The 72,089-nt window shown below is 39.2% G+C and overlaps 3 protein-coding genes across 5 annotated transcripts; 1 reads left to right on the plus strand and 2 right to left on the minus strand.

Annotated features, from left to right (window-relative positions):
- Positions 1-2,125: 2,125 nt before the first annotated feature.
- Positions 2,126-8,630, plus strand: LOC120900752 (ankyrin repeat domain-containing protein 13C). 3 transcript variants are annotated; one of them, XM_040308179.1, is made up of 7 exons: positions 2,126-2,177; positions 2,286-2,405; positions 3,007-3,048; positions 5,385-5,489; positions 5,566-6,368; positions 6,447-6,694; positions 7,097-8,630. In XM_040308179.1, exons 2-7 carry the CDS (start codon positions 2,303-2,305, stop codon positions 7,152-7,154), a joined length of 1,359 nt encoding a protein of 452 aa, XP_040164113.1. In that variant the 5' UTR covers positions 2,126-2,177; positions 2,286-2,302; the 3' UTR covers positions 7,155-8,630. The 3 variants fall into 3 exon arrangements, with proteins under 3 accessions (XP_040164113.1, XP_040164114.1, XP_040164115.1); XM_040308180.1 differs by having other exon boundaries at positions 2,142-2,191; XM_040308181.1 differs by lacking the exon at positions 2,126-2,177 and having other exon boundaries at positions 2,198-2,405; positions 7,117-8,630.
- A 1,047-nt stretch (positions 8,631-9,677) lies between these two features.
- LOC120900753 lies at positions 9,678-25,872 on the minus strand. Its single transcript, XM_040308182.1, has 3 exons — positions 24,376-25,872; positions 10,970-11,043; positions 9,678-9,715 (listed from the first exon to the last, which is right to left on the minus strand). Exon 1 carries the CDS (start codon positions 25,250-25,252, stop codon positions 24,395-24,397), a length of 858 nt encoding a protein of 285 aa, XP_040164116.1. The 5' UTR covers positions 25,253-25,872; the 3' UTR covers positions 9,678-9,715; positions 10,970-11,043; positions 24,376-24,394.
- A 122-nt stretch (positions 25,873-25,994) lies between these two features.
- On the minus strand, positions 25,995-28,166 carry LOC120900751 (calcium-independent phospholipase A2-gamma-like). The gene is made up of 5 exons (XM_040308178.1): positions 28,055-28,166; positions 27,907-27,989; positions 27,405-27,816; positions 27,123-27,343; positions 25,995-27,032 (listed from the first exon to the last, which is right to left on the minus strand). Exons 1-5 carry the CDS (start codon positions 28,074-28,076, stop codon positions 26,364-26,366), a joined length of 1,407 nt encoding a protein of 468 aa, XP_040164112.1. The 5' UTR covers positions 28,077-28,166; the 3' UTR covers positions 25,995-26,363.
- Between the last annotated feature and the right edge of the window lie 43,923 nt (positions 28,167-72,089).

Here is a 72,089-nt window from a genome sequence, read left to right on the forward strand (position 1 = left end):
CAGTTTCACGTCGGTTTGTCGGTGATACCATCTCTTCATTGACTTCAAAGCTGCACATGATAGCATAGTCAGGGTAAAACTATACGACGCTATGAGCTCTTTTGGAATCCCGAACAAACTGATAAGGCTGGTTAGAATAATTATGACCAACGTCACTTGCCAGGTGAAGGTGGATGGATAATTCTCAGGGCCTGTCTCCTATTCAACTTGGCGCTAGAGAGGGCGATCCGGGACTGGAGGGTGGAAACATCGGGAACCATCTTGACGTACAGATTGTGACGTACAGATAGGTACAGATAGCTTGAGTGTGACGTACAGATAGGTGAACTTACATTTGAAGTCGTCCAAGAATTCACCTATTTCGGTTCAAGGGTCAGTTCCAACAATAGCATGCATGGGTTGCGAGCAAGGATGCTGCCAATCGTTAATTCTACAGTCTTAGATAGCAGTTCACCTCAAAGAACCTGTCGCGACGGACCAAGCTAGGACTATATAGCACTTATATAGTTCCGGTATTCCCATACGCCTCTCAGACATGGGCATTGTCCAAATCTAATGAAACCCTTCTGGCCGCGTTCAAGAGTATGATACACAGAAGGATTCTTGGCCCCGTATGTGTGAAAGGACGAGGGGGGAGCCGTTATAACGACGAGCTATTTGACGGCGTCCTCACTGTCGTGCAGCGTATCAAGCTCGACAGCATCTGGTGAGCTAAACATGTTGTACGCATGGAAACGGACGACCCAGCCCGTAAACTCTTTTAAGGTTGTCCACAAGGACAGAGCGGGCGTGGTAGACCTAAATTGTGGAGGTAAGATGGCGTCGAGGCGCCCGTTAAGGGCGGCGCGATTTAAGGAGATTAAGGGGATAAACCCAAATAGTCAGCTCAAACTCCATAGCTGATTTCGGGCTGTTTAACGAAAAATCGTTCCAATGTCATACTTTGTGGGTGATCAAGAGATGAAACGGTACTTGGTGCAACCATAAAGCTTTTTAACAAGCACGCGGTACTATTTGGAACTTTGCGGCTGATTAGCCCCAAATAACCAAATCGGCCTTAACCCACTGTAAAACCACTTCAAACCCACGTGGGTTTGTGGTGGTCGATTCAGTCGTTAACCCACCAAATTTTAGAACAATCTGAGCTGCCAGTTCCGATACGATGTATTTATCTTGCCCACCCTTAACCCACCTTTTCCAAAAATGCTTTGAGGAAAGTTTGGTCAAGGGTTGGCTAAGGTCAATATGCTGGACAGGATTTTAACTCCTCGATTGATTAAATTCATTCACTTACATCACTGCACTTCAACTTCAGCAATAGTATTAGTCTATAAACTATGCACCAGCGAAATGGAGAGATCATTCGCAAGTAAACAAACACACATATACACATATTACACATGAATGTTTTCCAACAAACCAACTTAAACACACACGTTTAATTGTTTCCTTTGTACAATTAAATAACATTTTAACACAGGTGATGTTGAGCAAACAAATTGCCCGTGCATAATAACTGACTTCAACAACATTGAAGTGGCTGCTTCTGTGGCCGTGTGGCTTAACCCACCATACTGATAGTTTTTTAGCTTTGTTTGATGGAACTGGATTTTTAGTACAAGAAATTGGTGGCGTTTTCGGTATCTTGGTTATATGGGTTTTTCGGATGAGAATTATATGGGATTTAACAGATAACGTCGAAGGTGCGAATTTGTCGTCCGACGTTATCTGTCAAATCCTATATAAAAAATTACTAGTGCGTCCGGTATCATCGCATCTCATGAAGTACAGACACGGGCCTTTTGTTGTCTCTATTGAACTTCTGGTTCTGGTTGCTAGTGATTTCCAAATAGATTTTAATACATTAAGTGATTTGGGAAATGGTTTTATGACTTTTTGGTCAGCATTACGAAACAAATGTGTGATTTTTGGTAGGATAAAAGAAAAATCGGTAGTTTTAGGAGGCCCATCTGCGAGTCGGTAGGCATATCAAAAAAACGGTAGGAATACAGATAAATGAGGTTTTCTGGTCACTCTGGTTATGTATGCCCTACAATTAGTGTAGATTTTGCACCGGGACTGCTGAACGACGGGGGAATGACAGCTCGCGGCAAACCCCCCGAAGTTTGACATTTGGTCAAAACAAATTCCGAAAGGTGAAAATGCTGTTCGTGGAGGTAGGTGGCACTCGGTAGGGCAACAACGGAAGAAGTCGAGAAAAAATCGACTGCTGCGCGTCGCGAATAGTGCGTGTGGCTCAGTAAAATGTTTTCTCTCAATTGCAGCACAAGTCGGCGAAATAATGACGGACTCGTTTCCGCTGCATGAGTGCGTCTTTAACGGTGATACCCGTAAGCTATCGCTGCTGCTCCGGACTCACGAAATAGCCGAAAAGGACAAACATGGTAAGTGAAAACTGTACCAATTGCTTCACGTGGATCGGAACGAATCGCAGCGCCTTGAATCGCGAATTGCTTGTTCCGCTGCGCTAGCGGAAGGCGACAAACGGGACGTGATAATCGTATTCATGCATCGATAAGTTTCCTCGCTGAGGGTATCCACGCAACCGCGAAATGGTGCGAGGCAGTGTTACCTGGATTTTATTTTCCTTTCATGTTCCTTTCCTTTGAGGCTACACTCGGGCTGTACACTTGGGGATGATTGAGCATTAGTCAAACCAAAGTGACTGACTTAATCAGTTAATGGAATTCAAGATTGTGCGTCAATTCGTCAATATAGAAACGAATAGCGTTAGTGTACATTTGCGGTAGACTTTAGTGTAACTTTGCGCTGTAGCATGAGTGAGATAAAACATATTTCGGAAGGAAAATCCACTCACATCAAAAGAGGAAGAGTGAGAGAGAGTGAGAGAGAGAACGAAATCGCGACTCTCGAAATAGTTTTGTTTGTAAATAGTTTACCATGTAAACAGTGGTGCTCCTTTTGAACAATTTATGGTTATCTTACTCGAATGAATCATTCAATTTACTTTTCTTTTCATTTTAGGAAACACTCCACTCCATTTGGCTGTTATGCTGGGAAAGAAAGGTAATTATATCAGCAGGAGCATGTCGTCAACAAATCAGGCACCCCGCTAGTCAACTCAAATGGCCACTAACATTCATTCGATTGCTTCTAATTTGGCCATTTTTGTGCATCGAAGCTTCGGATAAATTCAATATTACGAAATCAATGTTTAATGACTATATTGTGTGTGTCTTATGAGGCCTCCAAATTTTGCACCGTTTGTTTAGAAAGTGTGGTGTATTCGAAAGGAGAGTTAACCGAAAGACATTATGCAAGCTACATAACGGCGAACTGCGGTGTAACGAGATGATCTGCACAGTGACATGCTTCGGTGCATTTTCTGCGTGCAGATGAGTGATAAGAGTGTCGTGTGTATGTGTGTGTGTGTGTGTGTGTGCGTGGTGTGTGTGTTTGCCCGAACGTTCAAACCTTGCATGGGAGCGACCTTAACAAACTTGATGGAATCATGTTGACCTGCGGCAGGTTCATAGCTTTTGCTTGTGTCTGCTACCGAGGAAGCACACCTCATTGATAGTTATTTATCTTTAGTACAATGGCATATACATTCCCTCGAGTTACTCAGCCTCGCCGGTGCTGATAAAACCATAAGTTTTACCCATACACTCCACCTCTCATCTCGTCTGACGCTTATCAGCCGAGTGTCGCATTCGGTGGCCACTTGAACAGGTGGCTGCCCGGTGGACGAAATCGAAAGAGAAAAACTTTATACTACTCTTTTGGAGAGCAATTTCATTGGAATCGGTTTCTAATTGACTTCCCCCCAGTCCCAGTTAGATAATCAACAATGGTGACAAATTAATGGAGCAGAAGCACATCGGTTAGCAGAAGTTCGCATCAAACGTTGAGATAAGAAAAATAGGTTTGCCAATACCTACGAACTCCATGAGCCTATATATTACTCATCCGGAAATTACAACAAAATGATAGAAAGCCAATCCGTTTTGGGCAAAAGGTTTAATTGTAATAGCTTTGAAATCTACTCACGGTGACTGTCGACTTATTTTATAGATATAGATAAAATAGAATCATGATTAAAACGTTTATTTTAATTCCCTCTGATTGTATTCAGATAAGTAATGCATTGAGCTTTTTTCAACATTTCAAACTAATGATTCATCTTTGCCGTAGGCAATTTGATTAGAAATAGAAATTTCTATCATTATTTCTGCACTTGCTATTATCCTAGACGTTCTCATTCCCGGTACACCGGATGACCTCAATGAACATTATTAGTTAGAAGGAAACGACACAAATGCCGCCGTTTAATAGTAACCTTGATTTAGTCCTGTTACCTTCCTCGCCTTGCCCTCGGAATTATTGCCGAGTCGCGATACACTACACTACGGCCGATGGAAAAGATACGGTGAAATAAATGGACGTGGAAGACAGCCGAGGATTCTTGATTTCCGTTTTTCGCGGCAAACCTTCTTTTTACCCAATCTTTCCTCTTCACTCTAGCATCTTTATTGATTGCGCTCTCGCTGACCTCCATGGCTAGCGGCGGTTCGATGGCTCGTGTTGGTGTGGTCTTTTGAACCAAAGCTTCGCTGTGCGCTGTGGTGCCTTTCATTTGTTTATTTATAGTCACGCAACTGACTACATTCCTGGCTCGAAAGGAAGCAGTCCCTGTCCCTGTGCGGGTTGCGAAAGAAGCTTTCATTTTTGAAGCGACCTTTTTTCCACACTTTTCCAATATCGCTACCCAAGCGCATCCTTTTTTAATGTGTTTTTTCTCCCTTCACTGTAGCAGCGATCGTGTAGTAAAATTCGTGCGAAAATATTTATTTTTAAAATATCGATGAGCAGCATAACGAGAAAAGCATAATACTGAAATTCCTCTTATCCGTCTTTTTGACTGAAATACTTTTACGAAAAAAATGAAATGCTGAAAACGCATAATACTGAAATTACTCTTATCCCTCTATTCGATTGAAATGCTTTTTAAGCCGCAAATGGTAATAAAACAACGTTTCTATCGATTCTGGTAAAGTTTATAATAGATGTACATTGTTAAAATCAAATCAGATGAAAAAAACAATTTTATTTATCTTCTTCTTAGTCTTTTACCTTCTGTTTAAACATTTTTACTTTTTACTAGAACAATATATTCTTATCGCGTTTATCTTAGACCACTTTTTTCTTTTGGTCCTCTTATCATATTTCATTGTATTCGGATTACGCAAAAGAGCAATGAAATTTGGCATGAGAAATCATTGCCCGGCTTAGTTTTAGATAGTAGTTTAGATAGAAACATTGTTTTATTAATTAGTTTGTATATTTATCTACTTTGTTTGCTTATAATTATTAATGTTTTTATTTTGTTGTACATCTTTCAGAATGTATCTTCTTATTGCTTGCACATGGCGCACCGGTTAAAGTGAAAAATTCTCAAGGATGGTCACCCCTAGCGGAAGCGATCTCATACGGAGATCGTCAAATAAGTACGTCGTGATTTGAACAGCCCCCCTCGTTTCGGCTTTATCAAAGATGATGTTTTTAATTTTTTCCGCTTTTCAGTAAGTTCACTGTTGCGCAAATTGAAGCAACAGGCACGCGAACAAATGGAACAACGTCGCCCGAACCTGGTGAAAGCCCTAAAGCAGATGGGTGACTTCTACATGGAGCTCAAGTGGGACTTTCATTCCTGGGTGCCACTTATCTCCCGTATCCTTCCCTCTGACGTGTGCAAAATTCACAAATCCGGCTGTTCGATCCGGCTGGATACGACGCTGGTTGACTTTTCCGATATGCGCTGGGAGCGTGGCGACATCTCGTTCATTTTCAAAGGCGATAACCCTCCAAAGGACTCGTTGACGGCGCTCGACAACGAGTGTCGTTGTTACCAGCACGTGCGACACGAAGAGACCGAGATGGAGATTGAGGATGAGGTCGATATCTTGATGTCGAGCGACATCCTTGCGGCGCAGATGTCAACGAAGGGTATCAGTTTCACGAAAGCACAATCCGGCTGGATCTTTCGCGAGGATCGGCGGGAAACGGTGGCCGGACAGTACGACAGTGATCTCTACACAATAAACGGGCTGACGCTGGAGCAGCGCAAGCGCCGCGAACACTTATCTCGAGACGATCTGCAGAAAAACAAAGCGCTGATGGAGTCACTGACGAAGGGCGGCCAGGGTCAGCAGGGCGGCATCGATCAGAATGGCGAGATCTATCGAAGGGAATCGCTCCAGCCACCGCCGAACTGTGAAGTCACCTGGCAGGATTACGTTTCGGCTGAGCCAGGACAGTATCCAAACTTGGGTCGTGAATTAGTTTATAAGGAATCGAGTAAAAATTTTAAAGCAACAGTAGCTATGGTGAGTAAAACCGTCGGACACCGGTAGATACAGCATGAACGTGTATTTTATGCGTCCGTATGTTTCTCCCCTTCGTAGAGCAAAGACTTCCCGCTGAGTGTCGACATGCTGCTAAACGTACTGGAAGTAATAGCACCGTTCAAGCACTTCAGCAAGCTGCGGGAATTTGTGACGCTGAAACTGCCCAGCGGCTTCCCGGTGAAGATCGACATCCCCATCCTACCGACGGTGTCGGCCAAGATCACATTTCAAAAGTTCGAGTTCCGGGACGACATTTCGCCCGATCTGTTCGTCATTCCGGAGGACTACAAAGAGGACACGATGAGGTAAACCCGTCAATATCCTTTCCCGCGTTCCATCTAATGCGTTGCTCTCGTTTGTTTTTTCTCTTTCTCGTTCTTCTTCTCACTCTTTTTCTTGTTTTCTGTGTTTCGTTTTCTGTGTAATCTGTTGTATCACTCCGACTGTCGTCCCTTGCTGAATATTTGCTCTATTTCGATCCTATTTTGTTTTCCGTCCGCGTCCCGATTTTATTTCGCACCAACCTACATCAACGCACGATACACTTGATTTGTCACACACACACCTGTGTCTCTCAAAATGCACAACAAACGTACGCCACCAACATTCAACTAAACGATTCACGCCTATATTCATGCCTTCTTGCTGTGAGAGCACACCGTCCACCTGGTAACGGCACCCATGATAACGATAATTAACGCGGCTAGGTTTCTTATTTACTTCATAGATTTCCTGATTTATGACCTTTCGATATCGACCGACTAAATGCGTGCTCGTTGCTGCTAGCTGCCAGCCAACCTGGAAAAACCGTACCGCAGCCGCTGGCTCCGCTGCTGTCTGCCTTTGCAGCCGGTCGCGGTGTCCGGGGTGCGAACTACTCGTGTTCAATTCCTCCGCAGCCATTGCGCTCGTGCTTGTCGACGACGATAGGAATGTTGTTCATCACAGCAATGTAGACTCGCCAGGACGGATTGACATGTTGTTCTCTTTACTCTCTAAGCCGCCGGTTTCTGGGTATAATCTACGAATTGGTTTTGAATGATTTGTACCACTGAAGAGAGCAGAGGTTGTCTCCAATCAGGAAAACACTATACTGTGGTGAGGTTGTAAACGTGAAAAGATCGCGGAAAGCGTTCATAGCGTTATAAGAGGACAGTAGAGGAAACGGTATTAAAATTGTTAGAATAGTATTTTATTATCCTACACATGCTGTATTAAAGCGGCGATATGTAAACGTGTGAAGGGGGTACGGTCGTTTGAATGGAAGTTTGTCTTCTAGTAACATTTTCTACCTTTCAAGCCGCTGTTGGATCTCTTTTTATTTGTTAGAAGAAGAAAAAAACAATGTAAAAGTCAACAAGATATAAGTAACGTACACATACAGGGCAATGTTTCACAGGTTTTTTTTTATATTATGTTTATCTAAATAAATTCCAGCTGACCGATATCTGCAATAGCGAAAAGAGAAGAGATACTAACGATATCATTTGTTGGCAAATGCAGCGAAAACAGAGCAATCGATAAATACTATGCTGGAGGATCATTTTGGATACTTTGCCGACCAACAAGGCGTAAACCGCTGGAGCGGAGGCAATTAAGAAACAGAAAAGAAGACAAATTTTTGGTGTACGTAGTGGGTAACGAATTTATAATAGCATTTGGCAAACATATAAACTAAACAAACTATACAGAAATGGAATGCAGAAGCGCATCGCCCGAACGATACAAACACATTTTACCAAATTTCATTAAATCCAAATACCAATGTCGAAGGAAGGAAAGGAGATGTTTGATAATCGCAAACTTTTGCCGTGTATGGAATCTACCTGGCTCTACCAATCCCATCCATTCGTCTATTATATTATTTAATTCCTGCTAGTATGCGACTTGATGCTGCATGATGCTGCACTGTGTTCACTATTTGGGCGCATGTGTGTGTGTATATGAGTCGGCCAGGATAATGTCATTCAACCCCATTAGAAAGAGTGTAGATGTAAAACTCTGGTTCGTGGAAGTGTCGTGCATGTTCAATGGTCAAAGGAATCGAGGGAGGGTCGAGAAGGAGTCGAGAATACAAATCACGAACACTTGCTACCAAACGGATATACATACATATGATGTCTCTAAACCAAAATCGGCAATTTGTAAGATGTTTCTTAGATGGACAAACTGTGTGTCGAGTAAAGAAAAGGAAAACATAAGGAAGAAGAAAAGAAATATGACAAAGAACATTCATTGAAACCATGTTTATATTGAAGTCGAAAGAAAAAAAGTAAAATTAATCCCAATCAACCGAATAACCTTCTTTTAAGCCATCATTTTAACTTTTCAAAAGTAGCAATGAACTAAGACGCAGTGCAATTTTTGCAAGACGCAACCAAAGGATTGGATTTGCAAAGGCAACAAAGTGCCGGGTAATTAATCGTCCTATAGAACGTACTGCTGCTGTACCCATTTCCACATCTTTCCCAAAATCTTTCCTTCCATCGAGAACCTCTTCATTCGAGGCGAGGCATTAGCGCATACTGCTTGTAGAATTTATCTCATTACGGATCTTAATAGTTTCGGGATTGGTTTTGTTGGCACGGTTGCCAAGTAATGTTTCGCGCTCGAATGGAATGCAAGCAAACAAGTACCTGGCACCGGCAGCTCCGAGTATATGTTTTTGTCTAGGAATAAATTAGATCCATGGACCGAGGGACTCAATCTGCTGGTATGGAAATGGTTTCACGATGGAATCGAATTTTTTTTTATTGTTTTTAATATCAAGCTTTTTCACAAATTATTGTACTTTACACAACAGTGAAATGGTGAATTTATTGTTTTACATCTAACCATACGGCAATGATTGACTTAGGAATAACGTTCGTGTATAGAACTACGGTATGCATTAACAGTACTATTTACCCCTTAGTGCTTTTCAGTGATGTTTGGTCCAGCCCGGCGGTGGTTTCGGAATTGGCACCCATTCAGTTACCTGCACCGGTCCCCAGACGCGCTTCCAGACACCGACGTACACCTTCTTCTCCTGCCAGCTCTTCACCCAGCGTGGCTTCCAGATGAACTTCTTCTTCCAAAATCCGGTCGGCTGCGGCGTAGCAGTCACGACGACATGATCATGGTGCACATGATGCACATCATGGTGGTGCACATCGTGATGCAGATCGTGGTGAAGGTCGCGATGCAGATCATGGTGCACGTCGTGATGTAAGAGCGAATGGTCAGCTTGTGCCGCCAGGCTGTGCAGCAGCGCCTCCGGATGATGGTGCACTAACTCATGGTCAGCATGAGCATGATGGTGGGCGAGTGCTTCGCTGGCAGCATAGCTAGATCCCGCGTAACCGGGTGAGAGAGAAAAAGGAAAATGAATCCAAAAGAACAGAACAAAATTAAATCTTATGTGGCCAGCACGGTAAAAGCATCGCTTTCCGCTTCTATAATATATCTTTCAAGCGCATTTAATCATGCGCAACGTCAAGCCTGCCACTTCATTAATGGAACAAATGGAAATGGATCGAAACTTGTAAGACCACGGCGGCCACGGTCCCGTCCATTGGTTGCTCCCATAATTCAGTCTCATTTGTGGCAAATTAAATGGGCAAAATCAATCTTCACTGGTTGGCTCTCGTAAGATTAAATCGCAATAATTGGAAACCCTGGCCACTGCAAACATGGGCACGTTGCCAATTTCGATACCACACCCCTAACCACCCTAGAAGATCCCCCCACCACACAGGTATCTTCTAACGTTTCCATTAACGCCCGGGGCTAAAAGGTTCGTACGCGCTTGAGGTAAATTATGGCACATATATTCTATTTATTTTCTCCCTATCTTGCGTACCTTCTCGTTCTCTCTATTTTTGCTCTCTACAATTCTTTCTTTCATCATTTCAACCCACTAGAGATTTCATACGGCTCGTCGTAGTGTATTTGTTCTTTGCCCGTTTGGTTGGTTTTCTTCGCCAGACCAATTTACAACCTAATTGCACACTAATCGATTTCCCCATACCACAGCAACTGTTTACTTAATTCACTGTGTGGTGTCTAAGGGGGTAAAACTCGGCGGCGGCCGCTTCGTGCCCGCTGGGTTGGAGTTCGTATTGGTTTTCCACTTTGTTTTGGCAGATGGTTAACGTTTTGCACAGCTTTCCCATTCCGGCATGTTTTCCCATCGCGGCAGGGTTAAAGGTCGAACTTCGTTTAAAGACAAGAAAGAAGGTGGTAGCACTATGCAAGGCATTTTTTTTATCGATACGAGGGTACTCGTTTTCGTATTAAGGGTTTTAGCACGTATCATGCTGCTCATGATGTTGCGTGTGTGTGGATGTATTTAACAGCCGCGAAAAAGAAAAAGCCAGGAACACTGAGGTATATTTATCGGTTGTACCGAGGTTACCACAAGAGCGTACGAGTAGTAATCAAAACATGAAAGTATCAGATGACTGTCTAAAATTATGCGTACAGTAGAAAACAGTTGTGTTATAAACGTACAGTAGGTTACAGTTGTGTTATAAACATGCTTTTTATTACTGCTCATATCGCTTATATGTTGCAGTTTCTTTTTGTACGGTATAACTTACCTTTCTAAATCACTAGCCAGGGAGTGCGGCAGAATCGATAATATTAGCGTCAATGATGCTGCAAGTAATACTGGCTGTAACGAACACAAAAAAGAACCTACAATTAAAGAACTGTGAAGTTTGTTTGCCGGTCTCGTAGTACAGTCGTCAACTCGTACGACTTAACAACATGCCCGTCATGGGTTCAATCCCCAAATAGACCGCGCCGCCATACGTAGGACTGACTATCCTGCTATGGGGGGGAATCAATTAGTCACTGAAAGCCAAGGCCACTAGTGGGTACAGGCAGGCCTTGACCGACATCGGTTGTTGAGCCAAAGAAGAAGAAGAAGAAGTTTGTTTGCTCACACTAGGTCGTCAAGTCAAAATTTCGTTATGGTGGAGGCGCCTGGTCTGTATAATTACAGCATTTTTAAAGGATCAGATATTCTGTTAAAAAAATGTTTAAATGCAAAAGTTCTTGCGATCTTGGTTAAATTTACATCCCATATTATAGTATATTTACTGTACATCAACCTATATCTCACACATCTGAGTTGATCTTTTCAGTATGTTACGTAAGTTTTTTTAACACAAAATTTCATCCTACTTTGAACAACATTTTTACAAACAAGAATAGAGCTGGCAAGATGGCAGAACACCAGACAAAGACGCGAGACCGTGAGATACTTCGGACACTGCTGCAGCATACCATGGCCACAAAGCGGTTATAGCACTAGATAGGTAAGTACGTATAAATCATTTCCTACTAGTATTGTTTGAACACTCTTAAACAATAGTTTCATAAACCATCACCTCGATTGACTCGGGATTTTTACTCACTTTCTTCGACATGTTTCCTTAACACTTCCCACACTTTATCTATACTAACTGATTACTCAAACTTCGATGATGTACCTCGTATTGGCGCCACACGACTGACCACTTCTTCCCATAAACGAACGGGTTTTAAACAATACGACACTTTACCACTGTTTGCGTTCCATACGAAATGGTCAATGCACCTGTATGTTAGATACACGGTGGGGAGGGTCATTGGTAAAAGGCAGTTACTGTTCAAAATGGCAATTTGAGCGTTTCCCACTCCAAATTGCCAAATGATAAGGATGGCGGCGGAAGTAAACATAACACATGCGGTGCATTGGGCAGCACGCTTATAGTGAGGTGCATGGTGTTAGGTGAATTTGCTCACTTATGTTTTAAAATTGTTTCAAGAATAAGAATAATTAAAATGAACATAATTACATAGTTTAAACATGTATAAACAAAAATAAACTAACAAAAAATCAATTTTAAATTATACAGTGCTTATAACTGTAATGTGCTGAAAAAACAAAACATGTTAAATGGTTCAGCATATTAATATTTTTCTAAGCCTTTGAGCTAAATGTAGAACGAGTTGTGAACTATTTTCGAGAAATTGTGAAAATTTTTAGTAAATTATTTTACTAAAAGATGTCATTTTTTTATCAAAAGCTTATTTAATATTTGTTAACCATTGTACCTTTAAATGAATGCAAGACAAAACTTCGGTTTCACGTCTTATGGTTATAAAATAACCAAATAATTTCCGTATAACAGCGTGTATAACGACCCCTTTGAATAAATGAATTATTAAATATATAAAAAAAAGCAACAAAGAGTTATTTTACTCATAATTTTATAAAATTCAAAACAACTTGGTGTCCATGTTACCAATTTCGATCAGATCAAATGAGATTTTTTCGTGCTTCTAGTGCAAGCGAATGGAAGGCCACCAGTTTAGCTTCGTATTCTTTTGGTATTTTCTGGGCTTTAGATTTTAACCTCATGATTAAGTGGTTCCTTTTTATACATTTGAATCACTAATTTAAAGAACCAGTGAGTTGAATTGTTTCCTCAGTTTCCAAATCGTTTTCTTTTTTTTCTAAGCTTTTCCTTGGAAATATTCCTTCCCTTTTCTAGTATTTTTTGTGGATACCCATGCACCAGACTATCTTTCTATGGGGTCGAGTGTAATGTCTTAGGGGTATTCGAAAAGGTACTACCCTTGCATAACGATCCCTGTTATCAGATTTTGGTCTCTTTCGACATAAAAAGGGGGTCGTTATACACGCTTAAATACGGTACTTCTCAACATAATAAAATCATACTTAAACCTACCGCTTCAACTGTTTCCGAAGCTTATACGATGTGATAGTTGATGTGATAATGCTCGCCGCGTCACTCCGTAGCCACCGAAATTGTCTTCCAATCACACTCCCGCATACTTCCAACCACCTCAAATCAACTGGAAGATCAGCACCACCAACACGCACCACCACCACCACGCGCTACATAATTCGCGTTCTATTTTGTATGCAACTCGGCTACACACTGCACACTGGCCACACTGTCATGCTCGGGCACGATCGTAACCAGTCGCGTAAAGCGTAAAACGACATAAACTGAATTTTTAACTTCCTCTTTCCCACACGTAACACCCCCTTTCTTCGCCCTTAGTGACACAATGCACCAAATTGTTGAGTGGGGAATAGTGGATGGGACTTGTATTTCATACTACGATCAATCGAAAGTGGAATTATAATAGTGGGGAGGAACTTTTTCCCGTAAATTACACTATCGAGTGGGATTTTTTTTCTTCGATTACAAACACATCTGCGTGTAGGAAGTGGAACATGCACGAGGGCAGTTATTCCAATTGCAAATGGTTTTATTTTGAATGAGGTAAAGCTATCGCTTTCAAACCATAACGATCGGTAAATCCATCACCCGGCAGGTGGACGACGCATACCAAATCTGGTATTAAATCTATAGATTATGTCATTGATCGTAATGCGGCGATGTAGCGTAAAGCTAAAGATGGCCACGACGCGTGCAATAATAACCTAGTAAGTGCTCCCATTTGGTACTGGTGGTGCCGACCTACTGGCTCGAAATTAGGTGAGCGATATTGTAATTTTGCTCTAGTTAAGAGGAATTTTTGGAAAACACCCGTTTTTTGTTAATTTGTGAGGAAAATATTTAGTATTTGATAAAGTAAATATCGCCCACTCTACAGCCTTATAAAAATACTAAACAAATATAATATACGTTCAAAAAATTAACTAAAATTTCGTTGAAGCATGCATTCTTTTTACCCTACTCCTATACATGTATCGTTGGTTTCAATCGTTTCCAAAAAAAGCAGCAAGAGCAAGAACAACAAAAACCATGCTAGAAACAAAACACGTTTAACGATGTGCCAAAAACTACACCTAAAAGCATCGATCCAAACACGTATCCCGACGAATTTCACCCGCGGGCCAATGTACTGTCATGCGACGACGAAAGTGGAGGGAAAAGAGCAAAACACAACCTCCTAACGTCGTCTTCGATGGCACGCTACGCGAATGTGGCTAAACGATTGGAAATGCGTCTCTCCGGACTATAAATAAAGCGTTTGGTCAGTCCTAACCACTGTGGGCAATGGAGGGCTGGTGCAAGAGGTGGAGTAAAAACGAACAAATCAAATTAAACTGTAGCATCAAATCCCTGTTGGCAACTGCGCGGCACAAGCCAAACCCTTTGGTTGGTGTGCATTGCGGAGAGGCGTAACATTATGGGCCACAATTTCCCGTGCCGAGATGTTGCTGGATATTTTTTTCATTTTTTTTTCTGGTGTGAATTTCGTACTCTAAAAAGGAGGCCAAGATCAATGGTATTTTTTAAAGACAAATAATGGTGGTTTTCGTCCAAAACACCACAACCAGGAGATCAGTGTGGAATAAAGAAAACAACACGTTTCCTGGAACACTGGATCTTATTTCCTTCCTTCTCGCCTTAATCCTCCTAGAAAGTGTTTATTTTACTTAGAAACACAGAAACACGCGGTGCAAGGTTAGGATGTTTCGACCTGTGCCATGATGGACGATTATGCTGTGCACGTTAACATCCGATCTCGCTCAACACTCCTGTTTGGGGCTGATGAAGTACGCAGCCGATCAGATGGTTTGCACAGTTTATTTATCTTTACTTTACGGAGAGCATAGCATTTGGTTTACCTTTTTGCTGTGGTGCCAAAAAATGTTGTTTAAGTCGGTGCAGCTGTTCAAAGGAAGTAGTTTGAAACGTTATGAAGCCAAAGTAATCGATTGGGGAAAGGTTGTAGTTCATTATTTTAAATGCAGGAAATTTGTATTACATATCATTCTAAACTCTCCATGTTAAATGTTAAATACTTTAGTTTCAGTATATAGCAAAGGTCTTGATTCTTTGTAGTCTTCTTTTTTGTAAAATTGTATTTCATAATCCGTTACCAGCGTGTAACTGTTGTAGTGTTGGGAGATTCAGGATTCGGAAGATTCGAAGATTCAATCCCTAGAAAGATTCGATTGGATCGGATCCCGTTTGTATGATTAGAATCCCTAAAAGATTCCTTTGCGATTGGGTTTTGATTACGAATCGATTGGGATTGGGATTCGTTTGGGAGTCGATTGGGATTCTGATTGGGATTGGGATTGCAACTTGATTGGGATTGAGATTCGTTTGGAATTCGATTGAGATTCGGATTGGGATTGGGATTCGATTGGAATTCTGATTGGGATTACTAATGGAATTCTTATTGCGATTGCGTTTGGAATTGGGATTGCGATTGAAATTAGAGGCTGTCTCCGAGATACGCTATTAATGGGGGTGGAGAGAAACCACGTATCTCTAATTTCGTAAGTCGAATCACGCAGTTTTCAGTCAAAATGTAGCAAATGTTCGTGTAATATAGCATTTAATGAGAAGTTATAGTCACTAAATAAATTATTTGATTTGATATTGAAAAAAGGTCCATGTCGGGGACCTGTACTAATTATGTTGTAAGTACTGCAAAGTTAAATAATTTGGAGTAAAACAGAATGACCTCTTATTCAAGCTTCAAATAATTAATCCTCCCCCAAACCCCCCCCCCCCGTGCTGCAAACTAGAATAACACGCTATACCACATTGGAATTGGGATCGGGATTCAAAGATTCGAATCCCATACAGGATTGGGATTCGAAGATTCAAATCCCTTCTGAGATTCATTTTTCCCATCACTAATCTGTTGACTGTCGGAATCGATCCATTAACATGTTTGACAAAAAAGTTTTTAATTTTAGTCCTTCTGTGATGTTGTTAGCTATGAATCGTTTGATTTGTTTACGTGTCTCCACGTTTTGGTTTTCTCTCGTATTTTGCTATGAAATTATGATTTATGGACTTAACAAACATGAATTAAGTACACATCCACATGTGCAGACTGATCAACATACCCGTCACGGTTTGATACTTTTTTTTTTTTTTTTTTTCTTCTTTGGTTTGGTCTTTGGCTTCTTTGGTTAGGTAACCGCAAATGAGGGATGTACCATGTGTTGTAGTAGTTGTTTAGTAGTGGCACTCTCTGAGGTAGTTTTTCATAATTACGAAACCACACTTCTTCACTTTTTTCTCTTCAAAGATGAGGGTATTATTTAGCTATTTCGCATTAGCTTTTGCAAAAAATCTCGCCATTTTCTTAATAAATCTTGGAAAACCATCATTTAAAAAATGGCGATAATTGTATGTATTATACTAGGTTGGATAGTCTCTTTTAAATTGTTTAAATTATTAATTATCGTTATTAGTCATTATCGTTATCAAAAGGCTTTGCATTTGTACTTCGTGTGCCTATGACCTATGACCTATGTCTACAACACTAGTTCCGAAAATTAAAACAATTGTTATGCTTGGTTTTCCCTGAGTAGTTTTAGTTGATGATCTTATTTTTTTGCTCTCGCAAAATCGAAGAGGATCTTCATTGATGTGTAAAGACGATATACGAGGTTTAAAAAAACTGGTCAGCAAGCCTCATAGTCAGCACCTGTCTGGAGTAATGCATAAGAATTTTTAAATGCCGTGAGTCAATATCATGAATTGCTTTTCGTTGTTTAATTTATTTAAATAATATAATTTGATATAATTTTATTTTTATACTCTCTTATTTGCACATTATTAATGATGTATAGTGAAGACTTTGATATGAATAGATTTGTTGGAGGCAACAAAACAATGTAGATTAGATTATATGTCCAAGGATAAGTCCTTAATTATTTGGTGAAGGAGATACCAACAATTGACCAAAATGGATATTCTATGCTATTTAGAACGTATAATTGAGAATGATATTTTGAATGCAAACACACAAAAACTAAACAATTATCATGCAGTACAGTCTCGGATAAAATAGTCTCGCATACTACCACCTGCCGGGATAGAAATATTAGCAGATATTTTTATTTTATTTAGCCTAACAACTACTGTCGGTCACGGCCTGTACCATTAGTGGGTATAGGTTTCAGTGACTTATTGGTTACTCATGGCAGGATAGTCAGGTTTACGCATGGTGCACCGTCTATTCGGATCTTGACCCCATGACGGGCATGTTGTTAAGTCGTGCGAGTTGACGACTGTTTCGTACCACGAAACCAGAAAAGCAGACCATATGACCAATGTTTTATCTATCAGACCAAAGAACCATTGAAACGCTAGGGATCATTAGATTTGAATTGAATTTTACCCAATCACGCTCACAAAAAAGTCGAAAATGACATAAAGAGACTAATTTGAATAGAGTGTTAAGTGTTAAGAAACATTTGTTCGGCTATAATTAAAACATAGAGTCTATAGATTTAACGAAATTTGATGAATCAATTCCTTTTCTTGTGCATGATTTGTAATTTATCATTACATTACTTACAATTTATGGTTTTATTTGAATGAAAATGTTTTTTTCCTTACAGCTAAACAACTAAATTTTTAAATCACCAATATCATTATTTGGTGATTTGGGGATTACGTACTGAATCAAATTGTAATTAAAAAAAAACACAAAAAAACCGTTTACAACATCGTTGCAGACCACATCAACGAGGACCCACATTCTATTTTTTGGCGTTAAAAGCTTAAAATATATGAAACCAATTTGCATTTTTGTCCCGGACAGTTCACATGAGAAAAGATAAAGGACGGCACACCCTAATTTGTTAACCAAAGCATAGGTGAAACGGCTGTCCCATTCATTACCACGCCTAACGGCACGAGAGAAACATAAATTAGAACAAACGAACAGTGCCCGTGTCGTAAAAATATCTACCTGTCAGTATGACCGAACGCATTTTCTCTCAGTTTTTTTTACCATTTTTTTATATCGATTTGCATTTTTTCTTCTATATTTTCTATCTCTCTCAATTTCACGCATTCTGTTTTACTTTTTACGAACTCAAGAAAATCAACGCATGGGACGAGATTTTATGTTCAAGTATTTCCTCCCCATCAGTTTTCCGTCACGCTTAGTAAAAAATACGTACCCAGGGGCTGAACGATCATTAGAACTTGGGAGTTAATGCACGCTCAAAACATTTTAAAACAACCACGCACAAAAAAATGACACCGACGAGAAACATTCAATAACAACGACCAAAACGAATCAGAAAATGAGCGAGCCTCTTCTGCTTCGGACGGGTCAGCGATTAACATACAAAACGACGTAAATCGGCAGCGGGTGTAGGCAGATGAATACACATAGAACGAAAAAGCGGGAGTACATGAGAGCAGAATGAAGGATGAAGGAGGAAAAAGAAGGAACCACTTTCTACAGCGCCGGCAGCGTGTAAGTCAATTTATCACCCCCGGAAAAGCGACAACTGTCACGCACGCTAGCGCTAGGACGACGACGACTCACGCCGGGCGTGGTGTTAGTTGTTTGCGTTGCGTATTCGGGTTGAATGGTATTTATTCTGATGCTGTATGTTTTGGTGTTTTTGTTTACATTATCAAACAGTGCACAGTGTTGCTCGAGCGACACGAACAAAATCACTACCGATCGAGAGACATTTGATTCCGATTCATCAATTTCTCTGGCCATGGCTGTGGTGTGCCTTTAGTTCTGTACAAACGACAAGCCGCCTCCATCAGATCTGCCTTTTTTTGTAATGACGGTTGATTGCTATTCATTCAAACTGTCTATATTTTGACAGACAACCGTCAAAACACAGGCACATTTTAACTAAATCCTCAAGAACAAAAACAACGGCCTCTGGTGGGAGACGAAAAAAAAAATTGGCAGAAAAAAGAGGTTTGACGGTTCGGGTGTGTAGTATGTAAAAACGACATTTGACCGGACACTAAACCGTATATAAATACAAACACCACATACAGACATACATACAAACACACACACACACACACACGCATGTGAGATCATTCTCGCGACGAAGCAACCGGTAGTAGATCATATTTACCAAGTAGATCACCATCGATCACCACCACCATCCCCACCATTTCAGTTTGAGAGGGAAAAACTACATTTTGCTTTGGCTTCGTCGCATGAGACAGTAGCGGATCAAGAGCGATGATTTGTTTGTCTAACGATCCGCAAGCAAAACTGAAGCTGACAGGTTGGGGTTGTTGTTTTTCCATCGTTGGTGGGGAATTTGTTTGTTTTTGGCCCGTGCGGCGAACCGAACCGAAAACCCCGAAACGCCCAACGATTTGCGCCATTTGCGCGCGAAGCCGCTTGGTGTAATGGAACGGACGGAAAGTGTTTGCACCATTAGCTAACGATAGGGGATGCCATGGTAGGGTGATGACGGAAATATTTTCCGTCGGTGGAAATGAGCGGCGATCTGCAAATTGATGGAGTGGAAATGGAAGGGAGTAGAAACGTTGCCAGAAATGTTGCGTGATTGTCAGAATATAAGTTTCACATTACCTTAAATTAAAGTTTTTTAATACACTACTAGCCAAAAAAAATATATCAACATAATACGAACGCTATTCCAGAATTTACTTATTACTTCATTCTAATTATCCTCAAAAATGTCCATTTGTGTGAATACACAATATAGAACAGCAGTAAAAGGGATGTCGAAAGCGTGTACCAGTTTCACAATCTTGACAAGCTCTGTCCCTAGATTTGTATTTCCCGACACCTTACATTGATTTATGGGGCACGCTTTCACCATTACATTACCATTCCCACCCAGTACAGTATGCTTGCGAGAAATGCGGTTAACAATTTCCGGATGGTAACGTTTTTTTTTTTTATTCGTGAGGGACGGCTTTGCTCCGTATTGTTTAAAATTAGTGAAGGCAAATTAGACTTTGTAACAATTTACAAATTTTACATGTGCTTGTAAATCTGTAATGTCCAACTATCACAAAAGAAAAGAAAAAGAAGCTTACTTTTTCGATCAATTCTCGATGGAAGAGTGAAAAAACTGACACCAAACACAATGAACATTATTGTGAAGCCGTCAAAAACACTTCGGAATAGGTAGATGCACAGTACCTACAATCGATAGAAGATAGAATGCCAATATAGACAGTCGAAAACGAGAGACCGTGAGCGGTTTCGGACACTCCTGAGGCAGGCCAAGACCGCAAAGCGGTTGTAGTGCCGGATAAGTAAGTAAGTGATACCGACAAAAATCTTAAAATCCAAAGGGATGTATACTTACTTACTTATCCGGCGCTACAACCGCTTTGCGGTCTTGGCCTGCCTCAGGAGTGTCCAAAACCGCTCACGGTCTCGCGCCTTCGTCTTCCAGTCCGTTAAGGGATGTATATAAATCATAAAATTGGTGTTATTTTTTTTAGCAAATGAATTAATCGAGAATAATGGATGTGGTCACTTTATACTGTCATTACTATTTTATTCAATTTTGAGAATACTATTTTTTCTTTCTTTAAAATTCTTATTTTTGTCTTTTACACATTGCAGATAACGGATAAGTTTAAAAAAATAGCAATTACAGTGAAACGCCGTTTATCCATGCTCATTAAGAATTGAGCCCGTCCAGAAACTTGGATAATATGAATAATGGACGCAAGTATGATTTTTGTGAACTAATTAGTATTTTTTTAAATTTAAATTATATTTATAAATTTTATGAAATTAATTTTATTGTTTTACGTTATATTATGATCTGATAGCGATTTTTTTTTTCAAAACTCCTGCTACGCAAAACATGCCATCTTTGTATTGAGTTGTTATTTCTGAACAGAGGGATATATGGACAATAGGAAAAGGTAACCCCATTAACGATCATCGGGCGGTCGGAAGTCAAAAAAATATGTATATCTTGGATTAAAAAATGTTCGTGTATATTAAAAAGCTAAATAGTCAGTTACGAAAAATCTGTAATATTATAACTATCATTTCAACTTCAGAAGTTATGACTGGTCAAAGTTAAAAAATCTTTCCAAACTACGTTTTTTCCAACTTCTGTCCTATTTTCACAGGATGAGTTTACCTGTGATTATTTGTAGTATGTTGATGAATAATATATATTCGGAAAGGAAATTTTATTTTCTTTTTTAATGAAAAATAAACCAAAAAAAATCCTTTCTTGTTCTAGTACCTTTTTTTTATTACAAACTGAAAAAATCGCACAAAAAACTACATTTTTCAATCACTTTTATTTTGCTTGTCACTGTGGTTGTAAAACTGGATTGAGCATTTTTTATTAACTACATGCTACATGGCTACAGCAGCGTTTAAGCTTCTCTTTCATCACAAACAACAGAACGCCCTGTACTTGGCGCTACGCTGTGTTCGGGATCTTAGTACTTTTTGAAAATCATTCAAATCATCATCTGACATTTTGTAACAACATATCAAGAAACCGTAATACTTGTTTGTATTTAACGCGGCAGGTTTCAGCGTTATTGACGAAGATATATCAAATTAACTATACGGCTTAAAACTCTAAATTTAAAAATCACTACATTGACACTAAAAAATGCCGACCGAGATAAAGTAGTTGCCCTAATCATTATTTTCTATTCCTTTTTAAATAACGAATTATCTAATGTAAGGTGCTATTAACACTTAGAAAATTAAAGATTCCTATTTATTTTTAATTATTTGGTTTATAGTGTTGGTAAATTTTGCTAGGATTATTTTAAACGTTTTAATATTAAAACAAATGCAATGCTTCTCAGATATAAAACTAAGTTCATGACTCGATTGTATTCACCAATTGAAATATGTGTCTGTGGCGATGTACAGCTAAGGGATACAGGGTTTTCACTCGTTAGAAAAACTTTGGCACCCAATATAAAGACTTTCCCCAGAGTATGAAGACCAACACCTAGAGTATGACGCAATGATCCCCTTGCTCGGCCTCGTTATTGGGCCGAATGTCTCTATACTATGTGTCAAAATATTTCGAAAATATGAAAACCCCTGCAAAAACGGTGTACGGTAGCGCTATCTGCATGTCCAACGCTTAAAATAATGCTTTACAAATAAATTGACCATTTTGAACAAGATTCCATGTAATACATATCGTGAATAGTACAAACATGACTTATGACCGCGGTTTGTTCAAGGCCGCCCCATAATGTACTGTAAACTTAACTTTTAACAACAACAAAAAAAACAAAATAGAAGAGCGAAAATGTAAGCAGTTGGTACTTTATTTTGCTTGTCACTGTGGTTGTAAAACTGGATTGAGCATTTTTTATTAACTACATGCTACATGGCTACAGCAGCGTTTAAGCTTCTCTTTCGTTACAATAAAGGGTTTTAATAAGAATTGTTTTTGCCATGTGTAATTAACGAATAGGTAAAATGCACTATGCAAAGATATATTTTATCAAGATACTTGATGGCGCAATATTAAAGAAAGAGTCCCATATTCCCACCGAGCAAGGTGGTGAGAATTCTTGCTGTAAAGAGATGAGGGCTCCCCGTGGCTCTAAAGCTCCTTACACAACAATAACTTTAATTGATGATGGATAACACTATTACTCAAGCAACAATCAAACCCGAAATGTTATCCAGCTGAGCCTGATTTGTTTCGATACTCAATTAAATGATTCGCGATCATCCTCAATTCAGAAATGTTGTTATTAAAATTGAATGCTTATTTATTGTTCTATCAGAACCATTCCAGTTCTAGTTTGATGTCATCCAAAGGACAATTTTCTAGAATTTTAATCTATGTTAACGCCTCTAGTTTCGAATCGTAGTTGTTAATCCATGGGCAGTACACTCCGGCTCATGTAAAACCAGACAATTCAGTTAAATTCCCATTCGAGCTGTTACCCAGTTGTTTCGTTCTCTTGCACTTGCTTTGTACCTACCAACTGCATTCGTCTTCAATGTGCTCGAATGTGTTCAAGTTTTAATTCATATATCTCTGAGGCTTCCTGGTAGTTTCTCAAACGAAGGGTTTTCTCGTATCAAACAGTTACTAAGCCGAGGGAATGGTTTTTAATAAATCTCGGGGAAGCTCACATAGGATGGTATGCCGGTCTTCTTATTTGGCACAACAACCGTTGCCTGTGAAGGCCTGCCTGTACCACTAGAGCGCTTGGTATTCAGCGACCCATTGATAATCCATAGCAGGATAGTCGGGGCTTCGTGGGTTCAAGAACGTTGTTAAGTCGTACGGATTGACGCCTGCATTACGAGACCGGCCAAATATAGTTACGCCAAAAAGATGAACAAAAATATCTAAGACCATTTAACAAAAACCTACCTAGTCGTCAGCTCAAACGCCACAACGATTTATTGAAGGCAGTTTCATATTTCCTATTCCCATTCCTACAACTTTAATATGATTTCCCCGCATAAACACATCAATTTGAAATTGAAAACTTCTCTACCACGTTTTTCCACTCGGCTTCATATTAATGTTGGGAGATTCGGGATTCGGACGATTCGAAAATTCAATATCTACAAAGATTCGATTTGATCGGTTCCCGTTTGTACGTTTTGAATACGGTTAAGATTCCATTGGGAATCGATAGCGATTACATGGGGATACGGTTGCAATTCCAATTTGATCGCGATAGTAATCTAATTAGAATATAAATTGGCTCCCAATAGGATTATTGAGAAACGCCCAATTCGAAGAATCGCTAATGAAAACTAACATTTTTGATAAAAAAAATATGGAGTAAAACGTGAATAATTTAAGAGAAATGAGGCTTTATGAGAAAGTTTAAGCAATCGACAAAAATCGCATGGAACAAAAACGGCATAGTCATGCATTTTATCGCAACCCAAAATTCGATTGATATTGGGATTCGGAGATTCGAATCCCAAGTATTTCCCAGACTCGGCGTTTCTCGAGCACATGCTGTACCTTCGTGTAGGTGTCGCTTGGCCTTGTTTGATGTACTGTTTAGTCTTCCGGTCAAAACAGTTTACCATTTCGGCGGTAAACCGCTGAAATTAATTTTGCTATTCCTGTGAAACGTTCCAGACAATCTGATCAAGCCTTGACGGCCATGGGACGTTGCTGGCAGTTTGTTTATGCCAATACCTCTCCCATCAATAAACGCCTCATAATAATATTTAGAACATTCCGCATATATAGATCCACCCGTTGGCTTGCACAACTGTCCAAATGAATTCTGTTATTTACCTCTCGTTGCCCGGTTCCCTCAGACAAACGTGGAGTCGACGTCGTCATGCTGGCCAAGATGGCTGAGCCGAACTTGCAATTCTCGCAGTTTGCCGCACTGCTCATCGTACCGCTGCTCCAGCTGTTCATACAGTGTGGTTTGGGCCGTCGACAACCGTTGCACCATTTCCACCTGTTTGGCTTCACTCTTAGCTAGCTTGCGCTGCAGCTCCACCACAAGATCGGTCAGATCCTGCAGCTTGCGCGTAAAATCTCGCTCGAGAGCATTCAGCCGTACCTCATAATCTACCGTCGAACTGCCGCCCGTCTGCTCTAGCTGACCTACTTTCTGCTCCAGAGCACTTAACCGGTCAGTGTGCCCGGTTGTCAGCTGATCGATCTGTACCTCCGCGGCAATGATGCGACTTTCCAGACTCAAGGTCATGGCGTTACTGCCGGCTGGCGGTGGGTTGCCGTGCGAAGGCTTGCCACCACCTCCAAATACACCCTTTTTCTTGCTCTGCTCGCCAACCGACACCTTCAGGGCGGCGATCTGCTTGGACAGCTCATTCCGGCAGCTCGCAAGATCGCTCTTGAGACTTTTGATTTCGTCGGCCTGTTCCTTCAGCCGCTTGTCGGTCGACTTCGAGCCTTTGCTGCCTGCCGCCCGTTGCTCGTACTCGTCCACCAAGCGCTGCTGCTCCTGGAGACTCTTGAGTGCCTTCAGCTCACTGCTCAGCTCGCCGTACGCGTACTGGGTGGCGGTCAGGTTCTTGCGCACATTGTTCAGCTCGTTGCTGATCTTGTGAATATCGGACGCAGTGTAGGTCGTCTTGTGCCGGCTAAAGTACGACAGCCAGCCCGTATTCTCGTACTCTTCTGGTTGCATATTGCTCATCCTGCCCTTTGTTTCTCTCGATTCACTCACGGTCGTTACAAAAATCGTATAAATTCTCGCTTATTTATCACGCACCAAGCTCACATTCACCCTACATTCCGTAAAGTCGTACACACATGCATATGCTTTCCTCCCTTGGGATCGAGATAATAAATTCACTACAAATTAACTTCGTCGAAAATTGTATCGAGGCCATGGATGCTCTTTCCGGTAGAGACACATATTTTCCAAGCCGTTACTGTTTATTTTTTCTTCCCGATTTCCCTACACAAAATCTCGAAAACGGTGGTTAACTTGTTTGACGAACTGCTCAGTCGAGCAAAGTGCTGGTGTGCAGTGCGTCACGATCAGTGCACGACTACGGAAGATCGTGACCGATCGGGATGAGTTCGTCGGTCGGTTTGCTTAAAAATAAAACCTGTCCTCTTTTGCCTGCGCGGGTCAATTTCGTACAGGCGCCAACCAGCAACCGAACCATACGGTCGTGAGGAAATCTCCCCGTTCTCTCATTTTCTCTCTCACATCAACAACGGACAGGTATCATCGCTTAAGCGTAGCAAGTGAGTTTGGAAATGGGAAATTTTTCCAGCTCGTTTTCGTTCGTTTCTTTGGGGATTATTTGGATTTTTGACCATTCTATCGTATCGCATTGCTGTGATATTGGTGTGTGGACATTTGCTGTGGCCTATGGATCGATAATCAGCATTTTTAATATGCATCAATATGTTGTGAATCATTCTAATTACGTTTAAGATCACTCTTACACGTCACAGAACTTTATTTGCAATTTACAAACATAAACCAAACATTTACACACAATCGCAAAACAAAATATATCCATGGACAGTCGTTATACGGGGATCCAAACAAGCTTAGCAATACTAAAATACTAAAAAGATGTAATACCGAAATAAAACCTGAATTGTTCACCTTCACTGAGAGGTATGTCAGTAGTGACTGTAGTACAGCAACTAAAAGATTCATACAAACAAACGAGAAACACAAAATCTGTTGTTATCATATTATAACAACATTCACCTTCTGCCCTGACGCTACCAATACAAGCAGAATCTCTTTGGCAATTAGCAGCAAAAACACTTTTCAAGAAACACTAGCGATAGAAAACGTAGCGAGCCACATCGTACGCTTTGCGTGCGATCGATCGCTTGCGCAGCAGCAGGTCAGCAACCTGCTCGAACTTGTCCTCATTGCGCGCATAGTACATTGCCGTATCCTTCTCCAGCTGGGCAATCTTTTCCGGCCGCACCTCAACCATCGACAGGAACTCGGTAAGGTACGGATTGAAACGGAAATAGTGACCGGCCGGTAGCAGATCGCTCAGCACCGTGTGCGCCGCTTCCGTGTCGGTGGCCGAATCGAGAATACGCAGGAACTTTGTCTTCCACGAGCTGGACAACGAAGCTTGGTCGAGTATTTTACGGCTTATAATTTTTTGACCATCGTTCGATTTGCCGCGCGTTCGTCCCGTACCGAACGACACCACACACTGGATGCGATCGTTCGGCCACAGACATTTGGCTTCGTGGATGGCCACGGCGGTAGGATTGTTGTACAGTATGCCACCGTCCTGATGCAGCTGACCGTTCAGCGGGAAGTCACCAAAGTACGCCGGAGCGGCCGATGACGCTCGCACTACCTCCCACAGTCGTGCGGTGTGTGACCCGGCGTACACCGACTGCACGTTCTGAGGGAATGTGTAGTTGCGGAATACATGCGCATCGATGTACTCGTCGCAAACGGTAGTCGATATACAGCAGAACTAAGGAATAGAAGGAAGCGACAGCATTTCCTTAGTCGAGAACCGTTTGAACAATGGAGGTTTCGTTTTACCCATGCGTCGTTATCCCACCTTCGGCACATTTGGAAGCATCACCGTGTCGATTATGCGACGGTGGCCCACATGACGTTTCAGTAGCGATTCCCACAGCTCGATATCGTAGTAAGCGTGCGACGAAAACAGGCGCGACGCTCCGGAAAGTTTATCCAGCGTCGTCGGGCGATGGAAGACTTTGTAGGCTATCTTTTTGTAGAGGTGAATGCCTTCGGCAAGGGTTAACCCTTTCTCGGAGGCTAAAAGCAGACGACACAAAGGGGTTAGGCGCAAATCAATCTAAAGCCCACACCAACTTACCCAACGCACAAACCAATATAGCTCCAGTCGAGACGCCGCACACTAGATCGAACAGATCGAATATTCTTCGATTCGTGAGTCGTTCCAGTTTGCGCAGCAGTTCCATCACGATTATACCGCGGATGCCTCCCCCGTCAATGCTCAGGATGCGTATCCCCTCGCTTGACAACGGTGGGACGTACCCGAGCAGCGCCAAACCGAGCTTCGCATGCTGCCTTATGGCAGGATCGGTGGAGTGTTCCAGCTCCTTCAGCAGCTCGATTGCGCCTTCCTCTATCGCGAACGCTTTCTCTTGTGGTAGCTTTTCAAACTTTTCCACCAGCTCGTACAGTACCTGCCGCTGCCGATCAACTGGTATTGCCTTGCGGCGCAAATCCAGCAGAGCATGTCGGGTTTGTGACTGATTTTGACGCTGCAATCGAAGGTAAGGTAAGAAAAATCCCTATGATTAGCTGTTGCCACCCTTGCTTTGCCAACCACACGAGAACTGGGATTTGGTTACATTTTGTTGGCGATTGTGATGCCATTGTTGTTGTGGTACGCATCGCGATACCTTTCCGCTGGCAAGTATTGGCGAGCAGATACCTACGGGCATGAACACGTTAGTTTTTATTTTCTTTGAACCGTAGTCCTATTCACGGATTATTTACCAACAGTCCTCCAGCTGGACATTACTTTTACTAAAATTGTTAAAAATTACGACACATTTTCCCAAAACAAATCCCCACCAAATTGTTTACAACCAGAGTGACCAGATACCGATTTATCTGTACAGTCTGTTCTCGAATTACGCGGTTCTCGACTTACGCGGATTCGGAGATCCGCGGTTGTGTCAATTTGACAGATCAAATGTCCGAATTGTACAATTTGCTTCAACAACAAATTTGCTTAAACAGTCGATTTTGGTATGCTAAAGATCGCTGTTTGAATTCTCCTTTTGCAGTAGATAAATAGCATCAAAGTTGCAGGTGGTCCTACTAAATAGCGGCTTAGCAGCTTCCTTATGCCAGGGTGCTGGGGATTATTTTTCTTTATTTTCAAGCAAGCGTCATCGATGCAATAAACAATAGAATTTGTTTTGTTTGTGTTCATGTGTATATTTTAAAATCTTCAATATTCATAAATTACATGGAATGTATAACAATTTACTGTACAACCACAATCACTTCACTCAAAATTCCTTCTTCAAAAAACTGATCTAACTTATGCAGCAGCAATTAGATGATTGACGGCGTCAGTCTTTGACACTTTGACAAGAACCATCATGTACTGATGTTATGCATTAAAAAAGCTATAAAGTTCCACCAAGTTTGGTGCGCACGATACTTCCGCAAAGTACTTTTTATCTCTTAACCAGTCACAAAGTGCGACATCAGAACGATTTTTCGTTAAACAGCCTCAAATCAGCTATAGAGTTCGAGCTGGCTATTTGGGCATGGTTTCGCATTGGAGTTATGCATCGCTAGAACTAGAACGGCGATGTTTAAATACTAAACTCCAAAGATAACCAGCACTGAAGCAAGTGAGATTTGAGTAATGGTCGACCTATGTATCTGACCACACGACCATTCATATAGATTTTTGCTCGGAAAGTTAGAAGTACATACGTCAAGATTAGATGAAACTTTTCGAAACACATTGCAAGAAAAGAACAGCAATACAATGATGAGTTGTAATACGCCATCTATTGAGCAAACCAATGAAGCTATGGAGCTTTCGTTTTTTTTCTATGGATATTCGATTTTCCAGTCGTTTAAGCTTAATTGGTGGCGCTTGGGCTGTCAATGTAATGATACACGATGTGTAGGAACAAACTGAAACGTATTTTTTATCATTATTGTTATTTTCAACTTACCAATTTATCAAATTAATCGCAATATCAATCGAAGCACTCGAGTTAGCAATGCCACTGCGACTGGTCCTAAGCGGCTGTGTGGAACCCCGAGAAAAGGGAATCGCCACCACTGAGAAGAAAATGTGCATCTTAGTCCTCCTTTGGCTTAGAATACCTAGTACAATTTTCAGGTCGATACTTCAGAAAGGCCTCATTCGTGTGACCGCTATGAACCAAATCTGATGCATCTTCTTTAAATCTCGAATCTCGAATTTCCGCGTAAGTCAAGTCACGCAAATTTTCAGCCAATAAATTTTCAGTGGCTTTAGCTACTAAATTAATGATTCGATATGATTATGAATGGAGATTACAAATTTACACATTTTGCAATGAATTTTAAAATTCGACCAAAAGAGTCATGTTTTGCTTTTGACCATTTGCTTAAAGAACTGTTAAATTTAGCAAACAGCGTATCTCAGAATCCGCGTATAAGAGGGACTGCGTATCTCGGGGACTACCTGTACAGGTAAAATATTAGTGCTCCTACCGAAATCTGCCAAAATAATCTGGACACACTGACTCAGCAACCCTCGCTCAAAACGTCAAAAACCGTCACAATTAATTGTGACGGTTTTTGACGTTTCTAGCGTTGGTTTGGGGATGAACTTTTTTAGAACAAATGTTCTAAAATTGCATAATTTCAGGAGACAAATTGTATACGCCACGGTAGCGCCATCTTTATGTGAGTTTTTGAATCTAAAGAAACTGTAGCGCCGTTTTGTATGCAATTTGTAGATAGTTGTTCAGTTAAAATAACGGTACATAATGGACAAAAAAGAGAACATTTAATTTAAGCTGATCTGGAATCATTTTGATTAGTTTTTAAATTAAAGCCTTATTTGTGGAATAAATGATGATTATGGTTGCAATTATTGTTACAAGTGTAACGTAGTGTCATTAATATTATGTTGAATAGCGCATGCAATATCGCTCAGAAGGCAATGGAAACAGTTAAATTTCAATTTGTTCAAAATCCCGATTGCTAGTTGTAGCTTTTTTTAATAGAATTTATTGCATTAAGATTCATCTATGTAAACCTATTCAGTAAATTAAAATTATTTTTAATTATTTACCTGTTCGAAACATAACTTATTTACAGCGTTTCCCACGATTTATTGGTTGGTTCCAATCAATTTTTGGTGGGTTCCCACATTTTTTTTGTGCGTTCTCATGATTTTTTGGTCATTTCCCAGAATTTTTTGATCCAATGTATTGATATCCAATCGGAAAATAACAATAAATTATGGGAACGAAGCAAAAATCTATGGGATACGACCAAAAAATCGTGGGAACGCACCAAAAAATCATGGGAACTGACCAATAAATCGTGCAAAACCCTGTAATTTTCTCAAACAAAGATAACATTATCTTGAAATTGCGCAACTTCAGTCTTATTCAAAGAAAATTTTGCGCCAAAATAACTGCATAACACTAAAAGAGCATTACGATTAATATTGATTTTGTTACATACGATTGTTACACTAGTATCATTAGCGTTGGGATTATCATTTAAATCTATCGACTCAACATCATAAGTATGTACGACCTTCACTTAAAGCCACCGCAATACTCTATCAAAAGTTTTGTTTCGAGTGCTAATATGAATTTAATTCGATTTTCCGTGGTCATCACGAGGATATGATGGCATACCGAATACACCGCCGGACACGCTTGGTGAAAATGTGTCGCTTTTCTCACATAAATTTTATCCACTAACGATTAATGTTAAATGGACTCACCCCAGTGTGATTAAAGCGATGGTTTCGGTGCAGGGAAGGAAGCAAACGGGTGCCTACCCATCCATACCGGTCAGTGTGGGAGAAAGTGTGCAGTGTAGGTGCTAAGCACACCTCACACCCAGCAGCACGCCCCATGTCGTGAGTCCTTTCCAACGCAAGAACCATTTTCCTGGTTAGGGTATGGGTGAGCGCGTAATGATTGATGTAAATCAAAAGCAGATTATTTTCCGATTGGATCGTTTGACGAGATTAAAGAAGATTGATACACACACACATTCACAATCCGGGGCCGGCAATGGGGCAGCAAACAGGAATTACGGATTGTAGTAAACTGCATCGCACCCAAGGACGATAACAATGCGGATTGTAATGGAATTTAATTTTAACAGTTCTATGTTGTTATGTTGATCGTAAGTTCTAAAACATATTTGTTTAAAATAGCAATTCTATCAGCCAAAGTATCCATTGTGTGTGATTTTCCTTTGTATGTTGTAATTATGATGTGTTACCCTAGAAATGCAATATGCTCACAGCTGTTTTATTTATTTTTGTTCAGTTTGTTGAATTTCAATTTTGTAAAAAAGACTATTATGACATTTTGATTTTAAGGAGCAGTAGAATAACAACTATCCAGAGGCGGATGAATCGGCGAACAGCTTAAACGTCCGCATGAATTTGACAGCTGTTTAATCGTGGCAAACATTAGCAGCGTTGGTCAGGTTGGTATAAAAAACAGTGTCTAATGATACTTTCGAACTTATTTTTTATTGATTAAGGTAATTAAATAATCATTGTCATCAATAAACGTGTAGTTATTGATTCCAAACATATTCTACTAATGATGTATCGATTGGTATCAACACTGATTTGATAATATGGGCAATTGTTAACATAACCAGTGATAGGCTTATTAGACGATGGAAAGTACTGTCATCCTTTGTATCTGCCAAAACCAAATATCCTGCCGTATGTGTAATAAGACATGAGCATTTTTCTCACATTTTTCATCAAATTTATTGTTTTCTTGAGCTTTATCACAAGCAATCAAGAATTGTTTACCTTTCACGTAGATTTTATCAAACACCATCTATAAATTCAAATACTTCTATTGACTTCGATTTAAAAATCCTCTTCGGAGCAAATTGGAATTGAGCACGTCGAATTCCGGTTTATAGACCAATAGTTATCTGTCAAATGCTCTCTCTCTCTCTCTCTCTCTCTCTCTCTCTCTCTCTTTTGATGGCATGCTCACAAAAGAGCACGTCGATGTGACATGGCCCGGTCAACAACAATTCCCCAGGATGCTCGAACCCTCCCTCGAACTCCCCTCGGCTGCAGCCTCCCATCCATGCAGATCTCCGTCAGGTCTCGCTTCACCTGGTCCAGCCATCGAGTTCGCTGTGCTCCCCTGCAACTTATGCCGAACTGGGGAACGCTGTCGAACTCCTTCTTGGTGGGTCCTCATGACATGCCCCAGCCATCGTATCCTGCCAGCCTTCGCCATCGTCAGGATGCTCGGTTTGCCGTACGTTCGTGGTTCATCCTTCTCTTTCACGCTCCATGCTCGAACACACCGCCAAAGACGGTCCCGAGGATGTGTCGCTCAAAGGAGGATGCCTCGCCCAGAGCGTTGACATCCTCCGCTCAGATGGTCCAAGACTTGTGTCCATAGAGGATCAACGGTCAAATCAATGTACGATATATCTCACATTTTGTGAGGTCTTGAAGTCTTCTGGATCTCAACAGTTGGTTAAGCCCATAGTATGCATGATTTTCTTGCAAAATGCGTCTCCGGATTTTGCTGCTGATGACGATGTCCAAAATAACGACAGCCTCGAGATTGTCGCCGTCATCTAATACACTGCTTCCTAGATGGTCTGAGTCACCGGTAAGCAGGTACTTCGTCTTCGTCGCATTGAATCTCAATCTAATTCTTGCTGCTTCGCGTTTGAGTTGGGTGTACGCCTCACACATCTTCGCTGTTGTCCTGCCGATGATGTCGATGTCGATGGTAGAGGATCGTGCCACGGACGTCGTTGTCTAGCCCCGCGCTTCGAATGACATCTTCCAGGACGATTTTGAAGAGCAGACAGGAGAGTCCGTCACCTTTCCTCAGGCCCCTGTGAGATTCGAACGATTGATGACCTCTAACAGTCGGATAAACTTCTCAGGGAAGTGGTACCGCTGCATGATGCTCCATAGCTCATTCCGGTCTATGGTGTCGTAGGCCGCCTTGAAGTCGATGAACAGGTGGTGCGAAGGGAACTGGCGCTCTCGGCACTTCTGGAGGATCTGCAGCAGAGTGAAAATTTGGTCGGTGGTGTTCGAGCAATCCAGCCTCGAAAGTTTGATCAATTCAACCTGTCGCCCTTTTTGTAGACTGGGTGAATAACACCCAGCTTCCACTCCTCCGGTAGTTCCTCTCAGACTTTCGCGATCGCGCTCTCCGGCCCCTTCTAGAATAACTCGGCCGCCAGTCCATCGCTGCCGGCAGACTTATTGCTCTTAAGCTGCTTGATGGCGCTGGCAATCTCATCCAGAGATGCCGGGGGCATCTCGTCGTCTGCGCCGTGCCTCCTTCAAGCTCCTGTAGAACAAGCGGGTGTCCCCCGACTGGGCAAGCTGCTCCAACAGCTGTTCATCTGACTCTTTAAAACGGCGCTGCTTGGCCTGGAAGAGCAGGATTTGCATTTTCCTCAGCCGTCTTTAGATCTCCACGTTCTGACGGGTTTCATGCCGTAGCATGCGGGCGCGCGCTGCATTCTTCTCGGATAGTGCTCATCTGCATTCTTCGTCGAACCATTCCTTTTTCTCTCTACGTGGTATGCGGCCGATCTTGTGTTCGGCTGCAGTGCCGATGGCTCGTTCCACTATACGCCAGTGAGCTGTGAGGGGCATCGCGGCGATGTTGTTGTCGGCCGAAAGCGCTTTCCCGAGCGCTGTCGCATACCCCTCCGCCACATCAAGAAAACACTTCAACCGGTCCAGGTTGAGCCTTAGGATGGGCTAACTCCGTTGGTTGTTAATCATGGAGAGTTCCTGGCGCAGCTTTACCATGACCAGGAAATGGTGCGAGTCGACGTTTGCACCTCTATACGTTTTAACGTCGATAATATCCGAGAAGTACCTTCCGTCTATCAGAACGTGGTCGATTTGGGACTTTGAATCACCCCTCAGGTGTCTACAGGTGTAACTAAGGCGGTGTGCATGCTGGAAGAAGTTGCTGCGGATGCTCATGTGCTTGGAGGAGGTAAAGTTTATCAGCCTGAGGCCGTTGTCGTGTGTCAGCTGGTGGACGTTGAAATACAATTGCTAAATGACAGAAAAATACCAAACCAAGGTGACAGTACTTTCCATCGTCTAATAAGCCTATGACTATTATCTGTAGAAATCGATTAATTGGCAAACTTCCGGGCCTTATACATTACGCTTTTCTTAAATGATTTGTTTGCATTAAATCGCGTTTCAATATTTTACACCAGCATTTGTTTAATTAGCTACATAAAAAACTAACGTAATTTAAAAAAAACAAACATAAAAACCTTCGTAAAAAATATCCAGGATCAAAATATTTTCCAAAAGTTATCCATTCAGAAAAGTCGGCCATTTGTAGGAGTTTTAAAAGCTAGGCTAACCTTTTCATAGCTATACAGTAGAACCTCTCATACCGAGCCAATCTAAATACTAAAAAATACCTCATTCGTTTTCTATAAACATTTTTGGGAGGTAATCTGACATCTAGATCACGATCATGAACATTGAGCCTTTATTTAACTTTGATTATCGATTAGGCAAATAAGTTTCGATACTAAGAATCGATTGATATACAACTATTTCCTGAAGAAGAAGTACCGTATAGTTGTGCACAAGTGTGTGGTATATTGACGATTGCGTTTTGATTCTAAACTTTGATCAACGCATGATATAGTGTAAAGCGGGGCAAAATAGGCATGTGGGACAAAATGGACAACTTCTATTTAAGCATTATTTCACTACAAAGATACATTCCAATGCTCGAAAGTTTTATAGCCCTTTAATATCAAATAACTAAGAAAAATGCAAAATAAGATATAGTAGCATATTGAAGTCATTTTTGTCACTTCGAAAATAAGCTTAAACCAGTGTCACAGGGATGCGTGGAAGTTTTACAAGGTTTATTATTGAAGGAATGACATTTCTATACAATTTGTCTGAAGAAAGCAAGGAGATTGAATGCGTATTTTGAATGTATTGAATGCGTAGGAGATTGAATGACTAATGTAACAAAAAATACAAAAATGCTTTACGTGAGGCAAAATGGGCAGTTATGCTTGGAGCAAAATGGGCAGATGCTTTTGACATATGGCGCTTGGTGTTGTATTTGTCCCCACAATAATAGTAACAGGCACAGCTTCAAAAGATTCGATTTTGCAGTTTGAAACGTGTAAAAACTGTTTTAATATTGATAACATATTTTTGGAATATATTTAAGGGTTTTCCTGAAAAGCAAAACAAAAGATAGGACGAGAATACATTTCACGAAACGTGCGCTAAAGCATAGACCATTGCCTAAGCGCAGTTGTTGCACATATTGTTTACATATGCGGCAATTTTGCCCCAGGGCTATGCCCATTTTCCCCGCGTGTCAAAATAGCTTCTCGTTAAACATCAACTTTTATTTCAAACTTTTTTTCCATAGATAACTGATGAAGGCATGTAATAATGTAAGAATAATTTGTGTTTTGTGAGTTACTCAAAGGAATATTCAGTAAACTGCTTAACATGCCCATTTTGTCGCGCTTACCCCTACCAATGGCTACTATTATGAAGAGACCGGTTTGGTGGTACATTCATCAACTCGTATACAACTTAACAACATGCCCGTCATGGGTTCAAGCCTCGAATGGACCGTGCTCCCACACGTAAGACTATTCTGGTATGTGAACTCAGTAAGTCACTGAAAGCCACACTCACTAGTAGTACAGACAGGCCATGACCGACAAAGGTTGTGTTGTGACAAAGAAGAAGAATAAGACGTATTATGAAGACATTTTTCATGTTTTCAGCTTCCGATATGCACTTGCTACCAGCATATTTTTGATTCTGGAATCAATTATTTTACTTCTACTTTACTTTTATTTTACTTTTATTCATACAAATTATATGGGCATGAAATAATTATTATATGAGCAAAAGTCTCTCGCATAACGAGCATATCACATAACGAGTGAATTGCTGGAACGGATGAAACTCATTATTCACTGTAAATTTCAAACAATTAAAACAAAATATTAGTGAAACTACACCAACATTCAAAATAGAAACAAAACACAAATAATGAAAACTAACCAGTAATATAAAAGCGATACAACTGTTGCATTCTAATCCATCTAAACCTGTGCCTGTTTCTCATCCATTTCGTTCGTCAGCGACAACACATGAAACGAATGCATCCACGTAGCAATTACAAAGAATGTTGTTTTTTTTTTTATATACAAATACTCGTGGAAAATCTATTCTCATATGTTGCATTTGTTCAAAACATCACGTCAGTAGAGCCACCTTCTGCCGTTTCAGCTCAGTGATTTTCATTTAGCACTTTGCAAATAAAAGGGAAGCTAATTTGTTCGCGCATACAAGCGCACCCTAAGAGCCTGTACCGTTGCATACGTCGTTGGTTAATTAGGATGCAATGCGTACGGGTTGCATCGTGTTTTTACAGGCACCTGTGGTTTCAATTAGCACATTATGCTGGTGGTTCTAATGGAAAGAAAATTGTTCTTGTTTGGAAGCATGGAGCGTAAGATTCATCTCTGGCGCAAAAGTTGTATGTGTAATATGTGACCGTGCAACCAGATACATCGAGACAATTTCACGCCGTGAAGCGTGAAAATGGTAGCCAAAATCAACATGGCTGAAATATTTCACGCCTAAATGTATGTTCCCAGCTGTCATTCTGTATGGTGCGTTGACTTTCGATGAAATGCCAAAATTTTCACGCGCCCATACAATATCAAAATATTCACCGTGAAAATGATTGTTTTTGCATGGACTTCTCATCAAATATCATCGAATGTCATCAATTTTGGGTTCACGCGTCACGGCGCGACACCATTTGGCGGAATGTCTAGTTGCACGGTAACAGAGAAAAAATATTTTAAAGATCCTAATGCACACGTGTGCAGCAGTGCAGTGGAATGCAATGACAAATCCCAAGAAATTTCGTTTGCCCTATCTTCCACCTACCTTCAGTGCATTTCGATACTGTCCTATGATATTTATGCAACCTCATTTGCTTATGGCGAGTAGCACGTTCTGCACGTTACTTTTAATATTAGCTCAAGGTGCATCCGCGCAGCAATTCGTAGTGGCATTTTCCTTTTGCCGTTAAAGAGGATAATGCATGTATGTTTGGGTTTATCATTGAACTAATGCGATAACGGAAAAAACAAACAACACGACTATAGAAATGTATGCAGTGTAATGAAGTGCAGACTTGATCGATCAGCTGTAAATAACTGTTGTGATTATTAACGATTTCTTTCACATTTCATGACATTTTAGAAATGTAATGGATACACGGGGGAGGTCCCGTAGTACAGTCGTAAGATCGAATGGCTAAACAATATGCCCGTCATTGATTCATGTCTAGAATGGATTATTTCTCCAGCAAGAAGCAAGGATTGACTATCCGGCTGTGTGGTACTGATTAAGTTTCGAAAGCCTGCAGCGACTGGCATGTCCGCATAGGACGTTACGCCAAAACGAAGAATCGATACGTTTACCAAATAATTGATTTAGTTGAAAGAAAAACATTACGATTCACGAGCATCAAAAATACAGGGTTTTCCAAGTCAGTTTCGAATGTAGACGTTGTTATTCACCGCGTGCGTGTTAATCCACATCAATCGGATATTTCATTTCTATAATCGATAAATTTACCGAATAATTGATTTAGTTGAAAGAAAAACATTACATTTCACGTGCATGAAAAATACAGGGTTTTCCAAGTCAGCGTGCGTGTTAATCCACATCAATCGGATATTTCATTTCAATAATCTTTTTTTTTCATCAGCATGATTTTCAACACAGAAAAAAAACTGTCAAACCCTGTATTTCCCCCTAAAACTTACTGTTACCGATCATGCGAAGATAGCTTGTGCAGCTTGTGCCTGGAAACAATACCACCTATTTAAATTTCAATTACCTTTACAGGGTTTTCTAAATCAATTTCTAATGTGCACATAATTGTTCACAACATTCAAGATGTTTTTCAACATCTCAAATGATGTATTTGCTTCATAATGAAAACTCAGTTTCAACACATGATTTTCAACACATAACAAAGAACTTTCAAACACAATCCAGCTTAAATCGTGTTGAAAATCATCCTGAAGAAATTTAAAAATTATTATGACGGAAATGAAACATCAATCTGAATGTAGATTAACATCTTACACGCGATGAACACCAATGTTTACATTTGTAAGTGACTTGGAAAATCCTGTTAAAAATGGGAGGATTACAAAAATGCACCTCACGTTTGTGGTAATTAGCCAAAAAACACTTGAAATATACTAACATTGTAATGTATCTTTTATTCATTATGTTTTAATTGTAGACAAATAGTCACTTATAAAGAAGATAGCAAAACATTCATAATTTTTTCAATAATAGTATTTATAAGAGAGAGGTGAGAGCATTGGCACGATCTCTTTGCCGTTATCGAGTCTGACTCTGTGAACGTTCACCATTCTGGATGCTAGTTAGACCAAAAAGTTTTATAAAAAAAACGCAAACACGCACAAGTCGGAATTTAACAGTTGATCGGCATGTTTTTTAGTTGAATAATCGATGGTTCGCACGCCTTTGTACGGAAAATGCAGTAGAAAAAATCTTATACATATTAAATGGTCTGTTATGCAAATATTGCGAGTTACTTCGTTTGAAATATGTTTGAATTAAATAGTTGAGACTCAATAATATTTATTGATAATATTACAATAATGTAAATTAAAACAGGCGAAGCAGAGAGACTTCATCAAACCTGTGGTTCATGGAACACGGTTATAACATTATAATAATATAATGAAGTAAAATGAACCCACTGGGATTGAGTGATATCTGAAGCCATCATGTACACACATTTTTCCCACATAAAAATTAATGTCACCGGATATAACTTTTGCAGCCTGGAAACTATACAACCAATTCAATTTTCCATTACCTTTAAGCTAAACTACTTGCAATATCAGTAACAACGCTTTAATAGGGTTTGATTCAGACCCAATCCTTCGACTAGAGAATTCTTCTACCGAGGCTAAAAATGTGTTTAATCTTTAATGTCGATAGAAATGTGATACAAATAATGTGTTATCACATATTTCCTACGTTTGAAACCTAATTCCAGCAAAAGAAAATATATAAAATGATGTCAATTGATATTAAAACAACCGTCGCGAACATCGCTGCGCAACACTTTTACATTTCAATAATTCACTCCAAATTAAACCCCCGCATAGATGCAAAATTGTTCATAAAAACTCTAATCTTCTAACTCTAATCGGCAGAGATATGAAAACTTTTCTGAATTTAATTATTTTTCACTAGCCGAACAGTACGACTAATTAGGTTAGAGTATTGAAATTGAGCATACATCTAACAGATTGGGAAGTATGATACACATTTAATAATTTTTCATTTTTACGTACACAACTGCTAACCCCTTTTTGATGTTAGAAGTTTTCCAATAATCAAATGTTTATTCTATAAATTTTTTTTTTAAATTGTCTCCTCATCTACGGTTTTTTTCTTCTATCAGCGCTATAGCCGATCAATGTTATTGCGAGAAAGTTAGATAAAGCTCGCGATCCGCACTCGATATACGAGCCGAACTTTGCCAACCCCTGACTTAAAGCGATCGACGAATGGTGTCTACATCTATTTATTTTTCTGAATGTGTACATAGTGAAAGAAATATCGGAGCATTCCATCAACATTGGTCAAATTCTTCATCTTTGGCCGTGTAGAAACCGTTTTCAGCGATCGTTATCACCATCTTACCACGTCTTCATTCGTAGAAGACGCGTTTTTTGTAGCTGTTGTAGATCGTACAATAATTGAATGATGAAGGTTACCCTAAGCCGCCCGTAACCATCTCCGATCCATATCTAAATTGATCGTTTGAGAGCTAAGCATTCCAGCTGAATCTGATTTTGGTTACGTTAGTTTTTTCCTTCTGCTCTATCTTCAGCTTCAGTAAAAACCAGCAACCATTGTAGCACGCGCACGACACACTACGTGCGACATCTATTATTCTTGCGTTTTGGGCAATTGTTTATGATTTTTTGTGATCATAGCTTGAGCAAATAGGCGCAAACGATGAAACATTTAATTTCAGCCATTTTTGAACACATTTTGTTTAATGCATCTACGTAACATTACATTAACAAACAAGACATAGAGCGGTACACATGGATCATCTTCTTTTTTATCAACATTAAAACATGAGTAGCTTCTAAACAAGCACGTGCTCGCCTTATTCTTTTTCTTTCTTACCGCTTCGTGTCCTTTGCGTGGGTTCTTAAGGTCTTTTTGAATCCTGCCGGGCGTTCATCGGCTACTTGCACAACGGATGGTCGACGATTAATGGGCCAGGTGCTACCGGTTGCCTATGCTGCCGCCACCCTGCTGACAAGCTAACAACAAAAGAACACCCCAAAGGATCGGGGCGAGGTTCAGATTGAACCGTACCGTTTGGCCGACGAAGCGTGCGCATACGCTACGGCCCAACACGTGAGCGCTCTGCTGGTCCGATGTGGGAGGTAATAAAATCAATTGATTTATGCTGCTGAGCAGATGCTACTTCTTATATTAATGATGTTTTCGATTTGAGACGTGAAATGTTTGTCTGGGTTTGATTTAAATCAAATCGCACTAATAAACGATACAATAATTCGAGTGTAGTCAATTTTAAATATCCGTTTTTTTAAATGAGCGTTAGCGTTATAGTAAAATATTACAATATTACTTCTAACGCTAACTTAAAGTTATATTATTGCAATCATTATAATTTCTTCGAAAAGGGAATGCATGTGTCGATGCCAAAAAGCCTATTTTTTAAGTCAAGACCATGAAAAGACCCATGAAAAGTCAAAAATCGATTATTTTTAATTTATTCACTAACATTCATTCCTAACATTCACTATTTCCTACACTTTTCAAATTGTTACATTCAATTACACTTCTCTCGGTATCATTTCTGCAATACATAATTAAATAATAGACAAAAAAAGTGTAAACAAAAGGTGTTTGGCTGCCACTGCACAGTGGGTAATTTGAACAAATGCCGGAAAAAAACTGTAAGACACGAGTACTTGTTGCATGAAATATGAAACCGCGTAAACTAGTGATGAATGTTAACATTCGACATATTTGATTGGTATTATTGTTATATCGAAGAGATAGTGCTGCTGCTATTTATGTTTCAATATTGGACTCGACAGTATTTTTTTTAAAATAATTTTTATTTAAAAAAAAACAATATTCTATAACTTTTGTGGCGAGCTACGGCGCAACGAATTATTTCGCCAAATGACAGTCAATGGTGTAGATTACAATATGTAGAACATATAACCTTGGGAGCTCTTGAGACTTTTTTTTGTTAAGCAGAGCATATGAAAGAACATTAAATTAAGCATATGTTTAATGATGTCAGACTTTGATGATTTTTAACTTCTATCCTTAGGTATCGAAACCGGTTTCATCCCAGCAAATGTCCGCTGTGTACTGAAATAAAAACAAGAACGATCTGGCACTCAAATGATAAGTACTTTCAATCGCTCAATTGATTTTTTCGTCGTAGCTTTTAAACAATCTTAAAATGCACAAAGCGCATGCGGTTTCGGCAGTAATTCCAGTACTCAACCGGAACATGGTTTAGATATGATAACTAGATATGAAAATAACCATTTGTATCAGAAAGACAACTTGATCGTCTTTATGTACGCATTGAGATACTCCCAGTTTATTGGCCAATAAGTTGTTAATAGAATGCTTAACCTTACATAGAAAAGCCAAACGATGAAATAAACATCTGGTGCTAGTTCCCTCTTTGTTGGTAACCCTATCCTGTTCGATAAAAAAATGCAAAAGTGTTTTCCATGGAGCAGCCAAGACATGCGAATAGATTGACACATTGTTATCCTGAAGGAAGTCATAAGCTAACTATGCAGGAACTCCGGACTTACACAGGCCTCATAAAAAAATTCCGCAAAATTAGAGTCTTTTCTTTTCTAAACAGATTGGACAGTACGAATGGCGAACACCTGTTTTGCATTATACATTGTAACAAACGTTCTTTTATTATTTGCAACTCTATGATAAAAAGTTGCATAAGTTTATAGTAGCAGTTTTTATAGTTGCGTTACTATAGCCTAGGTTACCCCTCAAAATAGGCAAAAGTTAATAAATTATCCCGTGGGGGCGGTCCCGTAGTACAGTCGTCAACTCGTACGACTCAATAACATGCCCGTCATGGGTTCAAGCCCAGAATAGACCGTCTCCCCGTAGCAAGGATTGACTATCCGGCTGCATGGTAATGAATTAAGCCTTGAAAGCCTGTATAGGCCGGCATGTCCGCGTAGGACGTTACGCCAAATAGAAAAAATAGAAGTAATAAATTATTTGATATAAAAAATTTAAGTACAAGACATTTAACAAAAGTGTACACAACTTTCAGATTAAGCAACAACTACAACAAAAAATAGACAACGTAATACAACGCACTTTAAATGATTTCAAAGGGCTTCCCTAAATATTACCGCTTGGGGAGCCTCCTTGGCATATGTTCCGCACGTGACTGCAAGCAACACGGATCAACATGCACGGACCGCTGATGACTACTTTGACTAGAAAAAATGCTACTGCTAAATGAAACACAAACTATGGACTGTTTTGGTCGGAATATCCAAGTACATTAGTAAGTGTGTGCCATATTGTACCTATCTCAAGTTTTTTTGAACGATTTAATGTTCACGCTGGATTACAAATGTTTCAAGTTCAAACGATTTTTCAACTGACTAATACGTGTGCTCTGCTGTCAAGGAACAGTATGCGTTCTGAAGTGTATGTGGCTTAAATACTTCCTATACATACACACTCGCAAAGTCCGTACTTGCACTTCATTTGAAGTATTTGGGATAGAGAAAGCGCAACTCTTAACCCACCCACGATTACTTCCAGGATCCAAAATCCTTACCAAGGTGTGATTCTGCACATACTTTACCATTACGATAAACATCCGCCAAAACTCAACCTTGCGCTCACCCCCCTTTATCATATCCGGCATGAAAAAGTCAAAGCTAAAGTTCCCCAAGTTCACGCACACGAGCTTTTGTGTAGTGTATTGTGGTAGCGAAAGGAAAGCATTTTCATATTTACCGCTTCCTGTTCCTGTACTTACATTCCACAACTGGAATTGAGAAGGAAAAGGTAAAGCAAACCCGCCCCAGCCGCCAACTGCAATGAAGGTGCGAAAGAACGTATCCGTTTTATTTCGGTCGATTAAGGTGCGGAATGGCTGAGAATAAGGAGCTGAGGTTTGGAGGCAAGAAATACCTTGTGGACCCTTTAGCTATACATGTATCCCGTCCCGCCCAATCCCCATTCACCTTCCTATAGAAGCGTACACAACCGCAAGTAGTTCAAAAAGCGACCATTATTATCAACGCCTCGTTGCGATGGCCTCCGGTACGGATGCCGGTTGAGGTGATGAGGTCTGACTACTTTATTGCTGTTCTGGCTGTTGGCATGAGCGTGTGTTGTGTGTGTGTGTACTGGTACCGGTGCTTTGATGGAAAGGGGGGAAGTCGGGTCCATTTCTTGTGGAGGAGTATGTGATGATAATATTTGCCTAGGGAAGGAAAGTACGTAAATGTCGATTTTCCGCTCAAACCCAGGACCAATGAAGTTCGGCTTCTTACCATACATCGTGTACAAGCCAATATTCAAATATTTAGTTACAGTTGCGTATGTATCGTTTAAGTTTTTTTATCATATTTGTTTGCAAAACTAAATGAATTAGTAGACGGTCTTTCAGAAATGATTTCTGCCATTCAACGATCAGTGGTTTCCCTATGCACTCTCACGTTCAGTTTATTAAACAAGCTTTATTTTGCATTTCATCTATTCCTTCAAAGTGATGATATGTGATAAAAGTAGACACCAGGAATGGACATGCAGTTGACATATGTAATGATATAAAGGTAATTAGGGATGAAATAGTGTCCGGAAATGAAACGGTAACGAAGTAAACGGTAAGTATATCGTAAGCAATGATTTGCAAAATAGATTTGCAACAAACAACAAGTAGGAAATTGTGTTTTGGATATTGGCGCATGTCTGGCAAATGGACACATTTCAAGCATAGTGTAATGAATAAAATTAGTTAAAATTGATTTAAAAAAAAAACACCAGTACCGTTTCTAACCTTCATTCTTGGTCAAATATTATTTCTAAATCAATGTATCGATAAATAAAAAATGCTCATAATATGATTTTAACCGTCGAGATTAAGCGTCCGTGAGACATTAGTATTTTAAGAGCATTTAGCGAGAGAACCAAAATCCAAATACAGCTGGGTTTCAAGATACATGATAGTAATGCTTAGTAGTGATACATGCTTTATAAAAAGTTTTCATCGGGAAAAATATTTATGCTCAGGTTTGAGACAAAGTAGCTAAACATCAGAGTTGATTTTTGTTTTGCAATGAAATTCTAAAAATAGCCTTTAACATGACTTCTTTACCCCATGTCCTTTTAAACACGGACTTCATTGAAAAAAAAAACGAAATCTAAAACGATAATCAAATCGGTGTAGCAATGAGGTCAAAATAAAAACGTTTCTGAATCGGGTTAAGATTGTGTTTTCTCGGCATTCTAATGAGAAATCCGTAGTTTTCGAACGAGATAATTGTCGCACTGTCACGCACTGCACCAGCTACACACTAGTGATGGGTAAATTCAGCAAAAATCTGGAATCGCTTCCGAATGACTCCGCCAAAATCGGAAATGGTTCCGGCAGGTAGGTGCAAAATTCCGATCTCAGAGTCGTCCAGAACCTTCCGGAGCCGCTAGTCGGTAGCCGGTGCCGGTCGGAGCAGTCGGAACCGTTGGAGCAGTCGGAACCGTTGGAGCCGTCGGAGCCGGTTGGAGCCGACGAAGCCGGTTGGAGCCGTCCGGAGCCCCTAGTCGTCGTAGCCAACGGAGTCGGTTGGAGCCGTAGGAGTCGTTCAGGCTTGTAACTTCAGGCTGTTACAACGACTCCGACGGCTCCAACCGGCTTCGTCGGCTCCAACCGGCTCCGTCGGCTACGACGGCTCCAACGGCTCCAACGGTTCCGACTGCTCCGACCGGCTCCGGACGGCTCTGACGGCTCCGGACGGCTCCGAACGGCTCCGACGGCTCCAGGTGGAATCGACGGTTTGAATTTGTCGGAATCGGAGCCGGAGTAGTAATGCTCGGAAATGATTCCGAGCCGTGGGTGCGATTCCGATGACCCATCACTACTACACACTGTTCAAAATGACTGAGTGTATGCAAATGATTAGGATCACCATTTCTAAATCCAATATCAACATTCCTCGGTAGAAAATTGCAACATCAGGGGAAGTTTTGGAGTCAGTACTCTACTGTAAAAAATGCACCAGGCTTTTTTTTTGCATTAAAAACAGTTCCGCATGATTAATAACTGTTACAGTATGGTCGCTTTAGATATAGCTCCTTACAATCGTTTTCCTGATCATATCATTATACTTCTGCTTGCGACAAGAAACGATGTTCTTTGCTGGCTGTGTTGAAAGGCCGCATCAGTTGGCATACATTAAGGATATTTGTTTAGCTGTCTTATGTAGAGTATTTACGACTAAAAGCTATAGACATATTGCGCAAAAGAAGTTCAAAACGATTCAATTCGTGTTTTACTTGTTTACTTGTTTTACTCGACCACTTGCCAAAGGACAGACAGCTTTTAAGCTCACCCTAATAACGTTAAATCTCGAAAATAATAACACGATTACCGTTTAGCACGTATGCACATGTTGTGCATGTAGTGAGAGAGCATCAATGCCTGGCTTAAAAGCATTCGCTCAGAGTGTTCATTTACGCCGGCGTTCCTTTTATGTCAATTGCTGTGAAAGCATCTTGAATCCATTAGACAGTATACAGTATTTCCTCGTTCTAAAGGTTTGGCTTTATTGCTTCGGCTGTTTGTATGAGTGTGTGCACGTTTTTTTTTCTTCTCCTGTTTATCATATTAACAAATTCGTACAGCTCGCAAACGATCAAGATGGAATGTTGCCAATGTGTATGCATCGAGGTAGAACTAAACCGATTTCCCCCACACAGAAGCCGGTCGATGTTGCGATTCCGATAGACACAGCTTAGGCTGAGGCTGCTTTAGCCACATACTGGCCCTTAAGCATTTTCAGCTGCAATTTCGTACGATGAAACAGGTCCATCTATGGGTAAACAAATGGCAAAAAGTGCGGTATGACCCTTTTCAAAAGGTACAATTACGCTCTTTCTAACCTAAATCACACCAATGTACGTACGGTTCTCTATGGCCCTTGTTTCCATCGAAAACATTGCATGAAAGTGCCTGAAGCATATGTGTTTTTCAGGCACAGTGGTGGTGTTTGCTTTCGATCTAATCGTACCACTCGCAAGCTGCACCCTCTTGTTGTGCTACGGAAGCTGCATTTTGGAAGTGAAAGAAGAAAGGCGAAGGAGGGTACGCTTGTTTTCCAATAACCGAGGGGTCTCGGGGTACATAAATTCCACGGCTCGCTAGTGGATATAGATTTCATGTTGGTTTGCCTTTCGGCCATTAGAATTGTATCAAATCGAGCCATGGATTGTAAGTATTATACGATCAAATGTAAGTATCTGTGGGAATGTGATCGTTTAATTGTTTATGGCAAAGTTCCATTTTCGAATGGCAAAATTGAAAAAAAACCCTGTGTGTTTGAAGATGTGATGTGTATTTTAAGTGCAATTTTTAAATTATGTACTGTTTAAAATAAGATACTTACATTATTGTTACAAAATAAACGAATTCGATCGCGTGTCACATATCATGTTTGATTCAACATATCCATCAATTCAAAATTAATTACCGCACTTTCCCTAGGCTATGAAAACAAAGGATTAAGGGAACGTATCATATAAAATCAAATGTATAATATGTATTCAGACTCTGTAAATTTTATACCGTATATGACAAAACATCAGCATTGTAAAGCTTCGAGAAACTCTATCAAATTTTGGATGACATTGCGTGCTTTAGATTTTTTTTCAGCTGGAATTCATTATTTTGTGGTGATATTGTAGATTAATATTTAACAAAAAATAATATTTTGCTATTTTTTTTGAAATTTTATTCCGCCTATGTCAATAAAATCTTTACAACAAGCATAAACCAACAAACTTTTAAGAGTGATCTGTTGTTAAACCACGAACCAGTTACAAATAGTTCGATAGAAAATTGATAGCAGACAAGATTTACTGAACTGACAAACTAGTGGTACAGCGACCGATTATTTTTAGAACTTAATCTCTGTTGCGCAATTAAATTACGAATATTGCAAAAGATACTTAGAAAAACCTTTTTTTATTTTAACATGCTACTTATCGAAAGAGCAAAGTTTTCAATAATTATACCACAAAATGGAAGTTTCTTAATAAAAAAAGCCCAGACATAATTAAAATTGAATTAAATCCATATTGATTCAATCTTTTGAAGGAATTGATTGAATTGAGTGAGAGAAGACTCAAGTTCGTGAACTGAAAAGAAGTTAAGGAGGAGGAGAGGTTAGATAAGGTCTGTCGAGAGGTCTCATGAACTTTGCCCTATCACACAGTACAACAGCCCGAGAAGAGTCTAGCTCTTTTGTTTACTAAAATTCATCATACGTTTGCCTAACCAACAATTACTTACAATCGACAATTGACAAACAGGTTTTTACATATTTCCATAGATTTGTTTTTACAAGTCCAAGTTATTTCCAAATTATGTAAATTCTTCATCCTACAGACTTTTATAAGGTCTAGAATACCATATGTGAAGGTTGGACTTGAATATTTTCTAAGAGTATTTTGATACTAGGAACTGTAGTTGATGTATGTGCCCTGCGATGGATGTCCAATATGTTGTGGTTCAAAGACATCAAGACAAACGGTTTTCAATATTCACCCGTTTTATTCCAGCCAATAAGCTGAAATTTCAGCCGGTCAGTGGAACAATTAACATAATCAGGGTAACAATTTGACAGTTAAGGTTCGTTACGTTGGATTTTAGCAATTGTGTACAAAAAATATTCATTTGAAACTCCTTTTATTCTCTTTTATTTCTGTTTGAAATGAGTTAAAGTACTTTCATTTAAAGTAGTTTTTTGAACCTGAAACAAGTCGATCAAAACAATTTTTAACCTTTCTTGACACGATATTTATCCTTCATAAAATAAATATCAATCCTCCAGAAGCTAACCTAATTACGACAGCGGCGAATCAGCGTTTGTTTAGATATTTTTCAGACTGAAATACTGAGGCTAGTTTTGCCTGTGGTTTTATGTGGAGTGTTGACATACTTTCAGTCGCCAAATTTCAAATTCCATACAAAACAGCTGGATAGTATAGTAAAAGCCCCCATTTTGAAAATTCAAACTCACATAAAAAGGAGGATGTAAAGTTTGCTTAAACCATTCTCGAATCGAGAGTAACGAATCGTTGATAGTCACGCGTTTTTTTATAAACGTTGTGTTTTTCAAAAGCAGTGGTTTTTCGGAGCTTTTCAACTGCTATTTTCAGTTTCAATTAAAATTTGACCAAAAATCGTTTTTTGATTTTTGTTTTTTTAAGATCATATCAATTTAACTAGGGTAAATGTACCTATAGTAATGGTAGTACCAATAGTGGTGGTATTGCATAAAAATGCGGTCCATACGGCAAATTAAAAGTAATTAAGTTATTTTCGTCAGAGTGAAATGTTCTTTAGCCTTTTACAAAGAATTTAAAAGATAAATGGGACCATTCCGTTACTTAGTGACCGAAAAATCCATTATTTTGTGAAATGTCAACATTTTTCCAAAATCCTTAGGATTTCATAACGAAACTCATACTTCTGTTAACGTTCTAAATGATCACATACCCACGGAATTACTAGTTTTTCAACATGACTGTTATGAAATGTTATTGTTTTACTAAAATTATTGGTCTTTTGATCATATTTATGCATTTTTAAGTGTTTTTTACCATAGTGCCATTATAGGTTCACAAAACAGGCATGTTCCTATAGTGATTATAGTTATAAAATCAATAAAAACAGTTCTTTTTAGATTTTTTCGATGATATTTTTGACATGTCGTACTGTTGTCATTAAAATAAGCAACAGAAATGAGTTTTCTGTAAGTAATGTACCAAACAAAGGCCAAAATTCGCTTATCTGGCTGAGTGAAAAAATCAAATCAAATCAAGCTTTATCTTCCGGGTGTGGGTTGACGACAGAAGTTATTCAGTACTTTAGTCAATATTTTCTTCAACCAAATTCATACATTTTTTACGATCAAATTACGAAAGAAATCATTATTATGGCAGCTATCCTTGCTATTCATACAAAAACAACTTCGAAACTAAGTTTCATTGATATTATACACTGTTTTGGAGGTATCTTTGTTTACCACCACTATAGGAACACAATACGACGACTATAGGAACCATACCACCATTGCACATTGGGCAAACGCCTGTATAAAAATCGAAAAACCAACTTCATCGCAGGTTAACACCATAATCATTTTCTTAAAATAGATACTTAAACTTAGTTGAAACCAAAATATTTCACGTTTTTATCTTAAACTTACTGAGATATAGGCCATCAAAGTGTAAACTTTGGGTTTTTTGTCCCAACATTGAGCTATTTTTCGACCGAACATAAACCATCATATTTTAGTATATGATGGTTAGATTTTGATAATCAATGTGTTGTTGGAAAGTTTTTTGTCATACTTTGATGTTATGTCTTAATATTTTGCAAAAACTTGTTTTTAAAGTTCATAAATGATTGAAAACCAAACATCACTGCTGAATTTTTGGATATTTTTATTTTGGAGAGTGATTTTTTTATGATTCGACTCGATTTCACTCGTGAGTCGTATATCATTGGAAAGATCAACAATTTTCATACTTTCATTATTAAACTTTTTCTTGAAAATAGCGCGAGCGATTTTGACGTGTTGTTGTATGAGCCATACACCACCAGTATCCAACTACCTGTCATAAACGGGCATTTGAAACAAACAGGCAGAAAACAAAGCTGAAGAGAGGAAAAACAGTTTAAAACTTTAAGCGCCGTGTCATATAAATTCGCATGACGGTTTTGCTCACCGTTCAGCTTTGCATCTGGCGCTCTGTGATTCTCTTGAGAACGAATGAGGTAGGAAAGAGGGAACGAGAACGACATGTGCTACGCCGCATATCGCAATGAAACAAAAGAGTGATAACAATGGCACGAGAAACTGTCGCTCTCATCGCTCTCTTGCCATGCGCTACGTGCTCACTCAAAAACTGTGACGTCAGGCCGGCGGTCAAAGTGTTAAAAAAGGTCGTAAGATAGGAATCGGCTCTTTTCCAAACAAACCATGAAAAACACAACTTTTTTAGTGCATAATACTTTAAAAATTCGTTTTCAGTCAGAAACTTATTCCGCCTTCGTTTTAATTCCTAACAATTATTATTGATGCTGTTAACTGATACGCAATAATGCAATGTTGTGAGCGATAATTATTAAGTTTTATTCGCTGTCTTGACGATTTTAGTATAGGACTACCCTGTATAGTAAGAGCAATTGTATTGAATGAAGATAAATTGCAATAGCACGAGGAATTGATTTTCATCCCGGCGTTTGTATGGTGGTTGCCCACTGTGCATTGCAGGTACAACGAAGCAGTCACAAAAATATGTATTTTTTCGTAAATTTGATGTGTTTCATGGTAAACATGGTTGTGATTGCGAAGATAAAACATATTCCAATTGCTATGTGTTAAAATATTCACAAATTGACCTTCCTGACAATGTAAATCCATTAAAACACATCTGTGTCACTACAAATTGCACCACTATTGGTACACTTACCCTATTGAACGAAGCATTATTCAATTTAAACATTTGAAAATTTGTTTACAATTCATTTTGACGAATAGTATTTTTATTTTTTTAAATTTATAACTATTTTTTAACTAAGCTGGAATTTGTTAGTGGTTGTAATTCGCTGTTCTAGAAAATCAAATTACTTTCTTCGCTTGTTTTGAAATGGCATCGTCAACAATTTTATCAATGATCAGCGCCATAACCATAGTGCGTAATGATGAACAATAATGTTTTTAATACGAGAATACAAACAAAATCTTTAATCTGATGTGTAAAAATCGCTAAAAATATGATGATTTTCTCCTATTCAATTCAATTTTCTCCAATTTAAGTATAAATAATTATTCAAAAAACTCTTCGCCGTTCCAAACTGGAGAGCAAAGGCAAGAAAACAACAATAATTAAAAAAAGAAACAATTTTCGTAAAAACGTAAAAAACTGGAAAGCTTAAAAAAGGCACAAAAAACAAAAGTGTAATCAAAAGCATTAGAGCGCACTACGCAGGATGAAATCCCGGATTCTCTACTTGGCATCGTACAACGCACGGTACAAGTGCACTCCTTCTTCTTGAATGCGACTAGAAAAAACAACCATATTTCTAGATTAAACACGAAAACGAAAAAAAAATCCTCTTTGTGGTTATATGCTTAATAAAATACTGTTTGTTTTATTGAGCAGCCGGTGGAGGGCACGGATGGATTAACTTAAAACCAAAGATAATGGCTCACTGAGATATGGTGTCTTGCATTTGGAACAAACCTGGCAGGTGACAGACCAGAACGTTACAGAAAACGGTTTAATTGAGTTTATGCTGGTTACGCCATCTTTGCCATGCCGACCACGCAATTGGCCCGCCACCTGTGAGGGTGTGTGCCTCTGGTGCTTACCACCATATGCTGTGACATGGTCTATCTGGAGAGCTCCCCCATTGATTATGCCTCGTGTAACATAGTCCATTGCGAAACCATGCCTTTCATCTTCGCCTTCAAGTGCGTCAAGTGTGTGCGGAGGTGAGTAGGAGATGGATCCTGGCCTGGGTTTTGGTTCTGTTTCGCAGCGCACGCTGAAAGGCTCTCACCTATATGCTTTGCGCGTTGCAGTGGCTCGTGCCAATTTGCAAACATAAATTATAAAGAAAAAGACCAGATGGGAAAAGTGCACATAATTAATGCTATTACATTCCCGCAAATTAGTGGTATCGGGCTCTGAACACACGACTAAGGATCTAGTACCAACGAATAGACGTGCAAAAAAAAGCTCCCGTGAAAGAACCTGTCTGAATCAACTGGCCACGCGACAAACACACCTTTCCCTAGAGCGAATAATAAAGGCAGAGTATAACATACAAAGCGAAATAAAAGAAACTCCACCACTCCCAGCTTCTGGTACACATTAATCGCCCAGCTACGCAGTACTCGTCGTGGCCTAGCTGCAATCGGAGTGTTTTAGGCGTTGAAGGGTCCAATTAGTAGTTCTACCTTAAGCCCGCGGGCTCTTGAAACTTCAAGTAGAACAACGCGCACTGAGGAAAGCCGCATATGCTCCGGCACCGCTTTTGACCATCAACAGTAAAACAAGACCCGTCGAGAGCACCTGGGACGTGTCATATTAGTGCTAATATGACTAACTAGTGCTACTCGTACCGCATGGCATTAAGCATGGCCAGGTCAGTTGGTGCTGCATGTTTATATAATTACAAAATTGACATGAATAGCATCAAACGAGAAAACATGAGTGCGCACAGGATTGGTTTACTTTGGGATAAAAGATTTCAAACAGTGATGATCGTCATCAAGTGAAGAACGTTGCTACGGTCGCGCAATGGGTTGCCACACAACATACTTGAGAGATTCGTTGCCTTATTGCTACGAGACAAGATTGCTGCGCTTTAGTTCGTCTACAAAAAAGAGGCAGTATAGAAAAGAAACACTTAAACACTTCCATATGTTGCATTTTGCTGATCTTGTTTTGTTGGTGGAGTTTTGTGCAGTCTCAATAATGATAAAAAGAAAAGGGATAGCATTGTCGCTAATTAGACACATGTAGCCTAATTATATGCCTAACGATGGTTTAAGTACTGCTTAAGAAAGAAAGTCGGATGCGCCAAAGCCGACACACCAGGGGATCAACAAGATTGTGGAGAACAACCTGAAGCTGGATGTGACAGAGGTAATTATGCTTCAGATACATAAGGTAGAACCAACGATGTACGTTAATACAAGCAGCCAACAAGTGAAGTGTTTTTGTTTTGTTTTCTTTATTTTTATTGAGACTTTGAATCTCTTGGCCTCTTTCGCCTCTTTGAATTGGTAAATTAAATATAATTTTAAAATCTAACATTCTTCTTTGTAAACCATTTCTTCCTTGTAAATACTCTATCCCGAGTAGTCTCGGCAAATGTAATGATATTAGTTGATTTCATTATAAGTGGTTTGATTTAGTTTTAAAGGTTAGACATACGGAGAAATTATTAAACTTTAAATGCTGGCATGCAATCGCTGTCTAGTGGCGATGTTGGGGTCCAAACATAAATATCATAAGTGCATATGCACATCGATTACTGTGTATACTCCACGAAAGGGAGTTTCCTTTTATTCTCACAGACATAAATTATTTTTTGCAATTGATCTTACAACAATTGACAGCAATTGACCTTACCATGGTGTCGGAAGACATCACGATCAAGAGCCACTAACCATAGAACTATCGTAACTGCATTTCAATTACAAAACAATGCGAAACAACAAACAACTGATGATAGACATAAATCAGTTCATACCAAAGAGAAGAGATGAATTAAAATATGTCGTAAGGGCGGCGATTCATAAAAAAAAACATTTTCTTGGAAAGACAAATCTTCCACGAGTACAAAACACCACATACTACAATCAATAAGCAGCGAAATAGTTTCTAGACACGAATTTTATTAAAACATAAAAAGCTAACAAAGAAAAACCCTATCAAGACAAATAAATCTCATGAACACAAGTGAAAGGCATGGAAAATTATGAAAAATAAAAATAATACAGCACCCAGTAACAACAAAACATCTTATGAGATTTGAAATGGTTTGAAAAATATTATAAAGATAAAAAACGCTACAAGCACATCAAAATAACAGCGAATCTGAAGCCAAATCAAGAGTTCAGTGAACCCAGAAACTACAGAGGAATAGCATTGATACCAACTATGATAAAAGTGTCGTATTTGTGGATCTTAGAAATACGTACAATAACGTCAAAACGGACTAGCTGATCCAAATCTTAGAAGAAACCAAAATAAGTACCGATAGTATAACATAGATCTGTCACAAGAAGATATTTTATCTCCAACCCTATTTAACATTTACACACGGGCTTATCACAACAACAGAAACAAATAAGATGTAGAAATCATACTAGCGGAACTTGGGGCAAGTGTGCCACCTTAAGCATTTCAAGTTATAGCTCATTAAAACATGTTTTTCAAAAGCCGATTTAAATTTCATAACCATTTTACATCTATTTCCTCACTTATAAATGAGTTTCGCTTGAAAAAAGTGCAAACAAAACAGTTTTTGAAGTGTTTAAAAAGGACCCAAAAAGACGTTCTTTTTTGGGCTATGGGGCAAGAGTGCCACTCGTATGGGGCAAGACGGCCACCTGGTTAAAATAACCGTATTTTTTAGATAATTGGAAATTATTACGTTTGTACCACTAGTGTATGTATTCCTACATGTATTTAGTCACCAATGAACCCTTTTTGACCACCAATTGTACCACAATATGGTTTGTTACTGTTCTGTTTTTCTGGCGTGGAATCCGCTCACAATAGCGCACCATTCCGCAGCACGCTACAACAATGTTTACATTTTTGACAGCTCGCGCCTATGAAAGATGGTGGCACACTTGCCCCAAACAGAGATGGCACACTTGCCCCAAAAGTTGTAACTTTTTTGAAATTGAATTTTTCAGTGACAAAAAAAAAGTTTTTTTCAACTAACCCCACAAAAAATTACACGTTTTCTCAGCTATACGGTGGTTTTAATATATCCTCGGTTGATTGTTCGCATGATTTTTGAGAGCTTATTTGGTTGGATTAAAAAATTATAATATTCTGCTCAATTTTGAAACTCAACGTAAATCAGTTAAAAACAATGGGAAATATCGATTGGTCTATATGAAATTCGGCTCAGTATACCTAGTCATTGGAAAGCAACCAACTGTAAACACAATTGATCATTAAACTAAAGTTTTTAAGGAAAAATGCTTGGTGGCACTCTTGCCCCGTATGGCACACTTGCCCCAAATTCCGCTATATGCCGACGACATCCCTGTAGTGCAATCTGGTAGCTCGCCTAGAGACTAAGAAATTGCAAACAAAACTACATCGGCCTATAACACACAAAAAAACTAAAGTGTGGGTAACAGATCTCGAAATAAGTCATACATACACAATGAGATCGAGAAACCGTTGAGAGAGTAGACATATACAACTATTTGGGAATTTTGATAGATAGCAAACTAACATTCCGCAAAACAAAATGAAGCACAAAAAAATAAAACGCTAAGCAATCTCAATATCCCGAACTACGTATGAAAATATTTATAAGAACAACTTAAACTTTAAGAAACCATTTCCAATGCATAGCTTAATAGTGAAAGGCGCACTCGAGTATGATGCATCCTTTCTAGGAAATGGAAAGAAAAAGCAATCAAACACTATGAATACAGAAATACCTCTTAGTTACAGAGCTACAAACATAGCAACAAAAGAGCTATTTTTAAACTGTAGCATATTTACCCATTCATAGAAAATAATTACAGTAGAATCGAACTAGAAAAAACGAAGCATGAAGTATATAAAAAAAAGCTATACGCGGCAAACAAAGAAAGTATCTAAAAATGGCACATACATATTACATTCCACAAAATTAACAACAAAACAACAATACGAACCAAATTCGTAATAACCAAAATTTAATAGATTAAAAACCCTTACAAAATAGTCTTCACATGCGGCAGCAAAACTATTGACGCAGCTGGCAAATAGGAATATTTGTTGCCTGTCAGGACAGGAACTACGTATACAAATACCAACAAGAAAACGCTACATCCATAATATTGATGGAAATAACAGGAATAGGCCGGTCTGGTGGTACAGTCGTCAACTCGTACGACGTAACAACATGCCCGTCATGGGTTCAAGTCCCGAATAGACCGCGTCCCCATACGTAGGACTGACTATCCTGCTATGGTAACAAAAAGTCACTGAAAGCCAAGCTCACTTCACTAAGTGGGTACAGGCAGGGCTTGACCGACAACGGTTGTTGTGCCAAAGAAGAAGAAGAACAGAAATAGAAAAAGCTCTTGAAATAACGAAAACAAACAACATTAAAAACCCAATCATATACACAAGCAGTCAGACAAAAAATCGTCAACAAAGCGCAAAAAGACATACATACACACATTGAAAAGCCATTCAACAACATATTGAATAAATGTAAACAAATCAAAGCGGAAATTAGATGGATTACAGGACATTTAGGCATTCTGGTGAGATCAAGAGGGTATCAACGCGGAAATCCAAATTCAAAATAAATTAAGGCTAGACGACGCATTAATACTAGCGTAAAAATGATAGAAGGAGCATAAAAGTGGTTGTTGTTTATCAACAGCGGCTCTAACTTGACAGATGCTTAGTAAAAACGGGCGAAATAGTTAGAGTAGGAAAGATTCATCCCGAAGGATCTTCGCGTGTAACAGATGAACCTGCGAAATTTAAGTGGAATGATCGTTTGCGCAAGGTATTAAAACGGAGACTTAAATCGTCCTATTTCTGGCATCACGATAAGAAGAAACCAGTTCAGTGATTTTTTAATACAAAGAAAGTTAAGCACAAAGAAAGAGCTTTGTTACTGGACGCAACAGTGGCACAGCGACAAATGTCAAAAGAAAGTCAAAATCATTCGAGTATTTTCAAGTTTTTGAAACCCAGCCTCAAACTCAGGAAGTCTGTCAGCAAGTGAAATCATAATAATTAATAAAATATTAGCGGGACACGACCAAAAAACATACTGGCAGTATACAATGAACATTGCGAATAACTTAAATTGTAGACAATGTGAACTAGCAGAAGCCATATGCTATTTTAATGTAGCCAATACGATCCACCCCTTGGACTAGTCAAAGAGAATCTAAACATACGTTTAGTAAGTAGTAAGTAAGTAAGTAAGCCTTTGATTATGAGAGATGGTCACCATCACCAGAGAGATTAATATTTTAATAGCTTCTGAAAGATAATTAGAACTGTTATATGCTACAGACGTTTTGCAACGCCGGAGAGGATTAGGCCATGCGAGTTTTACGACTGTATCACGAGACCGGCCGCATAGCCTTGGATATAACGGAGATGAACGCTTATTTGTCGTTACCTAATAATATTTTGGAATGATATTAAAATACGAACTGCGAAAAAATAAATATATTTGGATATGAATAAAGAAATAAAGAAATTTGGAAATAGCCATAATTATAAAGCCATCGCGGGTCGTATTGCAGGATCTCGATGACAATACATTACAATGTCTTTTCTATAGTTCGACTCGGCTCATTCAAAAGGAATTGTAAGTGATCGACGTTTGGCCATCTAGAAATTGGTGCATTTCTTGTCTGGGAAGCATATCACTATTTTCATAACCAGGCGCCTCCATGAATAGGCCACGTATTTAGCAGTAAGGCTTCAACAAACATGTTAAGCCGGTAAAGCCTGCTGCAAAGAATAGATGTCATATTATTATTATTATTATTATTATTATTATTATTATTATTATTATTATTATTATTATTATTATTATTATTATTATTATTATTATTATTATTATTATTATTATTATTATTATTATTATTATTATTATTATTATTATTATTATTATTATTATTATTATTATTATTATTATTATTATTATTATTATTATTATTATTATTATTATTATTATTATTATTATTATTATTTATTTTAATCTTCAACGGACCGCAAGGCCTAGTTAAATATGTGAATCTTAAGTGATATGAAGCTGCTGTCTTAATTCGTTTGTGCCAGTTTGTTTTTTATATATGGTGATGATGATCTGACCTGGTGATAATTTGTTGACTTCATCTCCTTGGGTACGATCACACACGTCAATTTTTTAAACATCAGTTTGTCATATTCGGACAGTCGTCTAACTTTCGGACTTTTAGAGTAGCGGACTTAATTTTCACTCAATTTTAGGTTCTTGTACTTCTGGAATGCCTTTAGTTCAATTATGTTCTTTAGTCGACCGACAGTATTACTATAAGTTAGATTCCGAGCTATTTGACCCCATCTCAAAACAGAAGCACTGGTGAATAATCTCGGGATCTTATGGTCCCGATGTTGGTTCAAAAGGCCAGATAAACGCCAGAATATGTTCTTGTATTTAAAGCTAAATTTCTCATTATACTTCTGAATTACATAATGAACCTATGGTCAAGTCTTTCATTTTTGCGATGTGACTTAATATAATTTAAAACATTTTGTACCATTTGTGTATGATCTTTTTGGGAATATGCTTCGTACCTTAATGAAATCTAAGGACATCGGCACAGTAAAAAAAAGTAAATAAAAAACATGCACTAATCACCACTGATATGTAAATGATAAAAACAAAGGAACATCAAAATTGTGCTTAAACTTTCTGAAACACCTTATATTTAAGCCTGAAAAAATGTTAACAATAGTCGATCCGTGGCATGCTCGATCATGTAGAAAGATTAATAATTTTTTTTTTTTTTGGTTCAGAAACACAACTTTGTCGAGAATGGTTAAACACATTTCAGCCAGAAAAGTTTAAAGAAAAACGGTACGATGATATATCTGTCAACTCGGTTATTGGCCCTCTCTACATTTTAAGCCAGAAATCTAAAATTTCAACCTGTCAGTAAACCAATTTTCATTATCTTGGTTGTATCCATTTGATAGTTTAGCTCCGCCATATTCGATTTCATTAGTTTTGTATACAAAAGGAACCATTTTAAAATCGGTTCGTTTTGTTTTAATCATTTAATCTTTTTTGAAGTGGGTTAAGATATTTAAACAAAAAAATTAATTATTGAATCAAACAGTTTCCAACATTTCATGACAAAATATTTATGCTTCAACTGAAAAAAAAAATCAATCATTCATTCAATCATTCATCCTGCTTGATCCTGCGACGAATCGGCGTTTCTTTACACATGTTTTGGGCTGAAATAATCTAGGCTGAAAAGCTGAGGCGTAGTTAGGCGTGTGGTTTTGTATGGACATAATTTTAGTCGCCAAGCGTCCAAATCTATATAAAAAAGATGACTAGCACCTTGAAACCTCTCATGGACAGGCTGAATTCCAACTACAGGTGTCCCCCGAGATACGACTGTATTTGGGACCGAAAAAATGTCCCAAAGCAAGGCGTAAGTCGAAATAGTCGTATGTCGAATATATGTAATTATAAAGTTTATAACCAAAATTGAAGAGTCGGAGTCTATGAAATCGTGTATTTTATTTAAAATAATGTTCGATAATGCATGTCTTTTCACCAAAAGTGATATAGAAATTCAAGACCGGAGAGTTGTGGAATCTATGGAAATGTGTTTGTAACGGTTATAAGCACAGCAATTCAAAAAATATACCAATTCCGTCTCAATGACAACTTTTTACTGTCAAAATCAAAATCGTCGTATCTGCGAATCGTCGTAACTCGAGGGGGTCGTAACTCGGGGGACGCCTGTATTTAAATTAGAAAAGGACCACAGATATACTGTACATTGATTAAATCCGTTGTCATCAAACTTTGGCTGGAAGTCATCAATTTTTTACTCTTGTAGGAGTTATGATAATTTTACAAGTTATTTGAACAGATTTTTTTAATTTTAAATTAACATCACATAGACAATACAAAAACTATGTAATTTGATTATTTATTGAGAAAAAAAGAATAAAATTTTATAAATTCTAAAGCCATTGTTTACACCTGAAAATACATGCCATTTTATTTCACTCCATTAAAACTTTAAATATTGATATAATGATTGTTTTATTTTAAATTCTATCAATGCCATTATTTACTAATAAACTTAATTTCAATAATTTCAGAACACACAGTTTCGGAAATTACGTTATATTTTGTAAATAAAGCGATTGACTCACAGTCAAAAATGTATGCCTTTGAGACAAAAATTGCTGCGTACTGTCAAAAATTGATGCTTTCCAGGCAAAAATTGTGACACACTGACAAAAATTGGTGCCTTTGAGACAAACATACTTCAGAGTCAGAGTCAACATTTAGCGGCAACGACTGTAATGCAAAAGATGCAGGGTTATTTTAGGTATATTTTGTTTTATTCTTACGCTAATTTTGTGAAGCTGGCAATGAACATGTAGTATGAAAAAAACATCAACCAAGCGTTCTGTTGTGTCATTACTAACTGATGAATTAATTTATAGTCAATTTAAAACTTGGTGATTTGATTTTTTTATTAAATTCAACGGATCTTTTGTGCCCTTTGGAAGCGGGGTTACAAATAAGGTATACAAAACGATAAACATGAACTTAAACGCCGTAAAAATAAATTAACACAGAGTAGCATTTCCCAATATATTTCTATAAATTATACAACATAGGTCTTGAAACAGCACATTTTTAAACACATTCTAAACATCCTACTTAGCTTGCCTCATGTTCTGGAATCGTTTGGAAGGGTTTTGGTACAGACATTTGTTTAGCAGCACTCTTGAAGTTTTGTTGGCTTTGCAAACACCGAAGGAGGGTGCTCACGTTAGCGAACGTCGGTTTTGGTTCGTACGTAGCTGCGTGCACCGTACAGAACAGCACGTTCATTCGGTTCTCTTGATGGTTTTGCCGTTCCCGATTTTGTCGGGGTTTCACAGGCGGGATGTTTACTTTTCGCGTGCAAAACTAACATAAAAGCAATTTAGCAATTCGGCAAACGGTGCCGATGCAGTGGAAAAGCCAGCAACGCCGTACATAAATTAGTGCGATGCCTACCAACGGGCCCGGGCAGGAGAGCAGTCGCGGAGGCTGGGAGAGCTTGGCTCACAAGTCAACCAGCGAGAACCTTCGAACAATGTTGCTCATGTGTTATTACTAACGCTTGCGGGCAAAGTTGGAACACCGTTTCCAGAGCGAGAATAATGGTAACAACAGCATCAGCAGCCGGCAGCGCTGGGATTGGCTCTTGTAGTGTGCTTTTCGCCGTGCAACTTACAGGCCAAGAGCACCTTTCGCGTGCAGTTGCAATTGAGCGACGATCGTATTAATTTATTACATCGACCCGCGACCGAACCACGGCGGCATACAAATGGCCGTCGATTGGTGTAAACTGGATTCTTCCCCGAAACTGAAACAAGGAGGAGATCGTTTTGCGTTCTTAGTCTGCAGTTTCCGTTCCAAGGCTGTACCAACACGATTGCGTTTGTAAGTGTGTGAGTGTGCGCAAACACATTCATGCATGGCGTCCGACCAGCGAAAGAATATTTGACCAGAAGCATAGTGTGCACGGACATAATTGAGGCAATAAATTGTGTCGCTTGCCATCGCCTGTTCGGGCGCTCTGTTGCAATGGTTAATTTATGTATACAGTCTAAAGTGAATTATTGATTGGAGCGTAAGCCAGCCATCGTTATCGTGTTGGATGGAGAGCGCTTGGATATGTAGCGATACAGTATGAAGGGTACAGTATGGTTGTGGACGTGCGTGGGGATACTTTCTGAAGCGATTGAGGGCTTCTTTCTTATGCGTGCGGAAAAATGGCAAACATCGCTGTGAAAGTTCCAATCTCCAAGCATCCAATTAAATGTAAGAGCTTCCGTTAATTTATAGTTCCGTGCACTACACATCACTAGTAAAATGGAGATTTCATGTTTGAAACCGATTTGGTATCGATCGATCGTAGTAAAGAAATATACTATCAGAAGTTCTTTCCTTCGTATTAATAAATTTGCTGTAGTCAAATATATAGTTACAAATTCAGCTGCTGTTATGCCTTTCATTGTCAATATTTAAATTCAATAATCATCAGACCACTTTATGATTTACAACAGTATTCATCAATAAACACAGTCATATGTTAAAAGCGTGTGATAAAAATAATTCAACAATTATTATTATTATTATTTTTATTATTATTTTATTATTATTATTATTATTATTATTATTTTATTATTATTATTATTATTATTATTATTATTATTATTATTATTGGAATTATTATTATTATTATTATAATAATAATTATTATTATTATTATTATTATTATTATTATTAACTTTTATTGTTAATAACATCAAAGTACAACTAAACAACTAAATGTAGTATAGCTAGATAAGGTTCATTTGAAGTAGCTAGTTAAGGTTCATTTGAATATTGTTTAATTTCAAATAATAACCAATTAACTTCATCGCACCTCCGAGTCCTATAGTGTTAGTTGGTTAAGATAACGAAAAATAGAATAAATCAAACATAATAAAAAAAAATCATTAAAGTAAGGATAACAATAAGGTTAGAAAAATATTCCAATAACATTTCAAAAGCCAGATATCGTAATGCTTTATGAGGAAAATAATGTTTTGAATCTCACTCAATAAGAACTAAAATAGAAAAAAAAATTCTACCGAATAATTCAACTATCTAATAAAAAATAAATCCAGTTGAACTGTAAGCAAATGATTTAAAATATAGAGCAATTTAGCAAACATAGAGGCTTGAAATTACTGATGATATTTTATCGATAACATTTCTCACTTACTGAAATATAAAGCCTAAACAACAACCTTTGTCGGTCTACGGCTACCTAAACCAGTAATGGGTTTGCTTATCTGTAACGTATTGGTTTACCCATAGGATAGAATGCGTTTCTAAGGTATGATCCAAACAGTACTAGCATCCATGTCAAATTTAATAGACCAACATGACTATGTTTTTACGTGCAAAACCAGATGAATATGATGAATATAATTTAACTAAAATGTAAGTGTTACGAAAGACAAAAACAAAAAACATCTATGAAGCAACTAGTTTACATTTTACATTGAATGACACATATACCCCAAAGGTAGGAGTTCCTCAAGGCAGAGTTCTGTCGCCTTTACTTTTTATTATATATACCTCAGACATACCTCACATGAACAGCTGTGAGCAATACCTTTATGCTGACGATGTTGAGTTTTCATCCTCAGCGAAAAATCCAAAAACGATTGTTAGAAATCTAAATACTGCACTTAAAAAATATGGTAAATACTGCACAAAATGGAAACTTATATTAAATGGTACCAAATCTGAAGCTATCTTCTTCACAAGGTATACCTGTTCTCGGAAGCTTTCAAGTACTAAACCAAAGAGCTCACAACAAATTTTTGAATGCTATTCTTAGAGTCCCTCGGTGGTACAACACAGCTGAATTACACATCGAATGTAACATTCCCACAATAGTGGAAATATTAGCCAGGTTGAAGTTAAGCTACAACGCAAAGTGCACAACTAGCCCACTGCAAATACTAAGAGAATTGAACTCTTAAAAATATAGTTTACAATTACTATAATTATTTTTATTTTTATGCTAAGGTCTGTACAAAATACAGCAGTGAAAATTGATTTAAGTCTTGTATTCAGCCAAGAGGTTTTCAATTCCAATTGTATTTTTTCCCCTTAAATAAATTGTTCTTTAATTTTGCAATTGTTAGAAATCTACTAAGTCCTTCCGGCCAGGATTGCCATTTAGAATAGAATTCAATGAGGAGAGGACATAGTTTCGTACCCATTATCGCGTAAGATTTCAAACTATTCTACTACATACTAATCAAAATTAAAAATGGAAATAAAAGAACTAACTAACTAACTAACATTGAATGAACGCACCTTGTGCACAGGTGAGTTATCTTATGAGCTAATAGGAAACCAACAAATCAAACAATGTAAGTTACAAAAACTGAAAATACTCTTAAGATGGATCTATTTGCTAAAAGGATGGAATCCAATGCAGTAATTATTTTGACAGAAAGACTTGTTTGTCCAAGATTTATAAAGTCAAATGTGTTTGATAATGGCGTTTAGAATGTTACAAAAATGTTCCTAACAATTCATTTCCAAGACTTACCCCTTTTAGTATAAAGTATGAAAAATTAAGCATCCCAACCCACCAGCAGATTGTTGGCCAGCATACATAAAAACTCACATTGTTCCGTACGATACCGCGTACCACACACACGCGAACACACGGCAAGCAATCTTCAGCTCAGCCTCGAAATGATGGCTCTTTTCCCTGGGTACCGCTTACGGTGATATCAGCTTTCCTTCCGTTTTCGCCAAGCTGTCCACGAAATATGACTGTCAATAAAGATAAGTTCAACAAATAAAGCCACACACATACATTGGCGTGAAGCCCTTTCGCCAGTACCGCGCACTGTAAACTACAGACGGTGGTGGAAAATGGATTTCCAAGTTCGCCGCATTTTAAACTCCGTCGTCTCCGTCCGTCGGAAGCCAACACTCTCAACATTGCGGTACGGTCCATCGGAGCTGCTGCCGCTGCTGCTTGTGTGTGTGTGTTTATCCTTCCGTTTTCCCGACTGCCGCCTAACTATGGCACCCTTGGGAAATTGGCTTGGGACGACATTTCAAGGAAAATCACAGTCGTCCATACGTCCGTCGCGCCAGCACACGCGCTCGCGCTCGACTGGCGAAGCGGTGAAGAAGAAACATTTTAAAGTATTAGATAACAGCAAAGAGGTAAATATAAATCAGATTTAGACACAGCAGCTCCTACTCCCCCGGTGGTAGCGAGGGCTCGCATTTGCACAGCGCGGTACATCGGATCCATTTGCTAACCCACCGTGGCCACCGGGGCGTTGTACCGTTTTGCGAGCGATCGTCTTTCCAATTTTTAACTGTCCAATTTTGACCGAGGGCTCCGGAAGTCCTATGCTGGCACGAGCTACGGCTAGGGTTTCGTGTGAACTGTAGATTGGTTTGATTGAGTGGGCAAATATTTAGATAAACGGAAACACGAGCAGCGAATTTAGCCAGCCAGTTTGGTTCAACGAAACCTTGTGTTACAAGGCATTGGCGTTTTGCCAGATTCCGAACTGGTGATATATTCTTCTTCTTCTTTATAAATACGGTGGGATGCAGTGGAATGGGTAAAATTCAATATCGATAGGTCGATGAATGTGTCACTAGTTTAAAGTTCTATTTCCGACTCGATTTTTTAAACACCATTATTTTGCACATAAGTAGTTCGAAAAGTAATAAATTTGGCTTGGATATGATCCATGTCGATAGTAATGCAATATAGCAGTCCATTCTAAAATGGCTGTAGAAATACACAATCCAATGTAGTTAAGAAATACACTTTAAGAAAAAAAATTACCTAACAAACGGCAAGTATTATGTGCATTGGAAGGAAGGGCCTAACAAGACAATGGCAAGAAAGGACTCAGATATTGATTTTGTTTAGTAAAACAATTTTTAGTGATAGGAAAATTAAGAATTGCTAACAATGGGGCCCTTCACGATTCTAGTCAGCTTTTTGTATGGAGTTTGACAGGTTGGAGGCTGAAATCATGTAAACACTCCAACCAAAACCACACATAAAACTAGCCTGCATTTTTCAGCCTAGATTATTCTAGCCTCAAAGCTATAATTAGATTCGAGTACCTTCTCGAAAACATGGCCAAACAAGGTGGTGTTTTCATTTATCACAAGGTGCATAAAAGAAATCAGGTGATGGAATCTAGAATCAAAGTGTATGTAGTCCAGATGGTATCATAGCATGCTTTTATTATCAAATTTGAATATCACTTTTTGATAGGACGGGCGATAACTTTAGCTCAAACTGGATTTCTGGTAACTTGACGATTACACAAAACACTCTTAAAATCTTCATTCAGAAACAGAAGCTATAAAAATCAGCCCTCTAAATACATACACCTTGGGATAAGCCCACCTGTATATTGTACCCACTTAGAAAGCTGCTCGAAAACTGCTACACAATGCAAACAGCTGACAGGCGGAAATTTCAGCCTACGAACTTAAAACGGAAAGGGCCTCAATAAACTAAAAATGAATGCCGTTCAACCATGATATTGGTTTTCTTTAACCAGTAAACTTTTATTTACTTAGATAAAGATCTCAACCGCAATGTTTGCAACATAAGGTCACATATTCTCCTTTTAACGAATTTCACTGCATACATCCTTTTAAACTCTTAAACCGTAAGAGAAAAGCCTGGAAAAGGCCTGCGTTTGGAGGTCCCTTGGGATTTATTTTAATACTTGTATTCGTATTTGTTTTACATTAGATTTTACACTAGATTTGTACGTTTTTGATCTATTTGAATAGTTGCAATACATGTAGTCAAACAAAATTTTATGCTTTACACACGTAGTTTGAGTTGTTCGAATAGGTTAAAAGAATCAACATTAAACAACTATTTAAAACTAATTTGATTCGATTTTAGATTTCATTTGTTTCAATTGTTATTAATAACATCGGAGACGCTCCCGTGTTACAATCGTTAATATCAACTTAAAACATCCCGGTCGTGGGTTCAAGCCTCCTATGAACCAAACCAAACCTTGCTACCCCATTGTAAGTCTCAAAAGTCTGTATAGGCCGGCGTAGTTTGACCCCGTTAGTTACAAACGCCAATAAGAAGGAAAATAGCATAAAAGATAAAACTTTATTTTACATCCATCCATACAAAACGCTAAAGCAAAGTAGGTTTCACCTTTAGCCAATCATTTCGTGGCCATCGTGGTAGCAATATATTCTAAAATTTTCTACAATAAAACTCCTCCACCAGCAAAAGCTCTCATCAGCCCCTGCTGATGCCAACAGCAGTAGCAGCAGTGATAATTAATTATAACTTTTGCCATAACTATTTCCGGCCCGGTTTCCAGAAGCGCTTGGCCAAACTTTGCCCATAATTTCAGCATGCTGCGGTTAGTTCGCACAATCGGTGCATCGGTGGTGAGAAGAAGTTTTGATTGTTTCCTAATGATTGTTATTTACTTCTAATTATGGCTGATTTGCACAGCTTGCTCACTTCCGGAGCGTGAAACGCTTCTGGGCCCAACATCATTTCTTAGGCTTTCTCGTGCATTTCGAAGAAAGAGGGTGTATTTCGTGCGATGTTCTTAGTACACATGCTTCGCCTATCCTGGCGTGCTGCGCATCGATTCACCGGTCCGAAAATCCGCTGCTCGTGCGTGCAAACCGTTCGTTCCCGTGCTTAAACCGTACTATGCTGATGTTCTTGGGCCTAATCTCTTTTTCCGGCCGATGGCAACCACCGTCGGTTAGGCCCCCTATTTGCTAAGCTCGTGCCAGTAAATCCTACCGTTTCAGATCGGAGCAGAAGCAGGGGAGGGTGTGTCTGCGCCAGTGGTTACAGTGGTGATGGTAAATTGAATTTCCACCAAACCCCTTTGCAGGGAAGATCCTGTCCTGCAGTAAAATCTCCCGAGCACGAGTCTCGAAGCGTGGAAAGGGGCCACCAAAAATCGACGTAGCAACAATCCAAGCATACCGGAAGGGAAGACATACACACACACGCACTCCCTTCGATCAATGTTCGGCTCGGTGTGATGTCGTCGTAGGTGGCTTTTCCGGTGCTGTGCACTGGCGGTGTCGAAGCATAACACCTCGTCCTCCGATCGAGCAAACATATGCTCGCAACATGCCCGAGAACAACATAATAATGTAATAATATCTAATAAAGATTGTCGCTCGCTTGCTGCGCTACTAGCGATGTGGTGATGTGTTTTACGGCTCGGGCCACAGCGCCCTTCGCTTATTGACGGCTTTTCCGGAGCTGCTGATGGGAGCGTAGGCTGCGAAGGACAGAGAGAGGCCTAGAGCCAGAGAAGTGAGGCTTATCGTGTGCAGGGATGCATGAATAAATTATTGCGAATTATGACGGTCGTTACCGGAGCGCCCTGTCCGGAGCCGTGGTATTAGGGGCTAATCAATCAAAAAACACACCGTACGCATTTGCCTACTCGCAGTAGCAGCCTTTGGTAGGTGGAGAGGAAGGGGGACTGCCGTCACGTCACGGGTATCATAACACGGGCGCGAGACACGGGGGAGGAAGTCTTAGCACTAGATTTACGCGTGAACGGGAGAGTTATTTTTCTCCATTCAGTCACATACACGGCTGTAAGGGAGGGTGAAATGCGAAGGATGGCGGAAAAATTAAATCACCTCCAAATTGATTTTAATGAGCTGATAAACCGCATCAAATTGTTGCCCCAGGTGCGTTTGTTAAAGGATGTGAAACGGCTCAATACTGCAAATTGTGTGTTTGGGTGTATTTTTTCGGTTTCCCTGTGAGGAGACCATTCGTGGGAAGAAAATTATAGGTAATGGGTCTGTGAATGTTGTAGGTTGAAGGAAGATAGCTTAACGGCTGAATGCATTTCTGAAATAGATAATGATATAATTCCATAGTATTGAGCACCTATCGGGAATGTTGTTTTTCTTACACAATTTTAATAAAAGAGTAAGAGTCGAAGACGCGAAGAAATAAAAAGAAAAAATACTGTAAAATATAACAGACGTATTGTTAAAAAATTGTTTATTTTAGTAACTTTTTAAAAATAGTCCTACTCAAAAAAAATCACATCTACTAGAGTCAGCACGTATTCACGCCCAATTTATCTCTTCCGCATTTATCTCTTTTCCACACAATCATTAAAAAATTAAACCACACAATAATTTTTTAACAATACACAATTGCTCAATCAACTATTGGTACAGCTGCATAGACTTTTAATATTAAGATAACTTTTACTATCTTTAAAATTTAATTTGTTTTCCCGGTCATGTTCTTTTTGCGACAGTTTTAACGTAATTGCTTTTTTAAAAGATTTAATAATTAATTCAATTAACAATTGGTATTTAAGTATTAATTTTGCTGTATTTTAATACAATAATTACATAACAAGTGATAATGCAGAATATTAGATTGTTAGATCAAAATAAGAATGAATAAGAAATAAATAAATATATAAATGAATCAATGAAAGAATATATAGAATATATTTATTAACCTTTGTTCGATAAGATTGTATGATCGACTTTAATTGGTGAACAAAACATTTTTTATAATGCTTTTTGATGGTCAGTCCTTGTAAAGTAGGAACGCACCATGTTCTATCAGAAACAGCGCTAAATAAATTGTATTCATTATGTCAATAAATATATCAAAGATAGGAAATGTAAAACATCATGTTATGCTGTAATAAGGGATAGCAGCACTAGCAGTAAGGATAGGATACCATACATATTATCAAACATTTAGCAACTAATGAATGAAATAAATGATTGTAAACAAATACTATTTTTATCACACAAAAAAGTCACATTGTTTGTACAATTTTCCATCTAAACCGTGCGCCCAGCCTTTCATCGGGTTGAAAGCGTGCATCTATCCATCGTGATTCGTATGTCAGTCCAGCCATACAAAGCAGTATTACGAGAATGTTATACCAATACCACTGGTGTCGGGTTTTTGTCATCGCGATCTAATGATGATGGCACAACCGTTCGTCATACCATGCCGGTCATTCGTCAAGGATTTGCACGAATGTGACTACTGCTACTATCTACGCAGCTCGTACGCTCTGGGTCCCTTTTTTGGGGATTGGGCAGCCTTGGAAACATGATCCGCACGATGCTGATGTGCAAAATGTGTAATGAGACGGAACAGGGCGATAGTGTAATAACGATGACGGAAAATCGACGACCAGAAGACGCGGCTGACGAGATTTTCATGTCATTTTGGCATGGTTTTTGTGCTTCGTTCGTTTCCTGGCGTAAGCTTATGGCTAGCGGCAAATGTCCCTTTATGCAACCTTTCTGTGTTTTTTGTGTGTGCCGTCTTGTTGAGCACAGTATTTTATGTTCGCTCTTTTGGGTTAATTTCGTCATGTTTTGTAATGTGTGTGTATTTTTTAATTCCAGCCAATTAGCAATGACTCGTAGTATTAAAAATATTATAAAAAAGCAGAAGATAAATTAATCGAGATTAAATAAAACAACAAAATATGTCCTATCAATTTCTATCAACAAGTTGTTAAAAATGCTGCTCACCTTGAATCAAGTTACTACTGTAAAGTAAGATCTCCAGCCAAGCCAAACCTTGGAAATGAAAAGACCATCCAAATAATTATCGTTGAGCTAAGTGGTTTACCTGCGAGGACACCCTACGGGCCATTACATGCCATGGTCATTATCTACTGAAAAAAAACCCATCAAAATGGTAATCATTTCCACCGACTAACAGAGATCCAGTCGTTCCGGTTCTCTCCCGTTCGGGTAAAGATCATACATCATTTTGCATGAACAAAACCGGAATGCGAAGCAGCAAAACACCGTACAGCAAAATAAAAACACCAGCAAAATCCTACTCCATCCGAACGCCCCCAAAAAACAGACTAGAGCGTATAAATAGGTTGTTGAAAAATTATGTTCTCATTTATCATGCTTTCTAGCCTTTTCCACCGGTAAGGATACCGTGTCAATGGTTCGTATACTTCCCAACTGTATCGTCGATAGGTGAAATTTGCGGTTGTACCGCAGTAGGGGAGGAAGTGCTCAGCATCCAGCACTGACCAGGTTGGTGGGTGTGGTTGGTACGGCAACGGTTTTCCCATTTCTATGCTACGACAACTCGACAGCCGCCACCGCCACTCGATTCAGCTGCATTACACGCTGGATGGTAATTTGAAAAGGGCTCCAAAAACTCCCCAGAGTATGCTGAGTGTTGGTGGTTCGGTTCGTTTGCGCACCGTACCGCACCTCTCGGCCGTTTGTGGAACGAACTTCTTGCACGGGGTGTGGGGGACCTCTAGCTACTACCTCTAGCGCGCTTCACTGGTCATTATGTAATTGAGTTTAAAGTTTTGAAGAGTCGTACTATGGTCATTCGACACGGACGCGATCTGTGTGTTTTTTTGCCAGTTTTTGCATTTTCATTCGGCAGAGCTACGGGAAATTTATGCTCGTCTGATTACGGCTAAAGGTACACTTATAAAGTGTGTACGTTAAGGAAGCTGTAGTGTGAAGGATGCGATCTTTGCTACGAACGAAATATTTACCAAGTGGCATGATGAAGTGCGCCGTTAGTAATTCGTTAAGAAAAATTGCTTCTTACCATAACCTTACTACATTGTACCTGTACAAACTTACTTACTTACTTATCCGGCGCTACAACCGCTTTGCGGTCTTGGCCTGCCTCAGGAGTGTCCGAAACCGCTCACGGTCACGCGCCTTCGTCTGCCAGTCCGTTATCCCGGCCTTAATGGCGGACGCCTCCACGCCATCTTGCCACCTCAATTTGGGCCTACCACGCCTCCTCTGTCCTTGTGGACGGCCTAAAAAGACTTTACGGGCTGGGTCGTCCGTTTCCATGCGTACACCATGGCCAGCCCACCGGAGCCTGGCGAGCTTAATACGCTGTACGACAGTGAGGTCGCCGTACATCTCGTATAGCTCGTCATTATAGCGGCTCCTCCATTGTCCTTCCACACATACGGGGCCAAGTATCCTTCTGAGCATCTTCCTCTCGAACGCGGCTAAGAGGGCTTCGTCAGATTTGGACAGTGTCCATGTCTCAGAGGCGTATGTGAGTACTGGTACTATATAGGTACTATATAGTCCCAGCTTCGTCCGTCGCGACAGGTTCTTTGAGGTGAACTGCTTTTTCAGGCTGTAGAATGACCGGTTGGCAGCCAGCATCCTTGCGCGCAACTCAACTTTCATACTGTTGTCGTTGCTGACCTTTGACCCAAGATAGGTGAATTCTGGGACGACTTCAA

The sequence above is a fragment of the Anopheles arabiensis genome, chromosome 3 (genome assembly GCF_016920715.1).
Source record: "Anopheles arabiensis isolate DONGOLA chromosome 3, AaraD3, whole genome shotgun sequence".
NCBI classification, from domain to species: Eukaryota; Metazoa; Arthropoda; class Insecta; order Diptera; family Culicidae; genus Anopheles; species Anopheles arabiensis.

Excerpts from the sequence above, each read along its gene's own strand:
- LOC120900752 (XM_040308179.1), top strand. The coding sequence starts at position 2,303 with ATGACGGACTCGTTTCCGCTGCATGAGTGCGTCTTTAACGGTGATACC. Across the intron at positions 3,049-5,384 it reads TGTTATGCTGGGAAAGAAAG|AATGTATCTTCTTATTGCTT; the intron begins GTAATTATATCA and ends TACATCTTTCAG. Across the intron at positions 6,369-6,446 it reads TTAAAGCAACAGTAGCTATG|AGCAAAGACTTCCCGCTGAG; the intron begins GTGAGTAAAACC and ends TCCCCTTCGTAG.
- LOC120900753 (XM_040308182.1), bottom strand. The coding sequence starts at position 25,252 with ATGAGCAATATGCAACCAGAAGAGTACGAGAATACGGGCTGGCTGTCG.
- LOC120900751 (XM_040308178.1), bottom strand. The coding sequence starts at position 28,076 with ATGTCCAGCTGGAGGACTGTTG. Across the intron at positions 27,990-28,054 it reads GTCCAGCTGGAGGACTGTTG|GTATCTGCTCGCCAATACTT; the intron begins GTAAATAATCCG and ends TCATGCCCGTAG. Across the intron at positions 27,033-27,122 it reads TGCTTCCAAATGTGCCGAAG|TTCTGCTGTATATCGACTAC; the intron begins GTGGGATAACGA and ends TCTATTCCTTAG.